Source organism: Episyrphus balteatus, chromosome 1, assembly GCF_945859705.1.
Source record: "Episyrphus balteatus chromosome 1, idEpiBalt1.1, whole genome shotgun sequence".
In the NCBI taxonomy this organism is placed as follows: domain Eukaryota; kingdom Metazoa; phylum Arthropoda; class Insecta; order Diptera; family Syrphidae; genus Episyrphus; species Episyrphus balteatus.
This window is the reverse complement of record NC_079134.1, coordinates 135,099,940-135,160,480: the sequence shown is the minus strand read 5'-3', so window position 1 is coordinate 135,160,480 and position 60,541 is coordinate 135,099,940. Positions and strand designations below refer to the sequence as shown.

At 32.9% G+C, this 60,541-nt stretch overlaps 4 protein-coding genes across 8 annotated transcripts; 1 reads left to right on the top strand and 3 right to left on the bottom strand.

Annotated features, from left to right (window-relative positions):
* Positions 1-1,153: 1,153 nt before the first annotated feature.
* LOC129921207 (peroxisomal targeting signal 1 receptor) lies at positions 1,154-7,506 on the bottom strand. Its single transcript, XM_056002942.1, has 6 exons — positions 7,143-7,506; positions 6,890-7,072; positions 2,546-2,710; positions 2,383-2,479; positions 2,018-2,334; positions 1,154-1,945 (listed from the first exon to the last, which is right to left on the bottom strand). Exons 1-6 carry the CDS (start codon positions 7,341-7,343, stop codon positions 1,169-1,171), a joined length of 1,740 nt encoding a protein of 579 aa, XP_055858917.1. The 5' UTR covers positions 7,344-7,506; the 3' UTR covers positions 1,154-1,168.
* Positions 7,507-11,823: 4,317 nt separating this feature from the next.
* On the bottom strand, positions 11,824-21,897 carry LOC129921400 (putative nuclease HARBI1). 2 transcript variants are annotated; one of them, XM_056003208.1, is made up of 5 exons: positions 21,669-21,897; positions 13,062-13,256; positions 12,857-12,999; positions 12,616-12,793; positions 11,824-12,559 (listed from the first exon to the last, which is right to left on the bottom strand). In XM_056003208.1, exons 2-5 carry the CDS (start codon positions 13,251-13,253, stop codon positions 11,870-11,872), a joined length of 1,203 nt encoding a protein of 400 aa, XP_055859183.1. In that variant the 5' UTR covers positions 13,254-13,256; positions 21,669-21,897; the 3' UTR covers positions 11,824-11,869. The 2 variants fall into 2 exon arrangements, with proteins under 2 accessions (XP_055859183.1, XP_055859182.1); XM_056003207.1 differs by having other exon boundaries at positions 21,696-21,897.
* Positions 21,898-23,317: 1,420 nt separating this feature from the next.
* Positions 23,318-32,738, bottom strand: LOC129921401 (protein MMS22-like). The gene is made up of 18 exons (XM_056003209.1): positions 32,603-32,738; positions 32,436-32,516; positions 32,155-32,368; positions 31,847-32,090; positions 26,919-27,029; positions 26,779-26,859; positions 26,570-26,723; positions 26,274-26,508; positions 26,096-26,206; positions 25,722-25,998; positions 25,402-25,666; positions 25,013-25,334; positions 24,846-24,963; positions 24,482-24,787; positions 24,189-24,407; positions 23,777-24,120; positions 23,521-23,712; positions 23,318-23,459 (listed from the first exon to the last, which is right to left on the bottom strand). The coding sequence occupies exons 2-18, from the start codon at positions 32,500-32,502 to the stop codon at positions 23,408-23,410; spliced, it is 3,312 nt and encodes a 1,103-aa protein (XP_055859184.1). The 5' UTR covers positions 32,503-32,516; positions 32,603-32,738; the 3' UTR covers positions 23,318-23,407.
* A 2,825-nt stretch (positions 32,739-35,563) lies between these two features.
* LOC129918527 (AT-rich interactive domain-containing protein 2) lies at positions 35,564-59,327 on the top strand. Of its 4 annotated transcripts, none has more exons than XM_055999134.1 (12): positions 35,564-35,878; positions 35,932-36,497; positions 47,290-48,080; positions 48,134-48,305; positions 48,378-48,451; positions 48,516-49,166; positions 49,226-49,540; positions 53,590-55,881; positions 55,949-56,203; positions 58,498-58,677; positions 58,885-58,976; positions 59,045-59,327. In XM_055999134.1, the coding sequence occupies exons 1-12, from the start codon at positions 35,706-35,708 to the stop codon at positions 59,142-59,144; spliced, it is 5,661 nt and encodes a 1,886-aa protein (XP_055855109.1). In that variant the 5' UTR covers positions 35,564-35,705; the 3' UTR covers positions 59,145-59,327. The 4 variants fall into 4 exon arrangements, with proteins under 4 accessions (XP_055855109.1, XP_055855101.1, XP_055855125.1 ...); XM_055999126.1 differs by having other exon boundaries at positions 49,226-49,705; XM_055999150.1 differs by lacking the exon at positions 58,498-58,677.
* The last annotated feature ends 1,214 nt before the right edge of the window (positions 59,328-60,541 follow it).

Genomic DNA, 60,541 nt, shown 5'->3' with positions numbered 1-60,541 from the left:
TTTTGTGTTTGTGTTAGTTATTCTGTGAAATTTTGAATGTCAAATATAAATTAATTTTTTTTTCCTTCAAATGAAATATTACAAATTAATTTTCAAAAACGGTAATATTCAGCTAATAAATGGGACAGTTGGTTTGCAGAATATTTTAAGTAAGTATATAATGCGTTTATTTGTTTAATTACAGAAAAAAATAACATTTTAAATGAAAAACCAAAAAAATTAGTGATTGAGTGATTATTTTGACTTTTAAATATTCATGTATTAGTGCTTCTGGATTTGATTCTGATTTTAAATCGAGAAGAGAATTTCTCTTCTGAGAAGCGTTCTTGCTGTCATTTTTAATTCAATAAAACGGTTTCAGAAGACTTCCAAACGCTTCTGGACGTCCAATCGAAAACGACATAAATTTTAGTTTAAATAAGTTTGAGTTTTTTTGAAAATCATTATTAATGGTACTCAACCGTTTTTTTTAATTTTTATTTCATATGATATACATACATTTACAAAATTTGTATATATAAAAAGTCTAAACATTTTAGCAACCTAAGAATTTTAAGTTTATGCGACCCAGTCCTGCATTTTATTTCAATCAAACAGTTTAACTGAAAAGATTAATTCCTTTCGAGTGAAACTTGCAATAGATTTTAAAATTCCAGGCGAACAACAATCTGAGGTATTTTTGAAAAATTTTTCACGTTGAATTTGCATTAATTCAGCTATTGTGAGTTTCAATCTGAAATTTTCACGATATACTGTATTTTTTTTTCTTTTACGTGCTCTTAAATAGCTTTTATGGAACTTACCGAATATGGATTAAAAATCTGTCTAGTTAGGACAAGGATCATAACACTGCCGATTAAAGGAAGAAGAAGAAGATCGTATTTTGATCTTCTTCTTCCTTTAATCGGCAGTGTTATGATCTCGAAGTTAAGATCGTAACTCTTACATGTATCCGCTTCACACCTGTGATCGTCTATGATAGTGAATTTTTGAATAAATTCTTCAATACATTAAATTATTTTTTTCTGAAATTTTATTTTACCAAATATACTTATATATTAAGATGGCATTATCACCCATTTTTCTTAAACATAATCAACAATCTTTTTACCTGTTAGTTTATACCATTCGTCCCATATTGCGTTTATTTCTATATAAAATCTCCATCTTATGGAGAATCTTTAAAAGCTTCATTAAGAGCATCTAAATTCCTATGATTGACATGCTCATGTAAATCAGTCCGACCCATTAACGAGATAATCATTTTAAATGTAGTCCAAATAGTATCAGACATTTGACTGGAGGAACTGCTTAAAGCCGCCCCCTCTTTCAGTTCGGATCGTACAGCCGAACTTGCTTGTAAATTCAAAGCAGTAAGTAAATGCTCAGCAGCTTGCTTATATGCTTTCAAATTCATACAACACACGCCCACGTTATAGCGAACTCTTATAAATCCCGGTTCAATTTCTAATGCTCTCTGATATGCTTCAACAGCTTCCACAGATCGATTGCCATTTGCAAGACTAGCGCCAAGACGATTCCAGATTTTGGCGTTTTGCGGTCTTACATGAAGCGCAGCCTGAAAACAATCTACAGCTTTGTCGAATTCGGATGAAAGATTGAAAAGAACACCCAAAGCTTCCTGAACTTCTGCGTCAATTTCATTTGGATTTTGTTTAACAGCTTCAAGGAAAATATGTTGGATTTCTTTTAATTCCGGTCCACGCATAAGGGAACTCGTCAAACTGTTAGAAGCAGGTCCCAATAAATGCTCAGGAACTAAGTGGCTGTATTTAGGATGACAGTGTAACCAAGTTGTGAGGGATTTCAAGGCCTGGCTTTGCAAACTTTCGTTTGTATAGGAAACCGCTAGAGCCATCAGCACTCTCATGTTATTTGGCCTCAAAGCAAGAGAACGTTTTAAGGCGGCAATACTTTGTGGATCCTACAAAGAAGGCGCCCAAATGTATAAACAAAATCAAAAGAAAGTTAGGCCATTAAGAACAGTTATGATTACCATTTCATTTTCTGCTTGGCAAATTCCTAGTAGTTCCCAAACTTCGGCATTTTGGGGTTGCTGAACAGAAGCTGCTTCAAAGCATAACACAGCGCTTGGAATGTCCCCTCTAGCTAAGAACTCTTTACCCTTTTCAAATGCATTTTCTACCTCTGCCATTGGATTGTCCTCAACATAGGTATACTCTTTATAAGGATCATACATGTCTGTGTAGTCGGATAACCAAGGATGTTCCGCCCCATTATCGTCCGATAGCTTCTGCCATTCTTCCTGCAGTCGTTGCAAGAACTTTGAGTTGTAATCATCGGTAGCTTTTTCTGAAAACAAAACATTCATACAGATTGCTATGGAAATTCAGAACGTACCATGTTTTTCCTTAGAAGTCTGAAAGTCATTTAGCCAATCTTCCATAGTTGATGATGTTGTTTGCCCACCAACAGCACCGAGTTCATTATCTCCAAACTAATGGCAAATGATAAGGACAGAATTAATGATAAAAATGTTTATCAGAAAGATAAATCTACTTACTGAAGCAGTGGCAGGTGGAATGTATGCCGGACAAATGGCTAAGTACGGGGCAGGAAGAGGTTGGGGCATATTTATTTGATTATCATTTAAATCAAAGAACTCGCGAACATTTGTAACATTGTCTTGGACTGGTTGTACATTGATTATGTTGGGTTGTCGCCAAGTCTGTAATGTACAAAGGTTGTCATTCGATTGAAAAAAAAAAAAATATTAGAAAAAGTGGTACATATCCAATTTTAAAAATACAATAATATTATAATGGAAGAACAATCGGGCTTTCGAAGAAAACCTTCGTGTGAATTTTGGAAGAGAAAATAACAGCAGCGTTCCTTGATCTTAAACGGGCATTTGAAACCGTTGATAGAAATATACTATTAAAAATAAAATGCACGGCTGGAGTCGCACGTACTTGCTCTAATGGTAAAAGTTACTCTTATGTTAAAGCTTTTTATTGAACAAAATTTGGGAAAAGTCGATATTTTAAAGAATTTCATAAGTAGTGAAAAAAAAAAATAAAATCTGTTTCTATAATTGAATAAACACCGTTTTAAATGATCTTTTACACAAAACTAAGTATGCCATTTGATTTCTTGTATAAAAAAGAATTTTTAGAAAAAAAAATTTCGAAAATCGTTGGAGCCGTTTAAAAATCCAAAAATGTTTTTTTGAAAATTTTCTAAAACTTTAATATTACTTTTGCCTCAACAAACTTAAGAAAATCCAAAGAACAGCAAGCGTAGGGACGACTGGAGCCCTCCGGTCGTGCCCCACGGATGCTCTAAACGTTCTCTTACACCTCTTACCCATAGACCTTCATATTAAATACCAGGTCTCTTGTAGCGTTTTAAGGCTAAAAGAAACAGGTAGTTGGAAGGCAAAATCTTTTGGTCAGAGTGACACAACAAATTTAATACCATCGGATATGCTTCTGACACCCACGGACTACTGCACCCCTATTTTGAATACTGTAATGAATTGCAAGGTCAGCTTCCCGTCGAGATCAGACTGGGAAGAGGGCATTGTGACGAGAGACTTCGACACCTGCATTTTCACTGATGGCTCAAAAATGGATTGTGGGGTCGGTTCGGGTGTCTACTTTGAATCCCTCAATATCTCAAAATCCTTTCGACTACCAAACTTTGCCAGTGTATTCCAAGCGGAATTGCTGGCAATTAAAGAAGCTTGCAAATTACTTAAAGTATATCCAAATCAAAACCAAAATATAGCTATACTAACAGATAGTCAGGCAGCTATAAAAGCAATTGCTTCGGTCACGACATCCTCCAAATTGGTTCAGCAGTGCAGAGAGGAACTCTCATTGCTGAGTGGAAGCCTCACAATCACTCTCATCTGGATCCCAGGTCACAGTGGTTTTGAAGGCAATGAAAAGGCGGATGAACTGGCCAGGCAAGGATCAGCCCTTCATGAGTCACTAGCAGAAATAGTTAACATTCCCATAGGAGTCATGAAGGGCGATATCTTCTTAAAATACCTAACAAAAGCTAACAATAGGTGGCACAACTTGACTAGCTGTGTCATATCCAGAAAAATCTGGCCCACCTATAATAAATCCAAAACATATGACCTAATCTCTAGACCCAGAAAAGATATTAGCAGAATCGTTGCGGTGTGCACAGGACATTGGCCGATAGGAGAACATGCAGCAAAGTTGGGTATACCGCACAATACTTACTGTCGCAGCTGCTTAGACCAGCAAGAAAAAGAAACGGTCTTCCATTTCCTATGTCAATGTCCCGCCCTTGCTAGGAATAGAGCACTCTCTCTGTGGTCCGTTCTTTTATTGAACAATGTTAACTATTGTTGTTATGTCAAAAAAAAATCGTTGTATTTGTTTTTGTTAGATTTTGTTACAAAATGTCAACTTTGATTTAGGAACGACTAAATGCTACATTTTGTTGATCTGTCAAAAGAAAAATTTTTGCGATTAATTTTATGAATGAATAAACAAGAAAAAATTAATTTCGTACTGAAATTATTCTTTTTAATTGAATTCTAAGCAAATTGAAACAAAAATATGCATTCAATAATTTCAAATACGGAAACAAACAAGAAATTCTCTTCTCACATCATCCCCTCTCTTCCCCATTTAGTTGTGTTTGACAGATTAACATTGAAACTCAAGTCCAGGAGCTGAGTTGAAAAAAGTAACAAAATGTAACTATTTGACACTTCAACACTGGATTTAGGAACGATGTTGTGACGTCACGATGTTACACTTTGTAACTTTTTTCTCATTTAGGAACGATGAAAGTTAACTATTGTTAACATTGTCGAATAAAAGAACGCATCACTGGGGAGTGAATTCTTTAATGTCATAGATAACATCTCAGAATCAAAGATCAAAGACTTGATCTCGTTCCTAAATGCAACAAAGTGGATTTAGGACTGCCTAACACTTGTTTTTCCCTCTTTTAAAACCAATTAAAAAATGTATTTCAAATAAATCCAATTATCACTCACAGGTTTCATAAGTTTTGGTATCAAAACGGCGCATCCTGCGCTAATTGGGTCAATCAAACACTGTTTGCCTTGACCGCCATCTCTACCTACCTACCAGATATACGCCAATATGTTACATGTTAAAATGGTTAAGTATAAAACAAAGAATAATTTTTTGCACAATGTTGTTCATACAGGGTGTCCCAAAAGTAATGGATCAAACGAAATATGGTGATAGGCCAACTTTAGGACTCTCAGAATTTGGTAACTTATTCATCCCAAATCCTTATGGACTTGCAATGGCAAGTTTAGCATTAATTTTAATATTTTGTTTTGCACTCTTTGAAGCTTAAATGGGTTTCAGCGCAGTCAAACCACACTGGAGCACCATAAGTGAGTATAGCCTGGAAAATAGTTTTGAATATCAAAATTTTACTATGCATACCAAGACCTGATTTGCGATTTATGAACGGGTACACAATTCTTATTACAAGATTAGTTTTGTTAATCGTGTTAGCGACATGTTTGTCAAAAGTCAGTTTCTTGTCAAGTGTTACTCCTAAATATTTGCAGTTTTCAGATCAAGATATTTCAACAGAGTTTAGCTGTAACGTACATGTTTTGTGGCAAAAAATCTGATTTTCTACGCCGAGAAAACCATAAAGCTTGTGATTTTTGGACATTCACCTTGATTTTCCACTTATGAAAAAAGTGTATTCAGCTGTGTCGTCAGCAAACATAACAAATTTAGTGTTTACATCCAAAGATGACAGGTCGGACATGAAAACGTTGAAAAGAATGGGTCATAGCACAGAACCCCTTTGAAACTTCACATACTATATTACATTAGATTTTACACTTCCTGCGTATACACTTATACAGCAAATTTTCTGTTTTGTAAAAAACTTCTTATTAATTTAATAAGATATGTCGGAAAATCAAACATCATAAGTTTGTAAATCAACCCGTCGCGTCGTGCCATACAGTGTCAAAGGCTTTTTCTATGTCCAAAAGCACCAGTCGATAATTTTGAATAATGGCTACTTTTGACGTGATTTTTAATTCTTAAAATTTGATGACTTGTAGTTTGTGGAGTAACCGGCTCACAAGCCAAACTGCTCATTAGAGTATATGTTTGCATGCTCAATATGATTCAGTAATCGTCGATTAATAAGCTTTTCAAACAGTTTACTAACAGCACTTAATAAACTAATAGATCTATAACAGTTAGAATTATCTTTTGCTTTACTAGGTTTACAGATAGCTATAACTTTTGCTTTTTTCCAATCATTCGAAAGGTACGAAAGAATCATGCAACAGTTGAAAACCATTGTACGATACTTGGTAGCCGATGACGATAAGGCTTTATGCAACCTGTTGCTCATTACAACAAGACAAGCTGATTTTTTTGGGTTTTAATTGTTTAATCAACTCCTTCACAGCACTATTTTTAAAAAAGTTGTTGCTATTTACGTAACTCGTTAAGGAATTAAGCTCAATAAGCTTATCTTGTACAATATTTTCAGTAACAATGTCACTGAGATGAGATGAGACTAAATGAATTTGGCAAAAACAGTCAGTCAATGCGGTTATCTTTTCAGATTGAGTAAAGAGAACACTGCTAATGGGTCATATGCATACAAAACAGTAAATGCTTTTACTTAAAAAATTGTAAAATATGAACGATTTTTATCCACATTTTGTGCATATCAAACCTAGTTTATACTTATTTATTTCATAATGCTAGTATTAACTATTTTTTATGCATTGACTCGATGATGTTGAAATTGAAAATAATGTCACAAGATTCAAAAGTAATGTATTAAAATTGTAAAAATACTTTAATAAACATTAAACTAAACTTTTATATGATTCATAAATTACCTCATCAAAATGCATTGGTTCCCCTTCTTGGGAAGCTAAGGTTTCCTGACCGAATTCCTTAGCCCACTCAGAGCTGTTGCGTGTCACTTCATCAATAACCCTTGGAGCATTAATAACTTGAGGAAGAAATCGTTGTGATTCGATTTCACGCATTTCTTGCAAAAGTGCAGTGACTTCAAATGTCTGTAAAAAAAAGAGGGCTTACTTTCAACGACTTTACTTTCTATTTTGCAAAGTAAAAAAAACTACTTACTTGTGGTGGACCAGAAATTTGTCCCATAAATTCATTTACCATTTGTTCTTCGGGCATAATTGATCGCGACTCAAATGGTTGTGCATGATTGCCAGAGAAACCTTCATCTTTGTGGGCAGTATCTCGTGTGAATTGACCACCCAACTGCATAAGTGGATTTACACCACCACAATCGCCTTCAACTAGCTTCCGCAGAGACATTTTATTAATGTATTTTTTGTGTTAGCTATTATCACAAGTTATTATCTTCAAATGAAAGCGTTCGTTTTGATAAGGAAAGTATTAAATAATTTCAGGACAATAAAAACAAATAAATGTGTAGTACGTAGTAGAGTTGAACTATAAATTTTTGTAAACATCAGAAGCCAGCGAAAAAGTTTTTGACAATTCAAATGTCAGAAGTTTTGCGTTCCAGAAAGTAACAAAAGTATCACACATTGGCCGTGTTCATTCGCAGTACACTTATTAGAGGCACAGTACACATAATAAGGTAATATATTTCGAAACATGTCAAAATTTAGTTGTCAAAAAATGGGCACCAATCTGTCAGGCCGGCCTTTAATTTTTATATTTCAATCGCAGTAAACAGGAAATTTGTTTTTGTTTTAATTTATAAAATGTCATTTGAATAAATTATAAATTAAAAAATAACAAATTTTCTGCGTGTTTCGTCTCGGAAAATGGTAAATAATTGTTAAAAAATTAGTTGTGTGCGTGGTTTTTCGGCTTTTGTGCGTTTTTCATCGGTATTTTTAACAATTAAGAATTACGGTAGCTGACATTGGTCGCCAAATTGTCGTGGTTTGACAATTTGGCGACCAATGTCAGTTCGGAAGATATTACCTTATTATGTGTACTGTGTATTAGAGGTGCTCTGCAAACCAAAACTAATGTCGTTTTCTTTCACTCTATTAAGGAGTACTCTAAATTTTTACTCCTTTTTCTGGAGTGAAAGAACATAATGAGAGTCAAAAAGAGACACAAAAGGGAAACGTCAAAAAGAGACACAAAATTTTTTACCGGAGACTCACGGTAGAAAATCTTCCTTCCCTTTTTTTCGAACTTTATTTCTCCTTTGCTCTTATGTGCGTCTAGCGCTCTGCGTCTTCGTGTAGAAGCGGACTTAGTTTTACTTTTGGTATATTTTTCATTATGCTTCTGATCGTTTTTTCAGCCTAATTGATACACACCCTTAGTTTGATTTTATAATTGTAAAATAAAAATATCCCATCAACGCAGAAAAAAATGGGATTTTTTTGTTATTGATGAAGAACACTGGCGGAAAATTTTTTTTATTCGGTTTTCAATTTCATTTTGGAAAAAGGGAAGAATTAACGAAAAAATGGAAGAAATATATGTGACGGAATATAATACAGTAGAAAATATATTCATAATGGTTGTTTTCTGTTAATAACAAAAGAGTTTGAAAGAAAAACTTTTCGCATTTTTCAATTATCAAACAAAATTTTAAAATGTCAAACTTCAAATTCATAAGTGTGTGTGCAAGTGCGTGTGCAAATCGGTGTAAATCTGACTAAAAATGTGGAGTAAATCCGGGGTACTCCGTAGTACTAAAATTACTCCGGAGTAATTTTTTTTTTACACTTTTGTGGCGTCAAAGAACACGAAACCTTCAAAAGTGCAAAAATAAGTACTAAGTGCCTGGCTACACGGTGATTTTTCAATCGCCTAAGCAGTGAGTTTGTAGGCGAGAGGGATGAGGAGTGAAGGGTGAAGATGCTCACGAAGCGAAGCGAACTGAATTTTCTGAGGGTAGTACAGTTCCATTTCTAAATTTTTCCTCTTTTTGACGTTTGTTCCTAGAAAATGTAAAAGTGGAACGTGATTGGGCACAACAGTGTGTAGCCACCGCATGTGATTTTTCAATCGATTGAAAAATCACTGTGTAGCCAGGCACTAAAAGGGTACTCTCATTGGAGTGAAAGAAAACGAAGTAGTTTGGTTGAAAACACAACCACAAACAAAAAAATATTCTTTAACTGTATGTTTTCTTTATTTACCAACAAATTTCCCCAAAAATTTCCAAAAAATAAACACTTGCAAATGTGAGAACGAGAGCGATGTATCCGTTGCAAAGTGTCTTGAAGTTTTGCGTTTCAGGAAGTTACAAAAGTTTCACACATTGGCCGTGTTCATTCGCAGTACACTTATAAGAGGTGCTCTGCAAACCAAAACTCAGTAGTTTGGTTGAAAACACAACCACAAACAAAAAAGACTTGTGGCACTCGAGGACTGCCGCGGTTAAGCTATTGCATTGCATTTTTTGTCAACTTGTGCAATTATAATTTGTTTACCTACCCTACACAAAACCAATGATCATGTTTTGTATCTACTTATCAATTCATAAACCTACAACAACAAGGTCACATTTGAAAACATGCATACACACAATCCCATGTCATAAACTTCTCCAAACCAAAAAATAAGAAAACACAAGTCTACAATCGCAACGCAACGCCTTACTCGTTCACAAATCACAACAAGTTGAACAAGAAACAGAAGAATGGGAAGAGAAAACAAAAGAAAAGAAAATAATAAAATACAGATCATTTTTTTTTTGCTTTTGATTTATTCTGCATCTGCAGACACAGCATTTATGGTCTTCTTCCTTACTCCTTTCTTTGTTGTCTAACACAATTTATATAACCCTCTCTGTCTGATCCAATAACCATTCACACAAACTTGCTCTCTTTCGTCTCGATACATGGAAGCTTCGTACAATTGTACATTCGTACCATGTACACACATACCATACACGTTTAGTGAACCATCCATGTGTGCGGCGTAATAATTTTTCGTGACATTTTTCGTTACTATTTTCGTTACTATATTTTTTGGATTAGTCCCCATCCCCATACCAAGGTCTGCCATAAAATCTATGCAATAGTTTAAAAATATTCTGTATGGTTTCTTTATTTCCCAACGAATTTCCCCTTCTAAACAAAAAATAAACACTTGCAAACGTGAGAACGAGAGCGATGTATCCGTTGCAAAGTGTCTATTCTTTGTTCTTATATTGGATTTTATTCTTTGTTCATGTTTAAAAATCCACAACAACATAGCTAGAGTTTAACTTTTACTGTGCCAATTCTTTTATAAAAAAAAATTAAGTTTTCATGTTCATTAAATGTTACATCTTAAAGGTTATAGCTACAACGGCCACTTTTTGCAGAAAATCAAAAAGTGAAAATTTTCAAACTCATTTTGTGACAGTTTTTTCGACCACAAAATTAAAAATAATGATGCAGAAAGCTTATGTTTTGGTTTAAAAAACAATTTTTGTTTTTTCCAAAAACAATTAGCGCTAGAAAGAAATAAAAAAAATTTACTTTTGTAAATTTCCCACTTTTTCACTTTTTACTTCATTGTAAGTTAAAGGCTTAATTACATACACCACTTTTTGAAAAAGTACAAAAGTGAAAATATTTTTTTTCTGGCTAGCGCAATTTTTTTGTGAAAAAGAGTATACAAATTGTTTTTTAAACCAAAAAATAAGCTTTCTGCATCATTTGTTTTAATTTTCCAGCCCGAAAAACTATATAAAAATCAGTTTGAAAATTTTCACTTTTGTACTTTTTCACTTTTTAAGCCAATGGAGTTAAGCCTTAAGGTATAACTACATTGGCTCAAAAAGTGAAAAAGTACAAAAGTGAAAATTTTCAAATGCATTTTTGTGTAGTTTTTCGGGCTGGAAAATTAAAACTAATGATGCAGAAAGCTTATTTTTTGGTCTAAAAAACAATTTGTATACTCTTTTTCACAAAACAATTGCGCTAGCTAGAAAAAAAATATTTTCACTTTTGTACTTTTTCATAAAGTGGTGTATGTAGTTAAGCCTTTATGGCTTAAGCCTTAACTACATTGGCTCAAAAAGTGAAAAAGTACCAAAGTGAACATTTTCAAACGCATTTTTATATAGTTTTTCGGGATAGAAAATTGAAACAAATGATGCAGAAAGCTTATTTTTTGGTCTAAAAAACAATTTGTATAAACTTTTTCACAAAACAATTGCGATAGGCAGAAAAAAAATATTTTCACTTTTGTACTTTTTCAAAAAGTGGTGTAATGTAGTTAAGCCTTTAAAGCCTTAAGGCTTAACTACACACCAATTTTTGAAAAAGTACAAAAGTGAAAATATTTTTTTTCTGGCTAGCGCAATTTTTTTGTGAAAAAGAGTATACAAATTGTTTATTAGAACAAAAAATGAGCGTTCTGCATCATTTGTTTTAATTTTGCAGGCCGAAAAACTATACAAAAATGCGTTTGAAAATTTTCACTTTTGTACTTTTTGAGCCAATGTAGTTAAGGATTTAAACTTAACATTTCAAAGCAAATCTCGCGTCTCCTTAAATTCAGACTGTTTTCCAAACTTCTATTCTATTCACTTTGAAGCTTCGTTGGAAGTACGTTCACATAGTTGAGCACCTTCCAATTGGTTCCCTGGTCCTTAAGTGAGGCAAACTTAATACTTCTTATCCCTTCAATAAACATAAACTTTTGCAATTTTAAAGTTCAAGTGACCTCAACTCCAAATTTATAAAGCGTTTCGCCCAGGTCACTTGAACTTTAAAATTGAATTATATTCAATCGCTCCACCTAAAATTAAAATAATTTTAATAATTTCTTATTATTTTTGTTATTTTTTATTCGTTATCATAAATTTTTGCATTAATTAACTTTATTTGAACTTATTTTAAAAATTTTATTTATATTGATTCTGCAATGGCATTTCTTTTGACGTGTCCTTTGTGGAGCAATATATTTTCTAACGTACTCTCTTCTTTTCTTTCAGTAACTTCTTCGTCCGTTTCTTCTGCAACAACTATTATATTTTTTAGTATCTCTTCTTCTGGATCAGTATCATTATAAGAATCGTAGATATCCACCCATAGATCACCTTCTTCAATACATAAATTATGCAGTACACAGCATGCCAGCACAAATTTAGATATACGCATGCTAGGAAAACAGTCCAACCCCGTTAACTGCCTGAACCTCTGCTTTAGCAGTTGAAAACAATTGTCAATTTTCACCATTGTCTGGCAATGCTTTTTGTTAAATATTTTTTGTTTTGGCGTTAAATCGGCATTATCCGGATATGGAGTTAGTAAATACTCCCTTAATGGGTATCCAGCATAGCCTAGAATGTGATACCTACTCCCACAAACTTTTGGAAAATCTTTTACCATATACGAAGTTTTGAAAATACCAGACTCATGAGTCTTGCCAGTAGTTTCAACGAAAACATTTAAAAATCTTGTATCAGCATCGCATATAGCTTGCAATGTTATTGAAGATGGTCCTTGACGGTTAAGTAATATTGAAGGATGTGTTTGAGTTCGGAGTTGTATCTTACATTCGTCAATACATCCTAAAACATAATCTAGCCCTGCGACCTATTATCTTTTTCATATTATCATACAAATCAAAAGTTATAGTATTATGTACATACCTTTGTAAAGCCTCGACAATTTTTACTTTTTTCAACATTTGTTGAAGGCATTTTTATATATTGAGATGAAATGTCAACCAAAAACTCCAAAAATGCCGTCTGACATCTATATGCTGTTGATGGTGACATTTTGAAGAGATTTGAGACTTCTCTGTAGGATTTTTTGTTTCCAGCATACCTTCAAGGAAAAAGTAAAATTAGTCAAAAAATTTAGTAATTTTATGATAGTATTTGTAGGCACCATAAAAACGATAAACAATGAAGCTGAGCACTAATTGGTTTTTTTCTTGAGCTTTTCGATCTTTTCTTGAAGTGCCTAGAAGCGGCAAACTTCTGAGTAATTCCTTTTGCCGTTTTTCGCGAAACTCTAAAATGTTGAAGGAACTAAAATATAAAACAAAAGATTTGATTTCTATTTTATAATAATATTCACAAGTAGAACCCACCTCATCGTCTGTAAAATTTACAACAACATCTTCAATGTAATTAATTTCCGAGTGTTCGTCATCATTCAAAGAAATGTTGTAATGTTTAAAAAATTCAGTGTCCGTACCAAGTAGAAATAGGATATCTTCATCATCGGATGTTGACGAAGATGAGGATGAGGATTCGAAACATTTAATAATGTCCGGATCCATTTTCTAATTTAAATAAAACGATTTTATACTTTCTTTTTCTAGCAAATGCAGACAAGAATATTTAATTTTTCTAAACAATTACTGGAAAATACAGTAAATGACGTCAAAAATATACCTATACGAAAATGGCTAGTATAAAATTCTAGCAAAATTGAGATTAAGGCCTGGTACGCAAATCGAGCAAAATTTTAGCGGAGATAAAATTCCCATACAAGTTATCGGTATTTTGTATGGGATTCATTTTAGCTCGGCTAAAATTTTTCGATAATTTGTATGGGAGCTAAAATTTTGCGCGATCTGCGTACCAGGCTTAAATCGATTTTTGAAAAAAAAAAAAAAAAATCAAAAATGGGAAATAGTTTTTGTTTTTAATTTTATATTCAACTATATTAAAACATTATGGGGCATATTCATAGTCGTTTTTAGACCTCAGTTTATCTTAGAATGGGGTTTATCAAATGTTATTTGAATAGGATAAACTCCAGTTTTTCTTAGAAGCAGCTTAAACAGCGTCTAAGAATATGGCCCAATGTCATCTAAAATTTTCAAAGAAAGGGAAGAAGAGCATGAGTAGATGATAGTACTAGATTATTCAATCTGGACTTAGTTTTGATAAAAGTTAATTTTAAATCCAATCGCTCAAATCCGAATTTCATAAATCCAAGGATTTAATTTTTTGTTCATATTATTCACCCAAAAAAAAAGGTAAATTAAGTATAATTTGTATTTATCTTTATATTTCCTTTGCAAAATACTTGACAAAACAACTGAACACTGTGCAGTGTGCATATGAATTTAACATCTTTTACATCTGGAGAGCAGTTTAAATTTATTTGTATTTAACGAGATTGGATTTAAAAAAATTGGATTTAAGTATTGAATACTATGGATTTGGATTTATTTTTGACATTTGAATTTCTTTACATCCAGGGGCCCAATTCCGCAAAAGTGAGTTCCTCTGTGTACTCGAAAAAACGTGTAAATTGCCTTAAGAACAAGGCAGAGAAAAACTCTCATAGAAAAAAAAAATCTGTTCGTTCACGAAATTCTGGAAATAACCTCAAAGATGAATGTAATTTGCGGCGCGATAATGCGACCGGCCTAGACAATGACTCAGAAAGATTATTTCCAGAAAATTCTAATTCTTTGAACATAACTAATTTGCAATTATCCAAGTCAAAAGACCCACCTCGCAAAGTGGAACAAAAAGATATTGGGCAAAAACAAGTTATGACTGAAGAAAATGCTAAGCTTAAAGAACCTCTAACGAGTCGACTCTCTGATAAGTTTAAAAAGCATAATTTCAGACAAAGAAAGAGGAATAAGAAACCTTCAAGAAATAAGAATAAATTCGAAAAAACAGAAGAAGAATTCAAACTTTTCAGAAATATAGATATAACAGATTGTAGAAACGAAGGTACTGCACATACAGACCAAAATTTAGATAAAAAAATGAAACAAAATACACTGCAAACAGCGGAAAAAGAAAAAAGAAATGGTTTTTACCGACAAACAAATGATATTATAACACAAGTAAAAGAAGAAGAAGTAGAAGATGAAAATTTAGTTCAATTAACACAACCTCAAGGGTTAGGAAAAACAAAATTACAAGAAATATATAAATTAATAATAACATTATCATATACAATTTTACATACAATTATATTAATAAGCACACCCATCCAGACAAAGGTTATAACATTATTATATATCATTATAAATAGACTAATATTAGTAAACACATTTCTCCAGACTAAAGTAGGTAAACAGAATCTACCACGTGAAAATGGCGACACATATAAAGAAAATATTAGTTTAACTTTGAAAAAGGAAATAAGAATTCCTCCCAGATCAAAAAAGATAATAGAATTACCAATACAAAATGAAGAAGCAATGATTTGTTTAGGAAAAGAAATAGAAGATGGAGTATTTTTAGGAAATTGTTTAGTTAAACATAACAAAAATAGTATATTAGTTCCAATAATAAATACAAAACAACATAAAATTAAAATACATAATATTGATTTAGAGTTAGTTCCTTTAAAAAATTATAATATAATAAATCTTGATAGGAATTTTACAGATACAAACCACGTATCATGTTATTACACAAAAACGTCAACAATTAATGAACAAAAAAGAGTAATAGAACTTAAACAGAGTTTAAATAAAGAAAAAACTTTAAATAATGAAGAAAAAAAGGCCATATTAGATCTTTGTGCACAGTACAATGACATATTCCATTTACCAGGAGACAGATTGACTCACACAAATACAATGACACATGAAATACCAATAAAACAAGATCAGGCCCCAATAAATACAAAAATGTATAGACTACCTGAAAAACAAAGAGGTATTATAAATGAACAACTTGCTGAAATGTTGGAAAACGATATAGTTCAACCAAGCAAAAGTCCTTGGAACTCACCACTTTTAGTAGTACCTAAAAAGGCGGGTCCAGACGGTGAAGCACGATGGAGAGTTGTTGTTGACTTTAGGAAACTTAACGATTGTACAATAGGGGACGCTTTCCCACTACCGCGAATAGAGGACATACTCGACCAACTAGGACATGCTAGATATTTCACTACACTGGATCTTGCAAGTGGTTATCACCAAGTACTTGTTCATCCAGAAGATAGGGAAAAAACTGCTTTCAGTACAGCGTATGGACACTATGAATTCAAACGAATGCCATTTGGACTCAAAGGAGCCCCGGCGACTTTCCAACGACTCATGAACTATATACTAACTGGACTACAAGGTTTAGAATGTTTTGTATACCTGGACGACATAGTCGTTTATGGCAAAAATATAGAAGATCACAATACAAAATTGAGATTAATTTTTGACAGGTTGCGGGAACACAATTTAAAACTAAATGTAGAAAAATGTCAATTCCTCCGTCGAGAAGTTGTATATTTGGGACATAAGTGTTCCGCAGAAGGGGCACAGCCCGACCCCAGCAAAACAAGTTGTGTACAAAATTTCCCGGTACCCCGAACCGTTAGACAAACACAATCTTTCCTTGGTTTAGCCAACTACTACAGAAAATTCATTCCAGGTTTTTCAAAAATAGCACGACCACTTTCTAACTTAACGCGAAAAGATGTAAAATTTAAGTGGACAGACAAATGTCAGGAAGCATTCCAAAAACTTAAAGACTTATTAGTATCACCCCCTCTCCTAATTTATCCCGATTTTGAAAAAGATTTTATTCTAACTACTGATGCTAGCGATGAAGCCATTGGAGCAATACTCTCACAAGGAGAAGTAGGGAAAGATAAGCCTATTGCATATGCTAGCCGAAGTTTAGACAAGACAGAACGAAAGTATTCAACTATAGAAAAGGAAATGCTTGCTATAGTTTGGGCAACGAAAAATTTTAGATGTTACCTGTTAGGTAGAAAATTCGTTGTGTATACAGACCATCAACCACTGACCGGTATTTTTAGGGTAAGGGACCCCACATCTAGACTTATCAGATTACACCACAAATTATTAGAATATAGTGAATGTACTTTAAAATATAAAGCAGGAAAAACTAACATTAATGCTGACGCACTCAGTAGAATACCAGCAAATACGTCTGACAATAAAGACACAATGGACGAGAAAACTTGTTTGGCTGTCACAAGAGCTCAGAAAGCTTTACTAAATACAGATACAGAAGATAAAAACAAGGACGGAACTGACTTGGATACTAACATAGATGACGATGCCAATTCTCAAAATGAGAAACAAATTATTCAATCAACCGAACCTAACAAAAATAAAGATATCACAAATACCAGAGAAAAAATAGACAATCACGAAGAAAAAATGACAATACTTAGAGATTATCACGATTCACCCTTTGGCGGACATCAAGGTGTTATTAATACATACAATAGAATCCGAAAGAAATACGTTTGGCCAAAAATGTTTAAAGACATTTCAAAATATATTAAACGATGCCCAAAGTGTCAGAAAATGAAAGTGAGCCCAGTGGCAAAAATGCCAATGGTAATAACGGATACTTGTGAAGTACCATTCGATAAGGTTTATTTAGACGTAGTAGGACCCCTTCAAGATTCACATTTAGGAAATAAGTATATATTAACTTTTCAAGACAACCTAACTAAATTCGTAGATTTTTATGCAATACCCAATCAAGAGGCAGAAACAATTGCCCATATATTTTATGAACAAATTATAACTAGGTATAGAATACCAAAGAAATTGGTAACAGATCAAGGAACCAATTTTTTAAGTAAATTATTTAAACAAGTATGTAAGCTTTTAAAAATAGAAAAATTACAAACAACAGCTTACCACCCTCAATCAAACGGTGCACTTGAAAGAGCTCATAGACCTCTTGTAGAATATTTAAGAACAATTTGTGATGAAAATCCAAGATCTTGGGACCAGTACCTAAGAACAGCAGCTTTTGTGTATAATAATAGTGTTCACGAAGGAACGAAATTTACTCCTATGGACTGTCTCTTTGGATTTACCGCTGACATACCATCTAATCTAAAGCGAGACCCAGAACCAGTTTATGACAATGAAAATTATTACTTCATTTTAAGACATAAACTCCAAAAAACATACGCAATTGCACGAAGAAACCTGATCAATAGTAAAAAGAACTCAAAAATTTATTATGACCAGGGTATAAAAATTAAAACATACCATATTGGAGACAAGGTATTAATAAAAAATGAAAACAGACAACACAAACTGTCTGAAATATGGAAAGGTCCATACACAATAGTAGAAATACCCAGCCCTACAAATAGTGTAATTCTTATTAAAAGGAAACGAGTGAATATACACAATAATCGTCTTAAACATTACTATGATTCCGAAGACGAAAAACTTAATTAAAAAAAAAAAAAAAAAAACAAAATATAAAATTAAATTAAATGAAAATATTAAAAGTTTAAAAAAAAAAAAAAAAAAATATCAAAAGAAAAAAAAAAAAAAAAAAAAAAAAAAAAAAAAAAAAAAAAAAAAGATAATACATACTTTAAAAAAAAATAATAATAAAAAAATATATATATATAAAAGATGGGAGAAAGATAGCCCCAAAAACAGAATTAAAAAAAAAAAAAAATAAATAATAAAAAGAAAAAAAGATGGGAGAGAAAGAGCCCCAAACACAATTACAATATAAAAAAAAATTTAAATAAATAAATAAAAGATGGGAGATAGATAGCCCCAAATTCACACTAACACACATACACAAAAAACACCAACACTACACACAAATACACTAAAATTAAACAAACAAAATAGGCACCCCACACAGGACTAAAAACTGATGGAAGACAGAACTAACCCACCGGACCAATACTAGTGGAAGATAGGCTAACCCACAGGACTAAAACCAAACAAGAACGCAGCTATTATTTGGATTAAGTTAAGATAAACAAAAAAAAAAATAGAGAAAAAATTATATATATACATAATCAATAGGTATAATACGTTAAAATGTGTTAGAAGTAAAAAAAAAAAAAATAAATAAATAAATAATCTGTAAATCATGAAACATTTAGTAATCAATTTTCCACATAATAACAAAGATAATTTTAGAATTCAATAATTGTAAATACTTAAACAATACTATTTTAATACATCAAATTAAAAAAAAAAAAAAAAAAAAAAAAACATGTAAAATTAAAATACCTATTTAATTTACTTTGCCTACTGTTTGATCACTAAATATACCCGCTCAATGACCAAAGGAAGCAACCCACTCAGCAATTTTTGTCTCTTCTAAACAAAAAATGCAATTGTTTTAAAGGGGGGAGGTGTTGTGTTAGACATTAATCTATTATGTCTCACACTAACCATAACCCTCCACAATAATTTAATTCATTAATTCAAGGGCACCAAGAGTAATTCGCTTTGTAAACAAAACAAACGAATTACTCAAATTAATTGGGCCAATAATAATTGTAAACACCTGGCCAATGATTCAACTTCAATAATAAGTTGAAGCGACGGCAGGTCGACGATCCGGTGACAAAACATACTGGATCGTCACAATTAAAATAAACAAAAGAAAACTGCTGATGGGTCATATTGGTTATTGAGTGTTGATGGCTCAAATTGCGTCACCAAGAAATTGAGGATGACGCAAAGTAAAGTAGAAGAAATTAAGTAGGTATAATTTTGAAATAGGTTAATAAACAATAAACAAAGAATTGCCCAAAATTGCATTGTATGCAATATTAAGTTTGTAACTGGGTAATTCTTTGTATGTCAATTTAATTAATAATAAAATAAAGTATTACCCAAGATTGCGATGTAAGCAATCTTAGTTTTGTAATTGGGTAATACTTTATATCGTAAACTTTAGTCTTATAAGTATTAGTGTGTAATGTTAAATTTAAGTAGTATAAATAATGTAGAATAAGTTAAGAAATTGTACAGTCAACCATATACACCAATAGAGGAACCTCTGGCCGACTACACAGGGAGAAACAAAAATCGATACAAAAATAAATGTAAGAACTAATTCAAACAAAGTAATTAATCTTTTTTATTATTCTTTTTCAGGAAGTGGGCCTTAGTTGCCTCGAACTTAACTGGCCACCAGTGTGCCAAAAAGCTGGACAGTAGGGAAGAATTAGGGAAATTGTTGAATAAGGGAGAGGAACCCATTTGTCGGGTTCATATCCCCTGCCTTTACGGCAAACCTCTCAATTTTACCTTCGTTACGTATGAAAGATTACGTAACAAAGGCCTGGTACGCAAATCGAGCAAAATTTTAGCGGAGATAAAATTCCCATACAAGTTATCGGTATTTTGTATGGGATTCATTTTAGCTCGGCTAAAATTTTTCGATAATTTGTATGGGAGCTAAAATTTTGCGCGATCTGCGTACCAGGCTTAAATCGATTTTTGAAAAAAAAAAAAAAAAATCAAAAATGGGAAATAGTTTTTGTTTTTAATTTTATATTCAACTATATTAAAACATTATGGGGCATATTCATAGTCGTTTTTAGACCTCAGTTTATCTTAGAATGGGGTTTATCAAATGTTATTTGAATAGGATAAACTCCAGTTTTTCTTAGAAGCAGCTTAAACAGCGTCTAAGAATATGGCCCAATGTCATCTAAAATTTTCAAAGAAAGGGAAGAAGAGCATGAGTAGATGATAGTACTAGATTATTCAATCTGGACTTAGTTTTGATAAAAGTTAATTTTAAATCCAATCGCTCAAATCCGAATTTCATAAATCCAAGGATTTAATTTTTTGTTCATATTATTCACCCAAAAAAAAAGGTAAATTAAGTATAATTTGTATTTATCTTTATATTTCCTTTGCAAAATACTTGACAAAACAACTGAACACTGTGCAGTGTGCATATGAATTTAACATCTTTTACATCTGGAGAGCAGTTTAAATTTATTTGTATTTAACGAGATTGGATTTAAAAAAATTGGATTTAAGTATTGAATACTATGGATTTGGATTTATTTTTGACATTTGAATTTCTTTACATCCAGGGGCCCAATTCCGCAAAAGTGAGTTCCTCTGTGTACTCGAAAAAACGTGTAAATTGCCTTAAGAACAAGGCAGAGAAAAACTCTCATAGAAAAAAAAAAAACTCTTGCAGAATTGGGCCCCAGATGTATTGTTTAACCGTATGTACGTTTTTCAACCTCAGAAAAAAAAGTCTGAACGCGCATTTGATTTTTTATTAAATTTCTGTGCATTTTTATATTCTGAATGAAAACTCCCGGGAAATTTGTTCGGGACAAGGGCTCCCAATCGAAATACTGCAAGAATATCATTCTTTTTCTGCTTTGATTTTGTTCCCTTGTTGTTAATAATTATGAAAAAGCGGAAAGAACGCAAAATATACATAAACTTTTCGATTGGGAGACCTTTTCCCGAATGCATTTCCCTTCGAGAAATTTACAAAAGTAAAAATTTTATATTTCTTTCTAGAGCTATTTGTTTTTGGAAAAAACTGCAAAAATTGTTTTTTAAACCAAAAAATAAGCTTTCTGCATCATTATATTTAATTTTGTGGTCAGAAAAACTGTCACAAAATGAGTTTGAAAATTTTCACTTTTTGACTTTTTGCAAAAAGTGGCACTTGTAGTTATACCTTTATACTATCAAATGGAATCTCCCATTAAAAATTCTGTGAACACTCATATATCTCTTTTTCGGACGCGCCTAATAAAATGCACTGATATGAACGTCACTTTGATTTTGTATATTTTGCTCAAAAAGGTAAACAAACAAGAAAATAAATAGAATCGATGTAAATAAAAATTTCAATATAGTTAACAATTATTTTAAATACCTATTAAGGATTTTAAACAAATTAAAACTGTAGGTAAGAGGGATTTTAGCAATTCTATTTAGCGAGAAGACTGTTCAAACATTACTATTCTAAACGATTTTTACTTGAATATCTGTTGAAGTTGAACACACCTATTTTTATTCACTGAAATGTTGGAAACAACAAACAAAATATTGCGATTCTTTCACTCAAGGAATTCAACAATTATTATTTGAAAAGAAAGCTCATTTATTTACGATAGAAAGGAAATAATTCTTGCAAAATTGGAATAAAATCGTTTTAAAAAACACCGCGCAGAAACCAGCGAACCAAAATATTTTGACATGTCAATTATTTGTCAAAGTTCAATTGTGCTGCGTTTCAGGTTTTAACTAAAATGTGGTACATATGTAATAGGCGTGTTCGATTGGGCTTTTACTTGTGCACGGAGAAAGTACTTTTCAGGGTTCGGAAAAAAAAATTTAATTCGTTCGCGAATTTTATTTTTCGAATGTTTTGACTATTTCTGTCTCTATTAAATCAGTAGAAAAAGATATAGACACATAGCGACTATACGTTAACGAACGTATGCCGTAATTCAACGTCGACCTCAGGTTTAAGTTTTAAACTCACTGAATTCGGCAGATTATCTTTGGGTGCAGTCATCAACCATAGCTAAACCACCTCTAATAATCAAATTTTCTGAAACATGTTTAAATTTGTAAACAACCCGCCTTCAGAAAGAAAGAAAATATTAGATTAGTTTAGAACAAGTTTCCTAACATTAAACGCAGCGAAAATGAGCAGTGTGGTAGAATTTTTTCTACGATTTGATCCAAGTTATCGATTATAACTAAAAAATGGAAATGACCATTCATAAATTATGTGGTAAATAGTGGGACGAATAATCTTATGAGCACTTGCAGAATGTCTACCTCTATGTCCACCGAACTCAATATAGTCCGATTAGACATCATTTTTGTTTCAGAACTTATTTCGAAAATTTTTCTGATTTACCTACAGTTTTCGCACTATGAAGTAATTTTTGAATTTTTCAAATTTAACGAAATGTGGGACAAGGAATTTCACTTCGATCGAAATGCTGAGCAAGGGCGACAGTTGATATTATGATAACATTGGTTAACAAAATCAAACTTTTTTTTGTTGCTGAAACAAAAATATACTTTTCTGAAGGTTTTCAGCCCCCGTTTTTGAAATATTACCGTTAGAAAATGCAGTACTTTGGACCTTATTCTTTTATATAAGGAAAATTGTTTGAGCAAATTTAGTAACGGTTTTTATAAGAACTGTTTCCACCTTTTTAAATCTGTTTAAATCATCCTGATATCTTTTTTACTGCCCGAGATATCCTCAGTTGTTTCGTATTTTTATAAATTTTATAACGTCATTATCTCCTTTATGATATATGAAGCCAAACCCACTTAATTCATTTTAAGATATCTCGGCAAATACAAAAGATATTGAAAAGATTTAAACAGGTATCGAAAGATGTTACCATCACTAAATATGCTCAAACAATTTTCCATATACAAAACAATAAGGTCCGAAGAACTCAAAAAAACGTTTTTTTTTGCATTTTCTAACGGTAATATCTCAAAAACGGGAGCTGATTAGTTGTTTCTGACTTCGGATCCGAGTTCAGCACACCGGAAACCTTCAGAAAAGTATATTTTTGCTTCGGCAACAAAACCCTTGTAAACCAGTGTAATCCGTTGGTTTCGATAAGCCGTTAGAAACAAAATCATAAATATAATTGAGCGTTATAAAAAAATTAAATATTTATTTGACAAAAAATATAACTTAAAACATAACCGTAACACTAAATTAAAAAAAAAAAAAATAGTTATCTTTTGTTTGCAGCGACAATTGCTCCTTTCAGTTTTTCAACACATGTCCTTCAATTTAAATCAAATAAATAAACTGAACATAAATAATAATTTGTCAAGATTTCCTTACCTTATTCGATTATCTTCACCACCACCCCTCTTTGCTTCTACCACAGCTATCTCTTCCAGCAAATACTCCATTACATCCTCAACTAGAGGACAACAAATATTAACAATTTTCATCAGCAATTCAAAATAGAAAAACGTATAATAAGCCAAATGTCTTTTAGCAATTATTCTCATGTGTTCAGCTATAAGAGATCTAAAAATCACAATAAAGAGGGAAATTGAGTATAATTTCAGTAATTTTCCTAGCATTTTCTTACCTCATAGCAACAGACTTCTCAAAAGCACTACTCTTGACAATTTTCCTTAGCAAATCCAACATCAACCCATGACTTGGTATAATCTCATCCACCATCATCGTGTGCTCAAGAACAGTCAAACAACTGGCTTTAAGAACTACAAGCATTCTGCTCTCATCATCTTCAACAGCATCAACAACTTCTTGAAAAATTGTTATCACCAAACATGCATTCGGATCGGCCTGTCTTCGTTGTGTAGCCAAAAATAAAGAAGTCAACTTTTCGAATACAAAAAGTGACAGACTCTCATTGTCGCCTTTTAAACAAGCAACAAATGGACGTGCAACTATCTTGGAATTTGGGGACTAAAATAATTTAAAAAAAATGATTTAAAAAAAGAGAAGAAATAAATTGAGGAAAATGGTAAACCTACAATTTTAAAATGTGGAGTCCATTTCGCTACTAGGTCATTTAGAGTCTTGGTTATGTATGGATCACTGCGGAAATTAAGCCGACCAATACCTTGGGCAAGAACTGGCCATACTTTATGTATCACATGATCAAGTTTGCCCTCGGGTGGTTTCCCCATTTGAATTGTTGTTGGCAGGATAAAACGAGTTAAGGCCACATGAAAGAAGCATGTTATTTTCGACTAAGAAACATCAAAGAAACATCAAAGAAAATTTTGTTTAAAAGGTTTTAGACTTTTTGTGGTCATTTTCTTACCCTTGCATAAACAATATTTGCGCAATTGTATACTACAATTGCTATAAAGCTGTAAAATCTAAACATAACCTCAGACTTTTCATTCTTATCTGGGACCCACTTTTCAAATGAGTTGAGATAGGCATTAAATTTGTCACTTATAGCTCTCTTCCGGTTTGGATCTGTACATGAATCAAAGCATTTTCCCACAGCCGACACAAATACACAAAGAGGTTCCTTGGATTTTAACGATTCGCTATCGATTATATCAGTCACGTAATGAAATTCTTCAAGACGCGATACAATACCCGTGAGGTTTACTACATCCTGTAAGAAGTAAGCTTGAGAAAATGTATTGCATATTTTTGGGAGAAATTACTATTACCTCATTGTTAGCTGAAAGTTGTATCAAGCTTCTCAACCAAACTTGAACTATTGTCGAAGAGTCGACAAGGTTTGATTTTTCCGATTCCAAGATGGTCAGTAGAAACTTAGGAACCGCTCTAAAAAATTCATTAAATATCGTCTTAACAGTTTTAAACTTTTACTTACTGTCGATTACTAGTCGCTGCATCGATAAAGAATTTATAATTCTTGAGAAAACCACCTTGTTCGTTTGTGGTGGCTAAAATGCAAAATTCAGCAGCTAGTCTTGGAATCCATGGTGAAAAACTAGTCATAAAGTTTTGTTTTACATATGGCAAAATATGAGCATTTAAGGATTTGATTAAGGCTTGAATATGACAAAGACGATCTCGTCCTGATATGAGATGTGAATTTTTCTTGATTTTGTCAAAAATTAAATGTAAAGCTTCAAGTGACCGCTCTTGTTCTGCTGGTGTACATGCATTCAAGAAATTTGGAATCCAAGAATCTAAAAAAAAAATATATAAAATTTCGAGGCTTAGAAATCAGCTCTTGTGAGTTTAAATTCATCATACCAATTAAAACATTTTCTCCTTTATCAAAATCTTGTGCATTTTTGAAAATATCCAATAGTCCATCGGCGATTATTTTTGAAACAGCTACATCGTTTCTAATACTTCCTAATTGTTGTAATAGTTTTGAAGCATATTCAGAAATATTGCATTGTTTTTCAGAAAATAAAATCAACAGGGCAATATGACCTTTAGCAACTGCTATTTGTCTATTGGCCACTACTTTGTCTAATGAAATTGATAAAAGTTTTTCTCGTAGTTTAGGTGCCTTAAATTGATATCAAAATTAATAATAATTCTGCGAGTGTAAATGCAATACATACGATATCATTAAAATCACCGCTTAAAGCCAAAGACAAAAACAATTCGTTTAAATGATGAATTCCAGTTTCATTCAGGGCCAAGAATTTGGCTAAACTAAACTTTGAATAGATTCTTCCAAGTAACTTTTGAGTTTGATTTGTTTGTTCGATTTGATTTAATCTTTCAATAGTTTTGCCAATTACAATTGTGAAGAGAGAAAAACTAGAAAGATTTGCATCAGGAACGCATTGGTTAAGCAATGAACGAGATTTATCGAGATATCCTTTGCCAGAGATGCTGAAACACAAAATAATTGGAACAGAACAAAGAAGTATTATAGCTTTTATAGTGTTGTCCCCATTCTTAATTCAAACTAAATATATAAGTCAAATACCTTGAAACAGCCAAATTCGATGGCGCTGATCCAGAAACAAAAAATGATGAATTCAATTTTTTGTGAAAATGTTCCCACAATATCATTGGAATATTTACTTTTGGTTTCCACCTGAAAACAATTTAAAATGGTCAACAAAATTCTTTCCTTAAATACTATCTAAAGTTCCCATACTAACCATTCCAGTACAATTGGCATAAGCATACAAATAAATATCCTCGTTTGTTCCTCATTTGGATTTGAACTGAAAAATATTTGAACTGTATTTTCGAGTTGTTCATAGTTTTCTGTGACTCTTGGATAATGTGGTCCCTCAAATACACCATTCGAACGATATCCTTGCAATCTCATGAGAGCCTTTATCATCCAAATTGTAAATTCAGCAAAACTTTGTGGTGTCAAACCAAATTCATCTAAAAGGAAACAAATAGTATTAATTGTGTGGTGTGTATGCAATTTGAGTTATAATTTTACCTGATTTGGATTTAAATTTATCCAAAGTTCGATTGAAGAGCTTCCAAAAGTTTTCGCCTTGCCATTTCTCAATCGATATCTGCAAAACCAACCAAGTTTCTTTGATGCATGTACAAGGGAATGGCGATGAGAATAAAAGTTCAGTTGTTTTTTTCTGAAATTAACATGAGTTTTAGAATGAAAGTATTTTCAAGCTCGAAAATGTGTACCTTTTTGTACAAAAATATCGAACAAATTGTCAGATCGTCGAAGATTCTTTCCAATTGAGTGTCAAACAATGAAGATTTAGCCTGGAAATCGAAATATACAAAAAAAAATCTTGAAATACACAAAAATTTACAAGAAAAACCTCGTTATTTGATTCGGCAGACAGTTCCAAACGAGTTTGTTGTAAAATAAAGAGATCCAATAGCTTCCATTCGAGACATCCATGAAGAAAATGATATGCCGATGTGTTTGTCTATTTAAATATTTTGATTTAATTAAATTGTAAGACTTAAAACCTCAAACCCTTTTTAGTGGAGTAACTAAAGCTAAAAAAATGGCAATATAAGGGAACCCGGCTGAACAGCTCCAATTTTGATGTTCTTTTTTTTTATCAAACGTCGGTAATTAAAAATGTTTTAACCTCTATTTCTATAGGTTTAAAATTTTACGATGTTACCGTATTGTTTTTTTTTTTAATTTAATTTTTGTGAACAAAAAAATTTGTTTTCGAAAATTTTACTTTAACTTCATAAATTAAATGCTTCCAAAAGGTTGTCTAGGTAAGGAAAAAAAATATACGGGAGTCAGGGACAATCTTGCATCGTTTAAGCAATAGATGCAATTTTCTCACAAAAGTCAAAACTCAAAAAAAATTATTTGAACATAACGGCAACACTAACAATATTTAAATATACATTTTTAAAAAGCTAGAAAAGCTTAAGCTCTATCTCACTTTTCAGTACATTTCCTTGAGATCTATCTCAAGAAAATGAGGTAGATCTCAAGAAAATGTACTGAAAAGTGAGATAAGAGCTTAAGCTCATTTTTATTGCATATGTCTTACACTTAGAGTCGGGAAACTCTAAGCATAGAACATGTATTGCAGACCTGCCCTTTAACTAGAAGTCATTTCAAGTTTCAACAACAACGTTCCGCCATTAGAAACTCTACTCGACACAACCAGAGGCACCAGATGGATCACCACTTTTCCCACTCTTAAATAAACACAAACTTAATCCAATATACATAGATTTAAACAATTTTATTTTTTTGTTTATAAATAATAATTTTTCAAATTTATCACATTTATTCATAATCTAATTCCTTAATCATGTACATATGTTATTATTAATATAATAATTTAAAACAGCCACTTATGGGCCAGATCCCCGGCTTAAGTTATTCCGGACAATTTAAATTTATTTATATTGTACCTGTGATAATAAAATAAAATAAAAAAAATTAAAAAGTATTTGATTTTCAAAGAACTTTTTTTAACAGAAGTTTTTGAAAAAAATTTAACTTGCTTTTTTTCAAAGTTCACATTTTTTCTTATTCAACAGCCTTGATTGTTAAAGGTTAAACAGATTAAGTTTGCAGGTAAACAGATAAAGTTTCAGTTTTTATCAAAAAAAAAAAAATCAAATGAAATTTAAGTAATTCTGTAATAATATATACCTTTTCCGCTTCTGAATTCAACGAACAATATTTATGGCCAACAAAATTTTAAAAATAAATTCATATTTTACTACGCACATTTTTAAAAAATTTTTGTAATACCTACCTATTGTTTTTTCAAAAAACCATTCTTTAAATTTATTTGATTTAAATTTAACTGATAGGAATGAACTTTTAGCTTTTTAAACGACGGAAGACTGTCCCTCACTCCCATATAGTTTTTTCCTTAAATTACCCAGACAATTTTTTGGTATCATTAGATTTATTAAATTTAAACAAAAAAATTATTTTTGCTCACAAAAAACTTAATTTTATTAAAAAAAAAAACTATACGGCAACATCGACAATTTTTAACCTATAGAGATTAAGGGCCTTGTTATGACTCGCGTATCGCTAGAAAAGTTAGGCGAATGAAAGTTATAGACGCTTTAAAAAGCGATTCAGCGTTTTAACAATCTACCGCATACTAACCCATATATGGTTTATCGATTTCATATCGATTTATTCCCATTATATTGCACCAATTGTCAAAAAGAAAAAACTATAATAAAACTATGTCTGTTTTCTTATAATTAACCCTCTGTAGGCACACCTCTTTTTTGTGACGTTATAGGCACACGGGTGCGAATTTGGTTTATACTTTTTTATGTCGCTAGAACTTTTTTCGGTCACAATATTTTATAGAGAATCAAGTATGAAATTGATGTACAATATTCCGAGGAATTTGAATATTGTATTCACAATTCCGGAATAAAATATTTTCACCTTTATGAAGAGACTGTTTTGTGACCACTTTTTTGAAAAATCGTATTTTTTTAATTTTTGTCCTGCCAAATTCGCACCCGTGTACCGACAGAGGGTTAACCGGTTTTTATTATCAGTAAGAGAGTCGTGATTCTGAAATAAACTCATTGTTTCAAGAGCATGTGTAAAGTGCAAATCAGTGAATAAAAGTGTGTATTTTTCAAGTGTTTTTTTTTATAATAAATAAGTAAAGTTGCATCCAATTAAAAATAAGTTTCGTATGTATTTATTATACTTTTATATGTTTACGAAGTTTGTTTTTTTTTGTTTTTATAATAATTTTTGTCTTTTTTTGGCGATTTTTCCAAAAAACCATATATGGGTTATCATGCGTTGGCGACTTACATTACTGATTTTTGTGGGATTTTTATTATTTTTTTTTTTTGTAAAATAAAGACTTTCTATGGAAAAAAATAAGTGTGTATATGCCGTAATTGGTAATGGCTTTCGAAATGATGACGATATAGCTTCAGATTCTGGCCCTTTTTAACATCAAACAAGCCATCTCCGAGCACTTATGCAAATCGGTAAAACCTACAATGGCCGGGTTCAACGCACCATCTGAACTTGAGTTCAGATTTTTTTTTGACGTTGAACGCAAAAACAAAAAATCATCCTGAATTTCAGGTGACATTAGCGAAGAATCTACTTTTTTCTTTACTTGGATTGACTTATGTCGTTTTCTTTCACTCTATTAAGGAGTTCTCCAAATTTTTACTCCTTTTTCTTGAAAAAATAGGGATAACAGGCCTAGGGAAAACATTTTATGAATTGAAAAGAAAAATTAATATTAATAACATACATATGAAGCATAATACACGAAGACGGAAGGCGCAGAAATCAGAGATACACTTGATACAGAGATACACATGGGTATCTCTGGCAGAAATCATCTTCCAATTTCCTTTTGATTTTCGTTTCGGTGCGTAACGCGTTTCTACACGTATTATTTTTTTGAAGACGCAAATTTGACAGTTATTTTCTTTGGTTTTATTTTGTTCTTGTTTTCGTATGACGACTTCTACAGGAAGACGTAGACGCACGAGATGCACATAAGAACAAGAAAGAGAGAAAGATTGATTTCTATGTGCATCTTGTGCGTCTACGTCTTCGTGTAGAAGCAGACTATGTATTTTAATTCCAAAAAAAAAAAACCAAAATATACAAAAAAAAACAACTCCCGTGCGGGGTCTATGTGCAGCGAAAACTTTTGAATAAATTAAAAACGTAACTATACACGCAAATAATACACAACCGACGAAGCAGATTCCGCAACCGACGAAATAAAATAAAGAAGAACAGCAAAAAAAAAGAACAAGATCAAAGGGAAACGTCAAAAAGAGTCACAAATTTTTTTACCGGAGACTCACGGTAGAAAATCTTCCTTCCCTTTTTTTCGAACTTTCGGTTTTTCAGGCTAATTGACACACACCCTTAGTTTGGTTTTATAATTGTAAAATAAAAATATCCCATCAACGCAGAAAAAAATGGGATTTTTTTGTTATATGGCACAGGATTTTTTTTTATTGATGAAGAACACTGGCGGAAATTTTTTTTTATTCGGTTTTCAATTTCATTTTGGAAAAAGTGAAGAATTAACGAAAAAATGGAAGAAATATGTCTGACGGAATATAATACAGTAGAAAATATATTCATAATGGTTGTTTTCTGTTAATAACAAAAAAGTTTGAAAGAAAAACTTTTCGCATTTTTCAATTTTCAAACAAAATTTTAAAATGTCAAACTTCAAATTCATAAGTGTGTGTGCAAGTGCGTGTGCAAATCGGTGTAAATCTGACTAATGGCGTTTTTAATTGGCAATCTGGAAGCAAAAAAAAGCAATCTGAATGCGTTCAATTGGGCAAAACTGACAGTTCTGATTCTAAAAAAAAGAGAATTTCTCTTCTGGTTTTAAAAACAGAATCAGAAGCAGAATCACTCACACATTCATAGATTTAAATGTCAGCAGTACAAAATGTTTGCAGCACAAATATAAATGAAATTTGGCGCGAATACACATATATGTGAAACATGTTAAACTCAAAAAATACATTTATACCAAACTTCAGATTCTTCGGAATAAAAAAAAAACTGTTCAATTGGGATTCCGAATCGAAGAACAATTCCGGATTGCCAATTAAAAACGCCATAAAAATGTGGAGTAAATCCGGGGTACTCCGTAGTACTAAAATTACTCCGGAGTAATTTTTTTTTTACACTTTTGTGGCGTCAAAGAACACAAAACCTTCAAAAGTGCAAAAATAAGTACTAAAAGGGTACTCTGATTGGAGTGAAAGAAAACGACATAAGTTCAGATTTTTTTTGACGTTGAACGCAAAAAATCATCTGAATTTCAGGTGACATTATCGAAGAATCTACTTTTTTTCTTTACTTGGATTGACTTAAAAAAAGAACATTTATTTTTCTAGGATAATAAAAATAGTTCAAGTGATTGTTATTAACCATATGCATACTAAACCATATATGGGTTATTAATTTTTTGCTGGAAATCGCCTTGTTGCATGCTAACCCATATATGGTTTATGTTTCTAAAAATGTATATACAGGGTGTTCCGGGATGAGATAAGAAGATTTTGAGGGATGATTCTTGGATATATCCTAAGAAAAAAATTGTTTTACAGTAACTCTCTATCTGCAAAGTTGATACCTCCGAGTAGAACTTTCGACTCGCAAGTCATAATAGGGCCCTAAGTATTTTTAATTACCGACTTTTGAAAAAAAAGATCATCAAATTCGAAACTGTTCAGCCGGGTTCCTTAATAATTTGCTTTATACTCTACTATTTACCTCATTTCCCTTAGAACTGTTAGCAATGTAAATCAATTTCAAAACATCTTTGCTTGTTATTCGATTTAGCAAGTGTCTCAAACTAGATAAATGCTGTTCCACAAGAGACCAATGCATTTCAGAGTTTTTGGCAAGAATCAAATGATAGAACAAGGTCACTTGCCTTCTTCGTTGATAGTACGAAAGTCCATCATCTGTTTCAATTGGATTTTTTAGACTTGCCATTAAGTTTTGAATGGACATTCTTCAAAGGAAGACGAGTCTTACATATATTATTTATCAAAAGAAGATGTTACAATTGAACTAACCTTACTTCTCCAACTACACAATTAAGAACTAAAGTGGTTTGTAAAGATGCATGTTGAAAACCATAGGAAGACAAAGATATTTCATCGATGGCAGCGTTCTTCTGATTCAATGCAAATAGATTTTTGACAAAGGAATCAGTTGAGAACTGCACATTGGTTGAATCTTCTCCAGTGCAATTAAATTCTGGAATAGGATTGCTGGCTAGGTCGGGTTCTTCTGTTAAAATTAATCAAAAGAAAATAAATAAGATGCTTCGATATTGGGATTGAGTTAAACCTACGTGTTGGAGCAATACAGAGAGATGAAAATATGTCATCGTCTTCTACTTCGAATAAATCAAAGTCCATTTGGAAACGAGATTCTGAAATTGAATGGATCTTGTTTGTAAATTTTGGGTTATTAGCGATCATTTACTATTACGACGGAGTCTATTTAAAATTCACTTACTGGAGTTGTTCTCTTGAATATTACAAACACTTCATAAAAATATAAACAATAAATTGGTTCAATTTTTGTGCAATGTAAACAAAAAATAATAAATAATATGCAAACATAAACAAAAATAAAAACACAAAATTTTTAAAAAATTGTATATAAATTAAACAGCTGATTTGAATAAAATTTCAATTTTTGGCGGGAAACAGAACTATTTCGTCTAGTACAATTTTTATATGCGTTCCAGGGTGCCACTTTCTAGCAGAATAGCACGTAGCACATTTTAAATTAAAAATAGAACTGAGAACTGCCAAAAGCCTTGGTTAAACGTCGAATTTGGTATCAAATAAAAATGGTGTTATGTGTGTGAAATATTTTCAAAATAATTAATGGCAAATTCGAGATATTTGAGGTTGAAATTGCTGCTCTCCAAATCAAAATTTCAGCTGTTTTTGTTCAAACAATTGATCGTAGAATATACGAAATGAATATTGAGCGACTTTTCACGAATCGATTTTTGCCTTTTAGCGTAAGTCGACTAGTAAGTGTGAACATAACCCAACTAACACAACAGCTTATCATCCTGTTTTCACAAGAGCCCAAAAGAGAAACTACGCAAATTATCTCATTTCTAATGTCAAATCAAATAGAAAAAAAAAATTAAATTTTAATTATGAAGAGACCTAATTTGTAGCGGTACGGGTACTTGCATGAAAAAAAATCCAAACTGACACATCAACGTTCAGATGTGGAATTGTTTTCATACAATTACCCGTACCGCTACCGCATACCCTCCGGTGTGGCCAAGCCTTTATCTCAACCGAAAGGTACATGCTATAGCGGTACGGGTACTTGTATGAACAAAATTCCACACTGACACATCAACGTTCAGGTGTGGAATTTTTTTAATACAAATATCGTTACCGCTACCCGTACCGCTACCGCATACCCTCTGGTGTGGCGACGTATGTAAATCCAGCATTAACAACTTCTAATAAGTTGGTTAAATACTGTTAAAGAAACTTAACCGAGAAAAGCTTGTTTTTTTCAAATAAGTTTTGTATTTGATTTTTGGTTTTGGTTTTGAATTTGAATAAAATCTATCTCGGACATATAACAGCCCTGTTCCTTTGGGAGGTGGCAAAGTACTACTAGTAGTTTACTATAGTGATTTTCAATGGAACACACGCACTTTCAACAAATTCAATACAAATCGTATCTACTCGGGAAGAAGATCATAAGTAGTTCTAGAAGTTCTAGATCATCTACTCATGAATAATACTATGTTTCCACCTACGCTAAATCCGAGATTTAGCTAAGTAGATTTAGATTAAATCTCGAGATTTATTTTAAATCTACTTCGCTAAATCTTAGATTTGGGTTCAGCTACCCTAAATCTAAGATTGTCGCCTACTTTCAATCCGAGATTCAGAATAAAACTCGAGATTTGTGCTAAATCTACTTAGCTAAATCTCGGATTTAGGATAGGTGGAAACGTAGTATAAAATACCACCTTAAAGGGTTAACTACATTGGCTCAAAAAGTGAAAAAGTACAAGAGTGAAAATTTTCAAACGCTTTTTTGTATTGATTTTCGGACAAGAAATTTAAAAGAAATGATGCAGAAAGCTTATTTTTTGGTCTAAAAAACAATTTCTATACTCTTTTTTACAAAAAAATTGAGCTTGCCAGAAAAAAAATATTTTCACTTTTGTACTTTTTCAAAAAGTGGTGTATGTAGTTAAGCCTTATAGCCTTTTCACACCAAACCCAAAAACGCGGTTTATGGCAAAAAGTTTTCAAAAACCTGAAAAGCGTTCACACCACAAGTTTACAGGTTTTTGTTTGACGTTTATAATGTTTTGACATCCAAATGTCAAGTTTTCAGTGGGATTTATTTATTTTTGTTGTTACAATCAGCTTGAGCTCACAAAATTGATCAAATAAAATAAACTCTGACAATTTAAATACAATTTTATTTATTTGGTCGTTAAATTATGTAGTTTCATTTTAATATAGAGAGAATAATAAATTGGCCGCCTCTCAAATTCTTTAGACAAAGTTCCAACAGGAACTCCTCATCTTTGGTCCCCCACATCATTTTTTGTTTTTTTTTTGTGCTATGCCATTTTCTGTAATTAATGAAAGAAATAAAAAAACGAATTTGATTTTTATTATCAAAAAAAATTAACAAACCGCATTTGTAAAACTACTAGTTATCTTTGCCTGTCAGTTCTTTTTTTTTGTCTGCTGTCAGTTCTTTTTTTTTTTTGTGTGCTGAATTGTTGCTGAATTTCTCAAAAGGTTTGTTTGGTTATTTCGTTTGGAGTTGAATGTTTTCATTTTCAGGTTTTTGACGAGTTTAATCAAAAACTTGTGTTTTACGAAAACTTGTGGTTTATGAAAAATGTATGGAAAAACTTGTGTTTTTGATATAGGTTTTTGGGGTTTTTCGCAAAAACCGCGTTTTTGGCTTGGTGTGAAAAGGCTATTAAGCCTAGTACGCTGCTGATACGAAATGAACAAATTTGAAGTCTCCAAAGTGGGGTATTATAGCAAAAATAATGAAAATACATGATGATCATGATACATGATGAGTTATGATCACTTTGTGAGGTTTTTGTGAATGTGAAGTTTGCCATAAATGCGGGGGGGGGGGTAGAGTTTCTATAGCTCTAGAAGAGATGTTAGACTTGATGAACCTTACTAGCAATTTTCAATGCAACGCACAGTCAAAAAAATTTAAGTCAATTCCTATCTACATACTCCTACATACGCCGGTGTAGTTAAACCTTAAGTAATATTTTTATGAATTCAAACATGAACACATTTAACTCCCTCTTTATAAACGCATTTAGTTGAACACGCCTAATAAAATCTTTCAAAATCTACTACAATTTTCGAAACAAAAATATCAATATGGCAACACCCTTATATGACATCTGGCTTTGGCTTCAGGCGAAAAACCTCAATTCGCCTTGAAAAACCCACTGTGTCAAAACAAAAGTCGGCGTTCTTTTTCTTTTTTTCTACAAAAAAAATTTAATTTTATTTTATTTTAAATATATTAACCAAAGTCTGACTAAACATTTAATGTTTTTAAAACCTAAACCAACATGTCCACAACTGAATTAATTCAATCGGCTGTTCCATTGCCCGCACAAACCGAAGATGGCGTGTCTAATTGCAAAGTTGTTGGCCTCAAAAGAGAAAGACGCACCGACGAATCGGCCGAACAAGATCGAGGAACATTTTTTCGCGCTCTACAAAGTTTTCATGAATCTCGAAAGTAAGTATTTATCTTATTAAAATAGAAAATTTAATAATATTTAAATTTTGTAGCACTCCAATCACTCGTCTTCCCAAAATAAATGGCCGTGAAGTTGACCTATATGATTTGTACAATGAGGTCACTAACCGCGGCGGCTGGCTGAAGGTCAACATTCGCAATGAATGGGACGAAATGGTACAATGTCTTGGATTCCAACAGAATTGTGTTAATGCATCTGTGGCGATTAAATCGATTTACACACGTTATTTGGATAAATATGAGAAATTGCATTTCCTCGGTGAGGATCCCGACAAAATAGATGATTTGGACGATGATGGAAGACCGAAAAAATGGTCATCCAAAACGTATAATTATTCTATTCCCATGACTTATAACTACAAACAACACGATTTGAATGAAGAACAAAGAAATGCAAATCGAATGTCGGAGGATTTGTACAAAGAATCGGAATATGATAAATTGTTGCTTTCTTTGATATCTCCACTTCCGAATGAACAGGATTTTGCAATCAATGTGTGCACGCTAATGTCCAATGAGAGCAAACACACATTGAAGTTGGATCATTGTCCGAAATTGCTTGACGCTTTGCTGGCACATGCTGGAGTATTTTGTCATTGTAAGTATTCAAACCTTTTAACAACTTCACTGTCCAATGAATCATTTTCCATGTTTCCTACGTTCATGAATCATATAAGATTCAACAACGTTCTTGCTTGGAAAAAAACATCAATATCACTTCCTATGAATCACATTTGAACATAAATTATTTTTTGTACCGCGTTTACAGCGTCCATGAAGCATATGTGATTCGTTAACATTTATTTTTAATAACGGATATATTTTATACAAAAAATCAGAGAAATAATTGTAATATCCTTTTGTAGGTGTATACAGCCGCTAAATATGACTGCAGTAAAAATTGAAATATATTTAAGAAAACGCATTTTTCCTCAATGAGATTTGTTTGTATATTCTAATGAGTAAATTAATTTAAAACGAACAAGAAAATATAAAAAAATTAAGTAAGAATAAACAAGGATTACAAATTATTTGCACTTTTGTGTGCGGCGTTAAAGCATGTTAAGCAGAATGCAATACCGTCTTCACAATAAGTTCACACGGGCCCATGCCCAGGGCCCCCATTCTCAGGGGGGCCCTGAAGGAACGAAAATTTCTCTCACACATTAATTCTCAAAACATTTTTGTAGGGCAGACCATCTACCAAAAAATTTTAGTTTTTATATGTCAACCAAACAAAGCTTTTTCTACACCTATACCAACATAACCCATATGATTTTAAGGTGTTTTTTAACGCTGTTTCCAACAAAACCCACAAACAAATCAATCTGACCATCCCTGAAAAGTAATGTACCTTATTCATGTTGATCTGACACAAATATCTGAAGTGTAGTTTTTCATTGTTTTGATTTTTAATGATAATGGATATAAAAACCTTCATGCTAAATTTAAGGGTTTTTCGGTAGTAAGTTAGCAACTGTTATAATAATACGGGTTGACAGATGATATCATGTATCATAAGTGTATATATCTAATACCATCCTCTCCATTTCGCGCTTTGACCTTGAAAATCGCGAGTTGCGGACATGAGATTTTTCTAGACTTTTGAGGTATATTATAGAATGATAAAACGAAGATATTGGGCAAAAAATATTTCTATTAGCATTTATTCCTAGACGACCTGATCATTTCAATCTAATCTAAATTGAGTATTTTTATTACATGTTCTTAGAGTGTATAATCATTTTTAATGAGACCAACTTTAACAATCATCTTATATCGTTTTTGGTCAATAATCATATTTGATTCATAGGACGTGTTCATATGATATGAACACTTACTACGTCCATGAATCAAATGTAAACACAAAGTAAAACTTTTTTTTTAACAAAGCAACAAAATTATAAATGGTAAAAAAAGCATTTTGCCTCATATCTGAGTCAGTCGCAATACTTTCTACCACAAAAAAAGTTTGGACGTAGAGAAGATTTTGAATCAATTTATGTAGGGACGTAGAATATTTTTCATATTATATGATTCATGGACGTTGGAAATACGGTGCAGAAAACTTCTATGTATCAAATGTTATTCATGGGACGTAAAGAAAATGCCTGTTTTTCTGATACAAAATTATGAACGTAGCTACTTTATTTTACCAGTTTGTATAGGGACAGGGAAGTTGTTTTAAAAACGTAAAACATAACACTTTGCAAACACGAATTAATTTATTGAAAGACTTTTTTTTCGTTTTTGAACACTACTTAGGGTTTTGGATTTTTTTTATTCCAATTTTAGAGAAACTTCTTTTTTCTCAAAACCAGAGCCTACGATTTTCGTAAAAAATTCATTTTCAATTTTTAAATATTTATGTACTTTAGAACTATCTTAAGAGATAAATAAGGTTTTTTTTTTCAATCTTTGGCTCTACAAAATGTTTAAATACAGAGGTCTGAATTTTGGAACACAGAATTATAGAAAAGCAGAATAACTGAATATAAACTCCTGCTCAAAATTAACGCACACTTTTTTCTTCTTTAGTTATACCCCTTCATCTTATTTAAAATGGCTTTAAAATTATTTGTTGTATTTTTTTGTGTTTGCTTATTGTTTAGCAAGTCAGAAAAATGCTAAACTGCAACAGTATTATCAACCAAAAAAAAGATAAACCAAATTTAGCAATTCAAGGTCTGAAAACTGATATTAAAATAATTTTTGTTTTTTAAGAAAAAAAAAATTAAAAAAAATGGAAGCACGTGACAGTTCTTTCCAATAATTTTATTCAATACTTGGAATTGTCTCTTTTCTAGCGCATATGACAACTTGGAGTCATCTGTTCATTCCACGAATTAACTTTTAAAAGTTTTGTTGTAACTTTTCTTTCACTCCAGTTTTCTGGTGGAGGTGGATTTCGGCCGCAAATGCTTTTTTTTTTTCAAAATTTTCTAGACATGTTCTATTGAATTTAAATCCAGATATCTGTGTGGTCAATTCAAAGGTGACGATATTGTTAGAGCACTCTAGCATGCATTATCGTGCATCATACTGAACAGTGGACCAAACCTAGGGGTGATTGGAACTGCATGCTGTTCGAGGATATCAGTCAAGTACCTTTAGGTACTTAAAGTAGGTCTAGGAGAGCTCACTAACTCCGTACGTGTTGTAAAGCAGATTTTACTCCATGAAAATTTATGACTCATCTCTAAAAGGTTCGCGGGTTAACAGATAGACTTCAGCATACCTCTCCAAATCTTCCCCACAAGCATTTTATTGCATACATTCAATTTAAGCTCACTCCTGTCTTATTTGAGAAAATAACCACGATACTGTGAGATAAAGTAATAGCACGACTTTTCTGTAAAATAAATATGATGTGCGTTAAATTTGAGTAGGAGTGTAGAACTATGTTATACAGAATTTTTGATTCTTCTACAGAATTTTGGCCTCTTATAGAATTTTGTTTAACAAAGAGAAACGACCCATTATGTATGTTGAACAGCATTGCTCTAGTCTGTTCCAAACAGAAAATTATAACTTTTTTCTGTTTCGAACTGTTTTATGTCGATTTCCATGTGAAATAAAGATTTGTATATCAGATTCAATAGCCCTGTTCCTTTGGGAGGTGGCAAAGTACTACTAGTAGTTTACTAGCGATTTTCAATGGAACGCACTTTCAACGAATTTAATAAAAATCGTATCTACTCGGGAAGAAGAGGATGAGTAGATGATAGTACTAGATTAACCACAACATCTACTTTTAGTAGACAACCAACTCCAATAGAACAGGGCTAATAATTTCTCGTGGTGAAGATTTATTTTTATTCGTAACTGTGTGTGAGCAATTTTTTCTTATACCTAAAGAGAAACCTGGTCAAAACTTTACAACAACAAATGTTCATATAAATGTCAAATACATAAGGTCCGTTCCACACTCAGTTTGAAACTGCCGAATTTAGTTAAATTTGGTTATTTTTGGTCAGAGTCTGTTCCCAACTTCAAAAATTGTGTAGAAGAGAGCGCTCACGAGAGAGTAAAAAATTTCCCCACCCTGACAAATTTAGCCCAAAGAATTTCTTCCGGCAGAAATATGAGTTCTGTCAAATGAAAAGTTGACGTATGTCAAACAAATAAAGAAAAAAGAAAACAAATCAAATTGTAGTGATTTTTATGGCTTTAAGCATAAAATATGAAATTGTGTTGTATAATGGTGTTCAACTTGTTCCAGACTTTTTGGCAGTCTTTCGTAGTTTTATTTCCTACTGAGAGAATTCTCTCCCAACTCTCATTAATTTGACAGACTTCCTAATTTAGTGCACAAAAAGTCTGGAACAGACCTATTGGTGGGTGAAAGTGCGTGTGGAATTAGGTGTAAATCTTGGTAAAAATCGAGATCTTAAAAACTTGATCTCCGGTCAAAAAAAAAAAAAAAAAATGATTTCTTTTGGCAAATGGAATTTGAGAAAAAACTTTTCTGTTTAAACCATATCGTCTGCGGAGACCAAAATTGTTCTTACTCCAATTTTGGTTTCCTCCGACTATGTTTAATATTATATTTTTTTATTTAATGCGTTAAGGACTAACGTTAAATACTTATTATATATCTTAAAACTAGTACATTTTAAATTTACATTACATTCTCGTATTAAAAAAGATTTGTTTGAATTTTATACTTTTAAAATTATCATTAACAGAAGAGATCATAAAGTAAGACTATTTACATATGTAAAGAAAAACATAATCAATTTCTTAAAATTACCATTTACAGTAAAACCCACTTCACCTACACCCGCTTAACAGAAATTCCCATTGTAGTTATTGCTTTAAAATTTTTTCATAGAAAAATTTGCCTGATTTACAATATTGCGAGACGAGAGCGAGACGTAATTTTTTCTTGGTCATTTGAATCGTAAGCCATTTGGTAATGTTAAGATTTTTTTTGATAATTGTCTATTTTTGACAGGAAATAGAAGAATGTGTGTAAAAAAAAATAAATTATTTGGCCAAACATCAAAAAACTAGATATCAATTTTAATCTCGCAACGCTCTCGTCTCGTCCTCTCGCAATATTGCAAATCAGACATAAGTCAGACATAAATTCACTCATTTTTGTATTACACTTAAACTTTTTTTGTGAAAATTGTAGAAAAAATTTTTTTTTTTTTTGAAAGTAGCCATCCGGAGCTATCAGCAAAAACTCCATAATTCATTAACTTACCAAATACATTAGTTTGCAATGCAAACAAAAATATTGCCAGATTGGGGCGATATTATAAAAAATTCTTATTAAATTAAAAATTCTAAACAAATTTATTGACAAATTACCTTGAAAGTTCATTAATGGTATAAAACACGGTTATGTAATATACGAAAATATCAATAAATATTAGAGAGCAAGATCCCAGGGCCGCCAGACATTACTTATTTTCTCAAGAAAAAAATGTATGGAATTACGTAGTGCTATTACATACTATTAGTGTATGGATACTGGCTATCTTGTGCCGACGGCCATTTTACCAATAACAGGTGCTAAAGGTACGAAAAATACGTAGTTACTTTTCTTATTTTCTCAAGGCTGATTTTTATATATGATACTCAGGGAACTAATACATTAATTTTTGTAAGCTGCCAGACCCGTCGGATGGGCCTAACACCTTGCCAGACACGCATAATAGGAATCAGGAAAGTTAGATTTTATTATATGGGGGTCTGGGAAAAAATTTATAAAATATTTTGACTTCAGGACTCGAAAAAGTATCAAGACACGCGTCGAATACCACATTTTGCACAATCGCATCTAGAGTCATTTGGCCGCCATTTTGTTTTTTTTAATAAAAATTGCAATTTTTCACATAACTCACGTATTTTTGAATCTACAGAAAATAAAATGTATAGCAAACTTGAAGATAATTTAATTTACTACAATATATGTTAAATTACTTTTTTCGATTATACCTTCGGTTTAAGAGTTAGGGTGGTTTTTTTTGGAAACCATATTTTCGTCATATCTCATTTATTTGAGCTCTTTTGAAAATTAACTTGAAGTAAAAGTTGTAGATCTTTTTATTACCTTCAATTATTACATTAACGGTTTTTCGATTTGACAGTCCGTTTTTGATCTGTAGGAAAAAAACTTCAAAAAGGTTGCAATTTTTTAATATAGGAAAAATGTTCTAGTACAGGGTAATTTGCATAGATGTAACAACAACCTAGGCGTTTAGGTTGCACTCAGACAAGAACAAAATCGTATAACTAACACTGCCAGACCCATTCCGACAGCCATTTTTTTTGCCAGACACCTTAAAGCTTTGAAAAAAATAGTTTAGCATTTGTGCGTGTCTGGCAAGGTGTCAGGCCCATCCGATGGTCTGGCAGCTTACAAACATTTATTGAATTAGTTCCCTGAGTATCATATATAAAAATGAAGCTTGAGATATAAGTAAAGTTAAACTATTTTTTTCAAAGCTTTAAGGTGTCTGGCAAAAAAAATGGCTGTCGGAATGGGTCTGGCAGTGTTAGTTATACGATTTTGTTCTTGTCTGAGTGCAACCTACACGCCTAGGTGGTTGTTACATCTATGCAAATTACCCTGTACTAGAACATTTTTCCTATATTAAAAAATTGCAACCTTTTTGAAGTTTTTTTCCTACAGATCAAAAACGGACTGTCAAATCGAAAAACCGTTAATGTAATAATTGAAGGTAATAAAAAGATCTACAACTTTTACTTCAAGTTAATTTTCAAAAGAGCTCAAATAAATGAGATATGACGAAAATATGGTTTCAAAAAAAAACCACCCTAACTCTTAAACCGAAGGTATATTCGAAAAAAGTAATTTAACATATATTGTAGTAAATTAAATTATCTTCAAGTTTGCTATACATTTTATTTTCTGTAGATTCAAAAATACGTGAGTTATGTGAAAAATTGCAATTTTTATTAAAAAAACAAAATGGCGGCCAAATGACTCTAGATGCGATTGTGCAAAATGTGGTATTCGACGCGTGTCTTGATACTCTTTCGAGTCCTGAAGTCAAAATATTTTATAAATTTTTTCCCAGACCCCCATATAATAAAATCTAACTTTCCTGATTCCTATTATGCGTGTCTGGCAAGGTGTTAGGCCCATCCGACGGGTCTGGCAGCTTACAAAAATTAATGTATTAGTTCCCTGAGTATCATATATAAAAATCAGCCTTGAGAAAATAAGAAAAGTAACTACGTATTTTTCGTACCTTTAGCACCTGTTATTGGTAAAATGGCCGTCGGCACAAGATAGTCAGTATCCATACACTAATAGTATGTCCTAGCACTACGTAATTCCATACATTTTTTTCTTGAGAAAATAAGTAATGTCTGGCGGCCCTGGGATCTTGGACTATATCTTGTTGAAACAAAAAATATTTTCTTACCGAGAAAGTTAGAAATCAAGAAAACTGTCCTATTACAGTTACCGTGTATAACGGGGTTAGGTTAGGTTAGGTTAGGTAGAAATGGCTGTCAGGAAAACAACTGACACACTTAGACCATTTATTGGTCCGTTGTGATACCATGATTTTGTGAGGAAATTCCTCACTAATTAAACCAGTTGGAGCTTTTAATAAAGCGGTGAAGGTTGAAGATGTCAGTATTGATTAGCTCACTGGTATCTTCTAAGAAATATTTTTCCAGGTATTTTTTACGTCTACTGGAAAGGGCAGGACATGAGCAGAGAAGATGTTGGATTGTTTCTTCTTCTTCCTCATCAAGGCAACTTCTACAGAAGTCGTTAGAGATTACGCCAAGTCTTATGGCGTGTCTACCTATGAGACAGTGTCCTGTTAAGACACCTATTACAGAGCTGATATGCAATCTGCTTAGAGACAACAAATTTTTTGAACGTTTTGGATCTAGCCTAGGCCAGATCTGCTTGGTCGTTTGGCAAGTTATAATGTTTGACCATCGTATGTTTGTTGCCTCTATAGCTTCTTGCTTCAGCATGAGTTTGCACGTTGCGATTGGTATACCAATATTTGCCTTATTGGGTAAAATTGGTATTAGAGTTCCATTTCTGGCGAGTTCGTCTGCTTCACAGTTTCCCAGAATATCTCTGACCCGGCACCCAGAAAAGGTGAATGTTAAACTGTTCTGACATCTCCATGAGAGATGATCGACAGTCGCGGGCAGTAACGGAGTTTGTGGAAACCGAAGCTAACGATTTAAGGGCGGCCTGGCTATCAGAGAAGATGCGGATATCCGATGTAGATATCACGTTTTCTTTGAGCCAAGTCAGTACTTCTTTAATCGCCATTATTTCCGCTTGGAACACGCTGCAGTGATTAGGGAGACGGAAGGAGAGACTAACATTAAGTCTATCGGAGTAAACCCCGCCACCCACTCCGTCATTGGTTTTAGAACCATCTGTATAGAAATGAATTGAATCATCTCTTAGAAACTCGGCATTGTCCCATTCTGATCTATTTGGGATGGTGACTTCATAATTATTGCCGAAAACCAATTGTGGGGTGGTGTAGTCGGAGTGACTGTGGATTGATCCGAATGAATTCAGAATATTTGTGTGGCCAATAGAGTTATTGGTCCATTGAGAGATGGCTTGGAGTCGAATAGCAGTGCTCGCGGCCACCTGCTTGCTGAATATATCTATGGGTGGAAGATTGAGTAATATATCAAGAGCGGCGGAAGGTGTCGAACGGAGAGCTCCGCTGATGCACATGCAGGCTGAACGTTGGACTTTGCTTAACTTGTCTCGATATGTTACTTTTTCCAGAGCAGTCCACCAAACTGCTACCCCGTAAGTGAGAATAGGTCTGATGACTGCAGTGTATAGCCAATGAGTTATTTTAGGAGATAGTCCCCATTTATTCCCTATAGCTTTTTTGCAAGAAAAGAGTGCCACTGTGGCTTTTCTTATTCTTTCTTGTATGTTGGTTTTCCAGTTTAATTTGCTATCCAAAATAAGACCCAGGTATTTGGCTTCGCTGGCAAAATTAAGTGGAACACCATTAATAGAGGGGGGGTCTAGTTGTGGAATTTTATATTTCTTTGTAAAGAGGACAAGTTCTGTTTTTTGAGGATTTACCCCCAATCCACAGTTTGTTGCCCATTTTAGTAGCTTATTTAGAGCAGTTTGCATTAGTTCTATTATAGTATGGAGATGTTTTCCTGATATGGCAATGGCGACGTCGTCAGCGTATGCAATCACTTTGAATCCATCTACTTCTAGACCGACTAGTAGTTCATTAACCACTAAGTTCCACAGGAGTGGGGAGAGTACCCCTCCTTGTGGTGTACCTCTACTAACAGATCTTCTTGCTGAGAAATCTCCTAGAGTTGAGTTAATAATTCTGCTTTTCAGCATAAGGTCTATTAGCTCGCTCAGTGAGCTATCTACTTTAAGGTTCTTCAGTGCATTTGTGATTGCTATGTTGCTGACGTTGTTGAACGCGCCTTCAATATCAAGAAATGCAACTAAGGTGAACTCTTTATGATGGAGGGAATATTCAATAGTGCGCACTACAGTATGTAGTGCTGTTTCAACCGATTTCCCTTTACAATAAGCGTGTTGTGCTGTAGATATAAGATTGGGATCTATGACATTACGCAAGTGGATATCAATCATTCGTTCTAAGGTTTTAAGAAGGAATGATGATAGGCTGATAGGTCGGAGGTCTTTCGGATTGACATGAGAGAATTTGCCTGCTTTGGGTATAAATACAACTTTAACTTCTCTCCATAGGGCAGGGATGTGTTTCAATTTTACACATCCATTCAGAATTATCTCTAAGATGGGAATTAGAATATCTGATGCCATTTGAAGTTCGGCTGGTATTATACCATCCGGTCCAGCGGATTTGTATGGTTTGAAGGCGTTGATGGCCCACTTTAGCTTCTCTCTTGTAATCAGACCAAGATTGTTTTTTGAATTTGTGTCTGGCCCTGATGGGTCGACTCTGTTTATAATGTTTGAGCTACTTGGAAAATGAGTATCTAGTAGCAAATTGAGTGATTCTTCACAGGAGTTGGTCCAGGCCCCGTTATTTGTTTTCAAGGCACTGGGCATTAAAGGGTTTGTTGAGAGAATTTTTCTTAATCTAGAGGCTTCTGAAGAGTCTTCTATTTTTTCACAGAAATTTCTCCAAGAAGATGTTTTACATTTTCTTAGCTGTTTTTTGTAGACTTTCAGGGATTCTTTGTATAGGTCCCAGTCTGAAACGGGGTTAAAAATATAATTTTTCAAAAGTAGGACCTTATGTACCGCAGTTCTCCAATTTTCAAAAAATCTAAATCGTTAGAACAATTCGATTCAGTGGTTTGACCTAAAGTTTTTTATTATTTTTAAGTAAAAATTGAAACAGCTAAAAACTGTTATTTTCACGCATGTGCGGTGCGTAAATTTTGAAAATATATATTTTAAAATTTCAATGATAAGAAACGTCTTTTTCAAGACTTCTATTATTGATTTTTAAAATATTTTACCATACAACAAAAAAAGAGACAGCCGAATTAACGATTGTTAAGAAACTTTAGGAGGTTAAATTTTTTGTTTTTAATATTAGTTAGTATTAGTCCGGAAGAAAGGTATATTCATAGGTACTTTCAAAATATATAAAATTGATTTTTAAAATATTTTACCATACAACAAAAAAAGAGACAAGCGAATGAGCGATTGTTAAGAAACCTTTTTTTTAAATATTAGTGCTGAAGAAAGGTATGTTCATACCTCAAAAGTCGACTGATACAGATAGGAAGCAAAGAAAAGACCAATAGACCACAAAAAGGAGAATTCATTTTAAATGGTAACTACATTACGTTCTTCATAAAAAGATGGAAAATGTCTGTTAAGAGGGAATCTTACTGAAAATAATCTAATCAAAATACATTTTTCTATGGAGGTACAAAAAAAAAACAAAATAATAATTACAAAAGAGGTTGAAAAATCATTAATGAAATGTATGTCGCGTATGTTTTGTGAATCAGGACCTAGATATACATATGTAGGTGTGCTGTAATGAAATATTAAGGTTTTAATAAAAGCCAACATTACGATGATGGTGATAGAGGATCCAAAATACCTCTTACAATTTTGATTAAACTTTGTACACGAAATATTTAAAGTAATTTCATTTCAATTTTAAACTTTAATATTCGCGGTTTATACACATTTTAATTAAGTATTTTTACGGACCTACCGCGATAATTACAACTTTTTTCATATATTATATGAACATTTTATTTCAATTTCAATTTCAGTTTTGGTTTTTTTTTTTTTTTAAGTTGATTAATGAAAAATTGGTATTGCCGTTTCTTTGGGAAATTGATATATTTAAGATGTTCGCCTATATCGTTAATAGTTTAAATATTTTCGTCAAATATATTATATCATCTTTTTCTTCAAGATACCATGCGTGAACTTTTCCAAGAGCTATACACTAATGTAAGAAAGCATTCGCTGCAAACATTCTGGAAGGATCTACTCTACGATAAGCCACAAATTCTAGAACTCTCTTTCGACGATTATACAAGTGAAAAAGACATGGAAGATTGTGAATCAGATAGTCCAACAAATGTTAAAACCTTTCAAGATGGTTTAAATGCCGATACAGAAGATGTATACATGCGTTCTCTGGATTTTCTTTCCTTAGGCCCTGGACTTGGCACTCAGGAATACATTGGTCAGCGTGTTCATCAAGTTTCATCGATCATAAGAAATCTAAGTTTTTACGAAGAAAACACAAATGTGTTGGCAAAAAATCGAACATTTGTAAGATTTCTAGTTATGGGTGCTAACATTCGTTGGGGAAATCTTCATCATATGGTATTGGATATGTTTGGAAATATCGCTTTGGAATTAGATTTATTAGATCCAACAAATGATGAGCTGACACGTTGTTTGATGTCGACAATTTGTGAGGGAATTGAATCTTCAGATCGTGGAGTTATCATAAGTTGTTTGGAAGTGTTGTATAAAATTTGCCAACAAGATAGCAATGAAGATCACATTCACAAGTGTCTCGATCAAAAGTTTTATGATACTTTGTGTTTATATTTATCATTGAATGATATAATGTTGTTGCTGTACACTTTGGAAGCGATTTATGCACTCAGTTCGTTGGGACATAAGTCATGCAATTCACTGGTCCAGGTTAAAGGTGTCATTAATTCCCTAATGTCACTGATTACAGTTGAGGTAAGGAGCTTTTAACCGATTATGAAGAAATATGACTATTTTTAAAATTAAAGGCACAATCTTATGGGCCCGATGGATGTATTCTAATGCGAGTTGTCGAAACAGTTCCAGGCAATATGCTGCCCATGGTTGCCCAAAATATAGCTAACATTGCAAATTTACAAAACGTTATCCAAACAACTCAGCCACAACCACAACAACCTGAAACAACTTCACTTGGTCGAGGTAAATAAAGTAAAATAGAATTTTTGTTTTAATTATATTGTTTACTAATTTGTGCTTGAAATTCAAAAATAGCTTCCCCAGCACCAGTTCGGCCACTTCAGGAAGCTACCCCAACACAGAGAACAAACTCTCCCATTCCTACAACTGTAAATCGAACAATCATATAATATTCAACTTCTCCACCTTAAATAAATATTTTTAATCTTTCAGCAAGATCATGAAAACTTTGCATTGTCTTGGCTAAGTGCTACCTTCGAACCAACACCCTCACCTGATAGCCGAGTTGAACAACAAGAACTCTATCGCATGTATTTGTCGGCTATTCAAAAATGTGGTCGACGTGGAATCGTATCACACACTCAATTCCCCCGAATGGTTCGTACTATTTTTGGAGGTCAAGTTGTTCCAAATTATAATAAAAAAGTTGAGAATCCCGAAGGCACCAAAGTCTATTATGTTTGTATTCGACTTCGTGCAAATCCATTGCCGATTCAAATGAAAGTCTCATCATCACCAAAAGGTTTTAAAGATGGAAAACAAAAGCTTGAACCGGGTTCAATTAAGAAGACAAAGAAAAAAGTTCGATTACAAGAACAATTGAGACAAGAACAATTGCAAAAACAGGTTATTTCACCTTCACCAATGAGTCCTGTCAATGTTCAAAAGCCAACACAAATTATAAGCACACCAGTAAATCAACAAAATATCGTTAAAGTTGAATCGAATGTGCAGATTCAACCGCCCCAGCAGCCTCAACCCACTCAGCAGTATCAAATTATTGCACAACCTCCTCCAAAAGTTGAACAACAAGTAGTTAGTACTCCAATAAAATTGCCACCATTAACACAAACATCAAAAATAGTAAGATGATTGTTTTATTACTTGTTTTGGATTTTTCTAAAGTTGGTTCATTTTTTTAGTCAAACCCCAACCAACCTCAAATCATAGGAAATGTTCTTCTAACTCCTCAAACAACTCTAGTTCAACAAACTGCCAAACCAATTCAAATTACAACTATTGCTGAGCAACCCCAAGTCGCTATTCAACATCATATTGCACCTCAGACTCAGGGTCAATCGCAGCTACAAATTCAAACAACTCAATCACAACAACAAATACAAATTCCAATATCTTCATCAGCATCATCAACAACAACTGCATCATCGAATGGTGGTAATGGTGGTACACAAGCACAACCATCTTCGTCGTTAGTTAAAAGCCTATTGGCAAATAAGGTAACATCTTCCCCCACAGCTACAGCTATTACTACTACCAATACTACTTCTGCTACTACCAATGCCAATATCCCTGCTGCTGTTGTAATCGATACAAATAATGCGAGTGCAGCTCTAAGTACTCCTCAAAGTTGTTTGATTACCCAAAGTGTTAATTTGCATCAGGTAACACCTTTTCTTGTTGTTGTATTGTAGATTTTTTGTTTTTTAATACTAAACTATTTTGTAGTTATTAAGTTCCCTATTTAATTGTATTTGTTTTATTTTTTCATACTAACTGCATCATACATTAGTTTGCTTTAATCATAAATTGTGTAAAAAAGAATCTGCCTATCATACGAGTGAAGCATTTTGTTTTAATCTTGTATTAGTAAGTGGTTTGACTGTCTAAACAGGAAACTTAAGTATGGAGAGATATGAAGTTTTTAACTTTGAGATTTATTTAAATTGTTTACTTAAGATAAACTAATCCTTTCTCTAGATATCTTTTTGCAATTGGACATAAGTTGAAGTATCCATTTGTCCATGCCACTTAAGATGCATTTTCCTCTCCCACATTATCCGTTCCACATTCCACAAATTTTAGCCGCATTATTATTAGCTTCTTAACGAAGTTCATGAGCTTTTAAAATTCACTCTCTACCGACCGATGTACTGATGTAGAATCTGCTTCTCTCTCTCTCTCTTTCTTTTTCTCTTATTTAAATACTCTCAAAGCTCGCCTGCGAGTTTCAATTGCGCTCAATATACATGCCTCTATACATATATAAAGTAAAAAAGTTTGAACTTGTATTACGATTTAAAAAAATAAATAAAAAGTCCACAATTTTGTCTATTTGTCTGTGTAAGCACAACTGGCTGCAGATGGGTCAATTTTCTTCAAACTTGGTAGATATGTTGTACCTAGCGTGATTTGGAGGCGTTTTTGAAATGATATTAGTTTTTTTTTAGATTTCCTAGAAGCGCTTTTGGAATTTTATCTTTAAAATTAAAGATTAACCCATTATGATTTAACTCTGCATTGAAAAATGTAGAACGAAGATTACTTATTTTGTACATAAATCATTTTCTAACCACTAACGTAAAGACGAAAAATATCTGAAGTATAAACATATTTTGCGCTAACACACCACAAAATATTTTCAGATTTGACTCACCCCAACTCCTATTAAACAAATCTTACAGGAAAGATCTAAGAGGTTCTGGGAAGCATCTTATGCTTTCTTAATATTTCTTAGAATAAATAAGATGTATGTACGAAAATAGCAAACTACTGCAAATGATGCTAGTGATTTAACGTCCAGAGTTCGTTGGCCAAGAGTTTGCAGTACTGGAAGATGTTGTGCCAGCCGTTTTATTATATAATACGTTATATAAATGCATTTCTATTTTTTGAATATTTTAAAATCAACATTATGTTGTTTTTAATGTGTTTTTACAGAAATTGCAAAAAGAAATATGATCAAAAAAGGAAGAATTTATAAACACAAGTTTTTTTTCAATATTTAGTGGTATTTGATTAGAATACAACATTCCAATATTCTTCAAAGCACACAACAATTCCTGCAGAGAATCTTTGCGCTCACGTAAAATAGAAACTCATACCGCTGCAATTTGCAGACTGCCCAATGCTTGAATGATATGCAGAGATTTCTTATTTGATTGCTGATTATGCCCCTTTTACAAACAGTTTCCATTTACCCTTCGAAGCTGAAGGGTTGGATTAAAATAAACCTATATAATCTCTTTTCGATTGTGATTCAAAATGGAACATGCACATTCAAGAGAAAATAAGAAACCATTTTACTATTTATTTGTTGATGAAAAGTTTAACATTATTAGAGTAAGATTTTTTTTAAATATCTTTTATAATTTGGTGTTGTTTGTATAATACTTTATTACGTTCTTGAGGAAATTCTGCCGGGGTCAACTTGTGTTCACAAAATGAGAAAAAGTCTCCCAAATTAAAGCCACAGACAATCCCTTTTTTTGGTGAATACGAATTAGGGATAAAGGATGCGAATCTGAAAAACCGATGCAACGAAAAAGTTGTTAGAATATTAATTTGTTTTATTCACTTTGCTTTTTAATACTATAATTTTTAATTTTATTTAAATTTTATCTTTAATAATAATTTCAATTTGTTTATATTCAAATATTTATTTAAATAAAATTTTCCTCACTCGATTTCGAACTATCAAACAATAAACATCGTTTTGCTATAACAACAGGTTATGGGCCCAGGCATCTAATTGGGTTATATAAGTTTTTATTGTTTTTTCAAATTTTCAAATCGAGTCCAAAGAAGATTTTGTTCATTGAAGCGAATATGGAAAATATTTTGCAAAAAGTAAAGCCTTTCGATGGAACGAATTTCTCAAATTGGAAATATCGACTTCAAAATTTTACTAGAAGAAAAATCTCTGGAAAAATTGTTTTCAACTAAAGAATCCTCCCTTCTTCAACAAAAGTGTGTATATGTTGTGATAATTGTATATCCAAACTTTGCGCACAATCCTGAAGGAGAAATTGATGCGCTATTTCGTCAAATGGCGGTTGTTAAGGGGGGAAATCCCTCCGGACGACACCTTTTTCAATATTTTTTTATGAAAAACTGAAAGCACTTATTGAAATTTGGAAAAAGACAAGATATTACTGACATTATTAAGTATTGAAAAATTTTTTTTTTGAAATGAAAAAATAACAAAATGACGGCTCTGGAGCCTTTCAAAGTTGACGCCTCTAGTTTACGCCGTGCAATGCACAGGTCCAGGAAATCATCTTAAATCAAAAAGGAAATTTTTTTCCGTTAGATGATTTTAGTACGCATTGCATGAACCTAAATTTATTTTTTTTAAATGAAAAATAAAAATTAGAAATCAAAAAAACGAAAAAAACTTCTTTTTTTTTACAAAGAAGTAGTTAAAAAAAATATTTACTGTACAAATTTTATTCAACTTTTAGGTTAATGTTGTGGCCAATAAGTTAAGGAGTAATTTGCTTCAAATTTCAAGTCGATAGCTTCATTAGTTTTTGAGTTACATTGCACTGCGCGGAAAAATACTAGTTTCGAAAAAAATGCGTTTAAAGTTTTCGTTTTCGTACTATGGTAGGTTCGGAGCGCATTGGTTTCGGGACTATCTAGGCACTTTTGAGGCTTTATTTAAGGCTAAGACCACTGAAAATAGTTTCTTCGGTTGATAAATAAATTTATTACGCAAAAAAAAAAAAATGCAAAAATAAAAAATTCCAGAGGGATTTCCCCCCTTAAGCCTCAATTTTTGGCGTGGAACATAAGTCAGTGGACCATCAATGAACCTGATGGTTAATAGTCGTTTTTATCATAGTTTTTGTTTATAAAACCTAATTTTTTCTATTGAAAGGAATTACTTAAACAATTTTTTAATTAATTTCTTATTTAGTTTCGATATAATTTTAACATTCTTCCACAAAAAACATCGGATTAATATGAAATTAAGACCGAAGTCATTTTGATAATCACTTTTCATGAAACAAAAGTGTCGTTTTTGATTAACAACAATCAATTATACTATTTTTTGGTATTGAAAACTATTTGTAAGTTTCCTCTTGTTAGACCTTCTAAAAATAGTAACTTTTTGCTTCATATATTTTTTAACAATTTATAACTTACTAGAATTTGTGTTAAACGATTAAAAATATAGTTTAAAAATTCTCGTCAGTGGTATCCTTACTAACAGCCCGTGATCCCGAATGCCACATTTGCATTAGACTGCGTTTGTAGTTTTTTTTTTTTAACTAAATAACACAATTACTCTTATCTAACAAAAAAAAACTTAAATAACTCCCCTGGGATATCGGGTTACAGTACTATGCAGAAAGGAACGGTAAACCTCAACACAAAACAAAATCATCTAATTTATTAAGTTCATTACACATTTTACCATGTACATTTTTATTTCAAACAGGTGAAAGATTTTAATTTAATTTTATACCAAAACAAATTGTTTAGCACGTAAAACAACTGCTTTTATTTTTGAACTAAAAAAAATAACGATAAATTATTGTAGGTTGCTCAACGTCAACAAAAACAAAAGGAACTTGCTGCCCAACAACAGCAACAACAACAAAGTTCCCCAATGAAAATGGCCAGCACATCACTCAGTGCTGTTGTTAACAATCCAATGATGCACACAACACCAATCAAAGTTGGTCAAACTACCATTAAACCTTTGAATAACAATGGAAATGATAAGAAGACAACTATCATTAGTAGTGAGAATTCGGACAATTCCAATTGGGATCCAATTCCACCGTTGGCTCCTCTTAGTTCTGGCACATTGATCCGTTCAAATGTTATCATACAACAGCAGCAAATTCTGTCGGCAAATGATGATTCAAGTTCAGCTTCTATGGCTTCCAGTGTTATAAGTTCATCTCAGATTGAAGGTGACGGTTCATTTGCTAGCTTTGAAGGTCTACTGATGTCCAAGTCGAATAAAATTGTTAGTACCTTTGGTATTGATGACGACAGCTCTAAAGATTCACTGAGTCGAGGTTCTAAAGACAGTGTGAGGATTGTGGGTGCCAATCAAATGCTTGTTGATTTGTTGGACAAAAAGGCTTTGGATCCACCTATTAGTGGAAAACGTAAACTCGATGACGATTCCGAAGAATCGCAGGAAAAGAAAATTCTTCTCGAAATCGAACCAAAAGTAACTGCCTCCAAAAATGCAGCTAATTTATATGCAGAAATGGCAGCATCCATTCTAGAAGATGAAGATTTAGAAGAAGAAACATCAGCGCCACCACCGCAACAGCCAACTGTTATTCAACAGACAAAGTTGGCAATCCAACAACAACCAGAGCCACAAAATCAGTTAATTTCTGTGCCGGTTAATATGCAGCGCCAACTCATAATGAATCCCAATAATCCTCATCAGATGATTCTGTCGCAAGGTCCTCAACAAACAAACCTTCCAACAGCTACGGCTACAATTAAAACCGACCAAGGTCTCCAAACTGTCAATTGCATCTTGCAAAAGAATGCAATGGGTCAACAGATCCTTCAGCCAGTGATGCCACAGCAGCAACAACCACAACAACAAACACAGTATGTACTCGCTACCAATCCTCAAGGGCAGACCTATCTTGTGGCTCAGCAAACAACTCAGCCCCAACAACAGACTCAGCGTTTGTTGGTCACTCAAACGCCACAACAACAAGCTGCCGGTACAAAAACCATCATCATTCTCCAGCAACAAGGTCAACCTGTTGGTCAACAGCAGATGATTACCACATCTCAGCCTCAAAAGGTAATCATGACAACGGCACAGGGTCAGCAGATGATTGTTACTCAAATGCCACGTCCAGTGCAACACCAGATCTATATGAATACTGGCGGAACCAATGTCATTCAAACTGGCCCAATGCCCGTCCAGCAACAAATGATACAAAAACAGATTCAAACTCAGCCTGGAAATGCTAATATACTCTCTCAGCTTTCACATATCCCAGCTACAATTAAAATTCATCAGTCTTCAGTTCCTCAGTCTTCTACAACAACATCAGCAACCACCACATCGTTGCCACGTCTTGGGAAATCCGTCTCCATTGTTCAACAACAGGGCATTCCCCCACCACAGACGCAAGTAACTCCAGCTGTAATGCAAGCGCAGATTGTTCAGCATACAGGAACTCCAGGTGGAACAGAAAAACGACAAGTTATCATTTCAAGTGGCAGAACAATCGAATATGCCGATTCTTCAACGCAACAGGGGCCTCAGATGGTCCGAATGATACAACCGGCCCCGGCAAAACCTCAACCACAAAAAGTATCTTCGGTACAAATTCAGAAACCCAATATTCGACCAGCTTTGCAGGTTCAACAGCAATTAGTTTCAACAACTCCAGCAGTGACACCAGTGAAAATTCCAACTCCACCACCTGCTCCACCTGCACTTGTGCCAATTTCAAACCCATCATCCATTCCAACTCCAGCACCACCAACTACTCCCAAGTTAAATGCACCTGCCAAAGTCAAACTTGAGATAAAGACCGAAATAAAAACGGAAATTAAAACCGAGATAAAAGTTGAACCGAAGGTGGAAAAGATGGACGAAGATCCACCTATCGATCCGAATTGGCTTTTCGTATGTGATTGGCGCAATTGTGCCAGAAAGAAGTTCAAATCTATTTCGGATTTACATCATCATGCTTGTTTGGTTCATTGCCCGGAGCATTTAGATGTTGGTGCAGAAATCTTTTGCCAATGGGGCACAGGACCGGGATTATGTGATGGTATTCCACGCAAACGATTCTCATTGATGACTCATATTCTAGATAGACATTTGACTTTAGAGGTTGGATTTTACATCTCTCTCTTATTTTAAGCCAAGTTTTAATTTCTTGTATTTTAATTTTTTTTAGAGTCTTAGAGGAGGAGTTCAACGGCGTCTAGCCAATGGTGCACATGCCACTAACACTGGGCAGCCAGTTACAATAATTAAAAATTTAGCTGCAGCTGCTGCTGCACAACAACAACAAGCTGCAGAGAGTACACGGGGAACAGCGTCACCAGCTCTCTCAACATCATCGAATGGTTCAATGCCATCGACAGGAAGCGCTGCTTTGCATGCAATAAAAAGGCACGCATCCGATTTCATCAATCCCAAAGAGCTTATGGTGAGTGTAAAGAGATGTTATTTGATTTTATCGTTAGTTTATTTTTAAATTAATTTCTTTAGAATGTTAGCGATGTATTGCACTTTAATTTGGGTGTATTTTAGATAAAATTTAATCCAAATTATGTATTATAGTAGTTGATGGTTGTTTTTTTTTTTTTTAGTAAACTCTTAATTTCACTGCACGATATTTCTTTTTTTCACTATTAATCTCTACAAAATATTGCATGTAGCTGTACTAAAAATTATATTCAAGGAATTGCAAGGTTGTTTTCCAGAAATATCAACAAAGTAGTTTTCACATTGATGCCTTTCAATTGTAATTGAAATTGCAACGATTATAAATTGTAAATAGAAGTAGAAAAATGTATATTATTTTAATTCTATTGTCAACCAACAGCTTAAAAAAAAAGTTTTCGATCTCTCACTCTTCTTCAGCAGTCAAAAAATTATATATGAAAAGTGATATCAGTCGCAATTATTTCTAGTCAACTCTGCCCGGTTTCCTGAGTTATAAAATAAATTCTTTTTCTATCACGTTGTCTAGCTGAGTTACATTCCTGGATCGTGTATCGATGTCTACTAGCTTCACGTGTCCTAACCCTGTTCTCTATCTTTCTGACCAGTTCTATGTCGCTCTTTTTTACTTGGTTCATTAGAGAGGTTTTATAGCCCCTGTATTTGTCGCAATTCATAACTTCGCCGTTTTGATCGAGACAGGCTTCTATTCTAGACTGGTATATAAAACAAAAAACTTTGTATGCCTCCGTAGATCCTGATAAAGGCACGATTTATTAATCGCTAAGCCGTAAGGCTTAATTGATATTTCCCGGGTTGTAATGCAATGAAAATAATTGAGTTTATATCAACTCCTGCCAGGCCAGTTAAGAGCCGTTTTAGAGGTTGGATACCAAATTAGAACTTATTAATTCTCAAGAGTGCCCTGATTAAAAAAATGCGGTTAAACCTATGCAAAACTGAAAAAAACTGTTTTTTAACTATGAAAATCTCAGAGGTATTTTTTTTTACTCAAATTGCTTACGGCAAATGCCATAAATGAACAAAAAAAAAAAAACAACCCAAATCCGTTGAAATAGTCCCCTAAGCACTTTACTTGTGCAGAATGCTTCACTGATAGAATTTTCGTTTGTTAACTTTTCTATAGCTTCCCTCAATAGACCCGACCATTTTTTTTCATCTTGTCCCTTATTGGGTGAAGATTTTAAGCTCCCACATTAGTTCTGGTTCTTGCCTGCAGCATGGATTAATAGGCCTATTTTTGGCTTGATGAACTTAATTGGGGGGCCCAAGTGTTCCCCAATAAAATCGAGTACACCCGAGGCTGTTTGTGAACTGGTTTTCCACATGTGGTCATTTCTAAAAAGTGCTCCGAAAAGTCAACTGTGCCAAGCTTACTGATGCTTAAACCCGTTGATGTAGTTCTTATGTAATTGATGTAATTGTAGATGTTGTAGCTCTGAAAGAGGACCCAGGACGAACGACTGGTGTCAATCGCGAGATGAATAATTTCGTCGAATGTTGGTGATCTGAACTGGAGTTCGTTGAGTAATGCTACGTTTCTCGAGATTTATTCTAAATCTACTTAGCTACATCTCAGATTAAGGGTAGGTGGAAACATAGTATAACATTCACCGTCCGTCCATAACATTCACAAAGGGAATGTTTTGAAAATCGAGTGCTTCAAATTGGAACTTTTCGACCTCTGCAAAATCGATCTGCGTAAGGCCGTCTATTTCTGCTGCTTTCCGATCGGAAACGATTTGTTTTTTAGCATTTCCTTAATTGACTTGCATATCATGTTGGAAAATAAATTTGATCAGCCTACGGGGTCTCATTTTTTCAAAAAAAAAACGAACGAATGCAATGAATGAAAAAAGTTAAATCAGCCTTGGAGGAATTAGTGTCAAGCACTTTATGTTCTAAACTCTTACTAAAACCGTTTTTTTTTTTTTTATTTGAAAAACCGATACAACCAAGAAATATTTGTTCGATTCTTAACCACCCCATTGTGGTCACCATTTCATCAAAAATTTTAGGCGATGAATTCACTGTCCTATTTCACAGCACACAGTTCTGTGGTCCTATTGTTCTCCGAGTTTAAACTAGGAACTTGAGTTATTTTGATTTCCAGTGTGATTTAAAGCATGACGTCGTTAACTTGTTTTTCTTGATATTTAAAAAAATTGTTAACTTCTTTCTTAATATTATAATTCAAATTTAAACAACAAAAAAAAAAAAATAACCAACAAAATTAATTAAAATACTTTCGAGTAGAATCCCGACTTTGAAAATTTACTTAGCATAGAAACTACCGCAAATACTACTGTTGCTTCGTCTAACATAATTCCAATGCATCCTGCTTCAAAATCTGCTTGTTCTACTACTACTTCTACTGACATCGGTATGGATACTTATTCAATGCAAAGTAGTTCACATTCAATGATGCCCGATGGTGTAAGTAATTGTTATGTCCATGTCCATTATTATATAGTATACAAATTTATATAATTGTGCTTTTTAAATGGTTTAGTGGGAAATATTTAATCATTATCACACACAAAATATCCATTAGTAAATATTTATTTATTGATTTTTGTTTTTTTATTTAATTTAATTTTTTCTTTATTCTATTTTGATTTTAATATTTTATTTTAAATTCAGGACGAAAATGAGGGTCCAGTAACTAAAAGTATTCGTTTAACGGCTGCATTGATCTTAAGAAATTTAGTTACATACACTCCAGCAGCTAAAAGGTTTGTATACATTTTTGATTGTTTAAATTAAATTATAAAAAAAAATTGAAAATATTTGTCTTTTACAGAACACTTCGTCAGTATGAACCACATTTGGCAAGCGTTGCTCTAAGCAATGTTGAATCCAGTGGAACTATTTCTCAGATTTTATTCGAATTAAATAACTGATATGAAGAGAAGAGCAAGGAGGATATTTTTATGAAGAAAGTTGAATAGATTATTTTGTATTGCATACATTTGAGTGTTATCAATAATTATTACATGCATTGCATATATATATGTTTATTTTTAAAAAAAGATATACTTTGAAAAATAAATTACATTTTGAATTAAGTTTTTCCTTAAAGTAAACTATTTTAGTTTGTCTTTTTTTTTTTTTTTTTGTTTGTCTGTGGGGTTTGTTTCATTGAACAAACATAAAGAAGCATTGCCACCCGCTTAAAAGAACGATAAGCGAAAACCAGCGAGAAAAATTGAAAATTTGCCAGCACTTATTGAACAATACAGATGAACACCACTGGATATACTTCGACTAAGCAAAAGTGTTAGCCCAAGAAACGTACTACAATCCACGGTTGGTACGAGAGGCCATTTTAAGCTTTCTCGTTTATGGGTTTTATCAACACCTCACGGTCATTGTTTGCTCCCAACAACCTGCACCTGAATATCAATGGAACAATCTATGAACCACTACAACATGCGTAGCCGATAACATTATAGAAGTTTAACGGTGACCACTCTCATTATCATTTTTTGATGCAAAACGTTCGGGGTGAGTTCAGAAGTAGTCTTTGATTTGAAATCGGAATATATAATCAAATATGTCTATAAACAATCGCGAAAGTCTTAAAAGTTGTAATAGCATGGGTTTTTGATTATTGAACAATAAATTTTAAATTTCAGCCGGTTCGTTTTTTTAAATTTCAAGGTAATACAGTCAAATAAGGTGAAAAAACCGGTAAACCTTGGAATGAATGCTAATAGAAATTGTTTTGCTCAATACCTTCGTTTTGGCATTCTATAACATACCTAAAAAGTCTAGAAAAATCTCATGTCCGCAAGTCGCGATTTTCAAGGTCAAAGCGCAATTGGAGATTTTCAAAATTAACAAAAATAGACGATGGTAACAGTTGCAATCTTACTACCGAAAAACCCTTAAAAGTTATGGTAGAGGAACCAAATTTTGCATGAGGGTTTTCATATCCATTATCATTAAGAATCAAAGAATCCCTTTTAATGTTTCCCCTGTTTCAAACATGAGAGCGAAAATGAAAATAAATTGCTATGGAGATTCTTGATCGCACAAACAAATTCGGAGGAAAGTAGGTAGGGCTTTTAAGGAGATACCGAAGTTTGAAGTATGTTTTGAAGTATGTATTTTTATGCCAAGGAATGCAACTATGTAGCTATTTCGTCAGAGCGTTGCTTATAAAAATAAATATAGAACAACTGTTTAATGTTTAATCTTTATTTGAAATTAACTTAATTTGCTTTTGAAATTTTTTTTAACTATTTTGTATTATCCTTATGAATATATAAGCCGTGTTTTATTGGTACTCAGTATT

What these genes read in the sequence shown, in the direction of transcription:
- LOC129918527 (XM_055999126.1), top strand. Translation starts at nt 35,706, where the DNA reads ATGTCCACAACTGAATTAATTCAATCGGCTGTTCCATTGCCCGCACAA. An exon ending in AGTTTTCATGAATCTCGAAA is followed by an intron (nt 35,879 to 35,931) that starts GTAAGTATTTAT and finishes TAAATTTTGTAG; the next exon opens with CACTCCAATCACTCGTCTTC. An exon ending in AAAGTGTTAATTTGCATCAG is followed by an intron (nt 49,706 to 53,589) that starts GTAACACCTTTT and finishes AAATTATTGTAG; the next exon opens with GTTGCTCAACGTCAACAAAA.
- LOC129921400 (XM_056003208.1), bottom strand. Translation starts at nt 13,253, where the DNA reads ATGGATCCGGACATTATTAAATGTTTCGAATCCTCATCCTCATCTTCG. An exon ending in TAAATTTTACAGACGATGAG is followed by an intron (nt 13,000 to 13,061) that starts GTGGGTTCTACT and finishes TTTATATTTTAG; the next exon opens with TTCCTTCAACATTTTAGAGT. An exon ending in ATTGTCGAGGCTTTACAAAG is followed by an intron (nt 12,560 to 12,615) that starts GTATGTACATAA and finishes AAAAGATAATAG; the next exon opens with GTCGCAGGGCTAGATTATGT.
- LOC129921401 (XM_056003209.1), bottom strand. Translation starts at nt 32,502, where the DNA reads ATGGACTTTGATTTATTCGAAGTAGAAGACGATGACATATTTTCATCT. An exon ending in CTGCCGAATCAAATAACGAG is followed by an intron (nt 26,860 to 26,918) that starts GTTTTTCTTGTA and finishes TTCGATTTCCAG; the next exon opens with GCTAAATCTTCATTGTTTGA. An exon ending in TCGAATTTGGCTGTTTCAAG is followed by an intron (nt 25,999 to 26,095) that starts GTATTTGACTTA and finishes TTTGTGTTTCAG; the next exon opens with CATCTCTGGCAAAGGATATC.
- LOC129921207 (XM_056002942.1), bottom strand. Translation starts at nt 7,343, where the DNA reads ATGTCTCTGCGGAAGCTAGTTGAAGGCGATTGTGGTGGTGTAAATCCA. An exon ending in AAATTTCTGGTCCACCACAA is followed by an intron (nt 7,073 to 7,142) that starts GTAAGTAGTTTT and finishes TTTTTTTTACAG; the next exon opens with ACATTTGAAGTCACTGCACT. An exon ending in GACTTCTAAGGAAAAACATG is followed by an intron (nt 2,335 to 2,382) that starts GTACGTTCTGAA and finishes TTTTGTTTTCAG; the next exon opens with AAAAAGCTACCGATGATTAC.